The 55000-nt window shown below is 37.9% G+C and overlaps 1 protein-coding gene across 1 annotated transcript; it reads left to right on the top strand.

The window, feature by feature from the left end:
- The first annotated feature begins 4864 nt into the window (after positions 1 to 4864).
- znf644b (zinc finger protein 644b) lies at positions 4865 to 38186 on the top strand. Its single transcript, XM_027146948.2, has 6 exons — positions 4865 to 5099; positions 24339 to 27071; positions 27799 to 28323; positions 33546 to 33671; positions 33862 to 33967; positions 35367 to 38186. Exons 1-6 carry the CDS (start codon positions 5057 to 5059, stop codon positions 35536 to 35538), a joined length of 3705 nt encoding a protein of 1234 aa, XP_027002749.2. The 5' UTR covers positions 4865 to 5056; the 3' UTR covers positions 35539 to 38186.
- The last annotated feature ends 16814 nt before the right edge of the window (positions 38187 to 55000 follow it).

The following is a 55000-nucleotide window of genomic DNA, read 5'->3' as shown; positions in this document are numbered from 1 at the left end:
CCATAAAGCTATTTAGCCACAGTTATCTATTAGCCACTTTGGGAAAACAATAAATAAACATAAATACCACAGTATATGTTAATAAAAATTTGACATTAGTCATGTATCAGATACATTTTTATGTGAAAGTCATTTGTTGATCTAGAACTGGTTTATATTGGTCAGACCCAGAATTCACCCTGGATCTCAGGGCACATGTGCATCCACATCTTTGAGCATAATAAAAATTAGGCAGTCCACCCACAAACCATGTTTTTTTGACATTGTGCCGAAAACAAAAATCCTGAAGAAAACATGGTGCACATACTAAACTGAACTCTGGAGATATGAGGAACCAACACTACCCACTACTCTCCCCATGTAAAAAAGATTTTAAGATTTTATTCATAACATATCCATTAAAGCACAATCAAATTCTTTTCATAACCCAGCTTATTAGGATGATAGGATAAAGCACATTGTCAGCATCCATGGTATACTGATTACTAATCCACAGCCTTAGCCACTGAGACATTATTACTTTAACTGTTATTAGCTCTCTAGGAGTTAAGCAGAATAATCAAGTATCACTGTAGTTCAGGATTCAAACGTATGTCAGTTAAACAAAGTATGTAATTCTACATTGGAGAAGCTAACAAAAAAAAAAAAAAAGATGAAAAGGACTTAATAATTTATGGAGCACTTACAAATACCAGAGTACATGATAAGACCATAAATATGTGGACAAGAAAAAGAAACATTTGTAGTACCAGTTTTCCTTCAGTGTAACAAAGCAGCCCTAACCTGCGTGACAATATCATTGTGCACATTGGAAATTACATGAAAGAGATTAAGCTGAGATAAATTGTGCCCCAGGTCTGAATAAATTGTGCCTTCTTGTTTGACATCAGTGCGTGAATTGACTAATACTTGCGTAGTATTAACATCCTCAACATCCTCGTCCCAATGTAAATCTCAGCATTCATGCTCAAAAATCTTGTGGTATGTGTTCCTCTTTTTCTTCTTCTTCTTCTTCTTCTTCTTCTTCTTCTTTTCTTTTGGCTTTTCCCCTTAGGGGTCTCCACAGCGAATCATCTGTTTTCACCTAACTCTATCCTTAGCATCCTCTTCTCTCACACCAATTACCTTCATGTCCTCATTTAACACATACATGTATGTCTTCTTTGGCCCTCCTCTTAACCTCTTAACTGGCAGCTCCATCTTCTACATCCTTCTACCAATATAACCATCTCCCTCCTCTGTGCATGTCCAAATGATCCCAATCTAGACTAGCTGTCCCTATGATGCTCTTGTTCCTGTCCATCCTCGTCACTCCTAAAGAGAACCTCAACGTCCTCATCTCAATCTAAATCTCAGCAGTCATGCCCCAAAAGTAGCCTTTTCGGACTTTATATTATTGTGTGTTGTGTATTGTGTATTATTGACCCTAGCTAACCAAGTGAAACACCTAGTTAAAAAACTAGAAAATAATGTACATGCAATTCTAGACACAAAGTTAAAGACCTCAAACTAATCAGATATTTTGACAGTAACTGACACACCACCAATATTAGATCATGTCAGGATAGCTATAGAGTGAGTAATACTATGGAGAAAGGAATATTCTACTTGTAACTATGGAAACCATTTGAAGAGAATTTATGCATTAAAATTGAACATCAACTTGTTTGACCTCCTGAAGCCTCAAGAGCAGGTTTTATAAAGTTGACAATGAACTTTTTTCTGAAATGTTCTGTTTCTCCACACATTTTGCCTACTACAATGGAACCTTTTGACATTAGTGTTTCTACCTAGATTTATATATAGACACACATCCATCATAGTCTTCGCAGCTATGGCCAAAGCTTTGGCTTTAAAGTACAATTACCAAATCCAAGCATGAGTTGTTGGTTTAGATTCAATGCTCTTACTAAAATTACTGGCCTAACTCCATAGATGTGCAGATTTCAGCTCCATGCAAATCATCTACATGCAGGTTGCGCATTATCGAAGCTTCCTTATGAACATGTGAACTTGGCTGAGAGACCTTGAAGCACCCAAGGAAGCAAAGTGCCTTCCATTAATGTGTTAAGAGTGGTGCTGGAGACACATAAGAGATGTGTGCTCTCTATTAAAGTCAAACTTCCTCTGGTGTATTGTGACCTATGTGTCATTTCTTATGCCCTCTTATTCAAGCTGGTGCAGTGGAATAATAACGCATTTTTCTGTGATGATCTTCCAACACCATAGCTCCAGGCAGAAGCTTAGGCTGCAATGCACAGGATCAAAAAAAAAAAGCAAGCCAGTGAAAATGAGAAAAGTGGCCCTGCTGTAGCCCAAGGTAGGGAATAAATTGCAGATGGTAACTAGCAGTGCCAAGCACAAACAGCATAAGAAATGGTTTAAGATTCTCTCCTGTTATATTAGACTCAAATCTGTCAGGTCTGTCCATTAAAATAATTATTTCATGCTGCTAATGTCAATTTCATTTTAACATAGAAAAGGTATGATAGAATCCTTCTGACTGTGCTCAAAGATGGCAAGATTATGCTTTTGAAATGACAACAGAAGAGTTGCAATCCAGTCCCTAAGAACAAAATGCATGTTTATTTTTGCCACTAACCCATTAAACTTACAGGACTTACTGACTGGTTCCTCAATCACTATATAACTACAAAAATGCATACAAGTACTGTATGTCTTGACGACTTTCTTTCTGCATGTTGAAAAAGCTAGATTCTTCCATATATATTGAATAACTGTCTCCTTACAAAGACATCAATGTTCACAGACTTTTTATTAACAGGAATATAAAAACTTGTCTATTATTAGTTTTTGACTATACTGTATGAGGCCCAGTGTATTAGTTGGTACTACAGAAATAATAGCCTATTAAAATAAGTGTGTTAATATCAACTGTGCAGCAAAAACAGTATTTCTTGTTATGTTGTTATAGAAGATTTATTAACACCTATTGGCCAATCAGATTCCAGACTTTAGCAGCAGCAAAAGGTTTTAAACCTTTTTTTTAAAAAAACACCCCCACAAGAAACCAATTAGACTGACTGATAACCAAGTTTTATCTACTGGGGTCAGCATCCAAACCCCACTCCCCCATGTTGAACTGGTTGAAAAGGAAATTAAGAATTTTGCTTAGTAACACATTTCAGAGCTGCATTCCAAACAGGATAAGGCACACCAACTAGTATGCCTAAAAATTAATAACACCATTGGTGACCTAATAAACTGTTTGGTATTTGGGAAGAGGGGCAATTAAATACAGACTTATTTTGTGCCTAAATTCAATGTGGGATGATATGATATACAACATGTTTTCCTGTTACTTCCAATTTGACACCATAGACACACCACTGACAAAACTCACAACAGCTCAGAACATCAGTTTACAGAATATTTCGGTCTCCTTGACCCCATAATCAAGTTTATGTATTTACTTTTTTTAACACTTGGCGTATTTTTGGATTAAACTATGTTGCTGATTTTGCAACTGGATTCTGATCTAATAAAAAATGACAACATTAGACAGAACATCAATATATATTCAGTTGTCTCAGTTATGAAAACCACATAATTATAACTAAATTTAAAATTGCATTCCATTTTGTAGGAGGCTTGTTCTGTGGGAGAGATGATAAAAATGTCTCATTTACAAAGCAGTAAAAGCACATGTAACTTCAGAGTTAGTTTTAAAACTCTCACACTTATTTTCAATGGTAATAGATTTGATAGAATGCTAAGTATAGAAAAGTTTATTCTTAAAGGACTGAAGCACAGGCTTTGCTCTATGGACTTAGTTTCAGTGAATAGAGAATATTTTCAGGGAATATTAACACAATTTATTTACCCCTATATGCACTTCTTAAATGCTACTTGTATTTCATTTAAATTGAACATACTGTATGGACACTTTTACCTTTGTGTTATTATTGCCCGTTAATGACTACCATCTGATATGAAGTTACTTAGTAAGCCTTTCCATCTTGTTTTGACATCTGAGCTCCTTTTATTGCAAAATTCATTCACTCATGTCACTTCAGTAACGGTAACTGATTACAGATTTGCATATACTAATAAAATGCCTTATTTTTGATTTAAGATTTTATTGGAGACGTGTATATACCATAAACGATACGAAGTTTAATGATATGGACGAAATTTTGGTGCAGTCGGGAATAAAGCCACACAGCTTCAGGGCCCTTGGTTCGATTCTGAGCTTAATATAATAATATATAATAAATTAAACAAAGAAACAAATAAATAAACAAATAATATGATAATAAAAATAAGTAAAAAAATATATAAAAATAAATAAATAATAGTAATAATAAAAATAAAATAAATAAAATAATAATAAAAATAAGTAAAAAAAAAAACTAAATAAATAAATAAATAAACAAATAAAATAATAATAAAAAATAAGTAAAAAATACAAATAATACATAATAATACAATAATACATAAATAATAAACAAACAAACAAACAAACAAACAAACAAATAAATGCAAGTTAGTGCCAGTGTGGCCTACATTCAGTACACATGATAGACCTAAGGACAACTTACAAAACACAACAAAAATGTCCTCTAATAATTATTTAAAAAAAATAAAAACATAAAAAGTCAGATACTTTTAAAATATTTCATATATTAAAATTCATTCTTTAAAAGATGAGGTGTGTTCATCATATGCAGAGGTTTTTAGTCTGTACATTACTGTAAGTCAGCAGCAAGTTCGCTTAGGAATGTATTAACCTTAGCCTCTTTTTTTTTGGGAATAATCCATATTCCTAGGAGGGGATCACTTTAAAACTAAACACCGCGACTGTTAAACAAGACAACCTTCCGCAAACAAACACTAGATCTGATATAAACAATACAGCTTGCTATTTGTTGTGTTAGTTTAACGAAGCCGACAGTGTTCCAGGTCGCTGTAAGCAGACGACGTTATTTTCCGGAACACCCCTCTCGGAGTTTGTAGTTCAACCTGCGGAATTTAAAGGCAAAATGGCGACAGGGTGATGGATGGCAGGCGAATATCCAGCACTTAACCGAGTGTCATGGCGTTCTTGTCATTGCCTACAAATTTCCAGCGTCGGAAAGGTAGGTCTGATACTCGGTTACATATGTCCGACTTTATCCATTTGATATGTAGCTAGGTTGTGTCCTTTGGGGTTGGAGTCCTTGGGATAAACGCTGAAAGACACGGTGGAAATGGACAAAATGGCCAAGTCAGTGTGTGTGTCTGTCTGTATGTCTGTCTGTACATACACAATAGTGTTGAGTCTCTCATTTGAGCATACTGTTAGTAATCAGAACATGGGCTAATATTTTAGTATCAAACCATTTAATCAGACTTGCTGGAGAAATAGAAGTTTTCTTAAATCAGCACAATATGGCACCATTTAGATATGTTTACACACATGATCCAGTTTTATAATCCTTTTTACTAAATATCCAATCATTACTAAAAGTTTCTTTGCTATTGCAAAGCATGCAGACTTTTGACTGTTGTGTTTCTGGGAACATACTGTATTATACCCACACAAGCCTGGTGGTGTTAGTGTGGACCTGAAGTGCTGTCAGTTACTAAAGAAGTCAGAAGATTTGGCCCACAAATTAATTAAAAAAAACCCCAAAACTTCAAACTCTTCAGTTTGTCAAATATTTGGGATTTGATACTTCAGGCAAAGCCTCAATCAAGAAAGTATTGTACGGTAGATTCAATTCAATTCAAGTTTATTTGTATGGAGCTTTTTACAATTGACGTCTCAAAGCAGCTTTACAGAACATAAACATAGAACAAAATGTTATCATAAAGAATAATATACAGATTAATACAATACAAAATTCAAGATTAGCAGCAGTGGCAAGGAAAAACTCGACTGAATGAAAGGAAGGAAGAAACCTTGAGAGGAACCAGACTCAAAGGAGAACCCATCCTCATATGGGTGACACTGGAGGGTGTGATTATAAATATACAGACTGAAAAATGTTGTATTGATGCAAAAGACCACATGGAGTTGGTATCTCCTCTCTAGGAGGAGCTAACTGGAGCTGGTAGATCTCTAGATGCCTATTATAGATGTTATTGTTACTAGAGTAGCCCACAATAATAACCATGTTGTAGCTCCATAATATCAAGGTGAATCTTTTTTTCAGTATTTAAAACTCTAAAATTCTATCCATAAGACATATGATCTTGATAAGATCTCTATGATGTAAATAGTTGGCTATTTGACTCAGAAAACAGCCCAAATAAAGTGAAAAACAATTATTATGGAGAACAGATTTATAGATAATGGTTACGCTGCATGCTGTAAGCAGTCATTAGCTCCAAAATGGAAAGACCAAGAGTCTTCTAAAAAGTTTCAAAATGAGCCTGGAGAGATGAGTTAAATGTGTCTGCATGCAAAATAATACTTTTTGAAAATCTACTGACCTCCTCATCCCATAATTATTTTATGAACTATTTAAATGTCAGACACGTTGTATTCAAATCAGTACAATAATGTTCTGACTGTTTATTGGTACCAACACAATTTTTATTTCTAGATTTTCTACTGATAGTACACATTATGTCGAAATTGACATTATTTATAGCCTTGCAACTTTTTTCGGTTATAATTAACCCATTTAATTCAAGTGATCAGTCAGATAGACTATAAGAGCACTTATAATATCATGCATGATAATGATAATCTATCTAACAAAAAACTTCAAAAGAAATCTATACTAGCATTCAACAGTATCATGCATAGTACTAAACCATTATCAGATCTGTCAACTCCTATAAACAAACAGATGACAATGAATATGAAGAAAATAAAAATAGCCCACAACAGATTTGAATATGTAGTCACATAAACCAACATTCAGAAACTTGGTAGTGAAAACAGTCTGGTTCATAAGTATTTGTTCATAATTTGCCACCCACCGGTTAAATAATTGTCCATCCCCGACCTGATTTGAAATAAAGCAATCAAGATGTGACTGATTTGTAGACTTTCAGCTGTAATTTAAAGGGTTTAACAAAACAAACAAAGGATTTAAAGTGTATGAATTGCAGTCATTTTTTAACATAGGCTTGTTCTTCCATTTTCAGTCAGTGACCGCCTGGATTCTGGAAGCTAATACAAACATTTTGAGGGTCAATCATAAGTTGATTGCTTCATTTCAAATCTATTCTGGCAGAATTCTGACAAATGCGATTCTGTCCAAATACCTCATGGACCTTACTGGAAGTACACCCTATAATTCAGTAACCTGTAGAAACACCTTTAGCAGCAATAGCTTGAAGTATATATTTTCTGAAGGAGTCTTGTATTATTTGGTGAAATTAGCCATTGCAAAAGCTTGATATTTTTCCCATTTTAACCATTATGATGTCAATTTGTTCTGTGCTTGGTATCATTGTCCTGTTAATGATCCATTTTAGGCCATGCTTAAACTGTTGGACAGATAAGTAGATAGCCTTGCAATGGCCTCAAGAATGTTCTGGTATAAAGTTTTTATCTCTATGGCAGCAAGTTTCCAAGGGCTTATGGCTACACAGCAAACCCAAATCATCACCCCTCCCACTACCATGCTTGACTATTAGTATGAGGTGCTTGTGCATTGTGGGGATTTTTACAGAACATTGTGCTGTGCATGATGAACAGACATCCCCACCTTGAGTCCAAAGCACTGTTCTGGAACAATTTTTGTTGGTTCAGATAAAATATTCTAACTACTACATGCTGCTATACTATTTATGGAGAAAGAGGCTTTTTGTAGCCGCCGTGGCATGAAAGCCGTAATTGTGCAGTTATTTCTCATTGTTCTGTCATGGACATAAATCATTTAATGTACATACAGAGGCCTCTAGGTCACGTGATATAACTCTTGGGTTTTTCTTTATATCTGAAAATGAAATGCTCTGACCTTGTACTGAATTTTCAGGGACACCCACTCCTGGGAAGAATGTTAACCGTCTTTATGGTTCTCCATTAAACAGTCCTTCTCACTGTAGAATGGTGAATTTAAATTGTCTGGAGATGGCATTATAACCCTCTCCAGATTGATGAGCAGCCACAGTTGCTTCATGGCTGGTGTCCTTTTCTCGGCATGACGTAGACTCCTCCAGAACATCAATCTGACAAAAGTTCTGTTTTCAAAAAGGCCACAGTGTTTGATGATTAACTAATTTTGTGCATTTCAGTAGTAAGACCTTGCTGCTAATTACTCTTTCTGAAAAAATTACTATTTTGTCTTTCTGGCTTTTTTTTCTGTCTTTCTGACAAGATTTTGCTTGCTTACAGAAACTGCTAAGGACTACACATGTTATTGAAGCCCTAACAACAAATACTTTTCCCCTATGAATATATAAGTATGTGCATTTTTGAAAAAGTAATTGGATAGAAATACTGCACCATTCTGACTTCTTTCATTCTCCATATGGCAGAAAATATAGATAGAGACACTACAGGTAGAGCTCCAGATGTCATGTATTTAAAGCAGTCATGTTATTGACACCCATGTAAAATTAGATTTTTCCTTTTATCACTTTCTTTAATTGGATGTCAACTCAATCTGCGAAATATACTGATAAATGCTGAAAATCGTAGCAAATATATACTGATTGGGTATCTGATTATTTTGTAATAGTGAAAACAACGTGCAAACAGCGAGCGAGCTACATTTATAAGGAAAGTACACAATCTCTACCCATGTAGATGTGTGTATATCTTTGCACTGATCTGTATTTTCATGTTTGACTGAAGTACATAAAATAAACAAAATCAACAAATCCTCAAGGCTTGTTTAAAAAAAAAAAAAAAAACGGGTAAACTCCAAACACACACTATCACGACTCTAACTTGCCTACCAAATGAAGGCAGCAAAAATATCTGTTTTACCAAAGCACATGTCATGAGGTATAACAGTCTTGTAAAGGCAGGCCACACATTGTACCCTGAGAAAAACTCGATACTTGAAGGTTGACGGTTGTAAGCTGTCAGGTAAGCAAAGTTAAGAATTCATTTGTGCTCCAAAACTTAAAAAAATGAGAGGAGTGCTTTAGGCCTGTCATGACCTGACTGTACTCCATTCAGCCCACATGGTGTGAGGCGCAGTTTTCTTTCTAACATCAGGTGAAAGAGTAATCACTTTGCCTCTTGCCTCATATCTGTCAACGTCAGTAGTTAGAAATAGGTGATGGCCACTAATTAGCCAAGTGTTTTCTCATTTCAAGTAAAAGTTTGTTCTACTGGGGGAAAATTATTCTAGAAATATAGAATATATAGGAGAACTGTTTTTTCACACACATCTGTCGTGAACATGACGCTAAAGTGTCTGTAAAAATGAAGGGAGAGGGGGAGAGAGAGAGAGAGAGAAGGGGAAAGAGGGAGGGAGAGGGAGGGAGAGGGAGAAAGAACACAACACAGTTATTTGGTTTGGGGTGATTTTAGCATGGTTTTATTATTATTATTATTATTATTATTATTATTATTATTATTATTATTATTATTATTATTATTTATTTCTTTATTTTTTTCATGAGTAAGGGCTTCCATTTAGTCATTCTACCACAAAAAAAAAAGCTGAGACAATGTCACATGCAGGAAGTGAGCAGAACTTATATTCCTGAAGCTTATTGAACGGAGGCTGATAAATTTTCATCTTATCCTTTCGTCTTTTTTTGGACGAATGCCCTCCTTTGGCCCTCATGTCACTGTGGCACGTCACTTGCTGATGCATGCCCTTCACACGGTTAAATGTTTTGGAAACTCTTTTGTACCTATTTTCTGTTGGATGCCTTTCAGCATTGTGATCTTGTAAATGTTTCCTGAGCTCTATGGCTTCAGTAGTCCTACAAAAATGGCTGATCTTTCTTCATTTTTGCTTGCATATTCCTTGCTTGTAAAAACTGCATCACTTAAGCACTATTCGGACGGGACTAGTTCTACGGGGGGACGCGGAGTAATGCAATTTTACCTCAGGACGTCTGTAATATTAATTGGCCAATTCGCACGGGACAAAACATCTAAGTAAAACTAGCAGAAGTGGGAGGGGTAACTCACTTTACGCACCACAGTAACCTCCTTGTCGTCATGTGCGTATGATGTTGCTTCCTGTTATCATGTGCGCAAACAGACAACTTGGCGCCTCCATGCTTTAAAAAACGTGCCAAAAACTACTTTTAAACAGGAAATGACGGAATTTTACCGTACATATTTACAGCGGGTCTTTTTGGACGGGATTAGTATTACCTGAGGTAATTTTTCCGGACCTTTTTACAGAAGGTAAAAGTCGCCGTAATCATTACTGACATTGTGCGTAATGATTACCCGAGATGGCACATTCGGACGGGACTAAAATCACAGAGAAGCCTGGTAATAATTACTTTACCCCCATGTCCCCACGTAGAACTAATCCCGTACGAATAGTGCTTTTTACTACCCACTGACTTCACCAGACTGTTTCATTCTGCTCTGTTGATGCTTTTACCACAACTTCTTTTACATTATCAAACTTTAACCTGCTTGAGCAGCATTTCAGCTCCTGAAGAGGAGACTGAAGGGCGAAACCCCTTGAAATGAACAAGAACAGGAAGAAGCTATAGAAAAGCCTGAAAGTGCATTGTACATTTTTTTTCTAAAACTTTTCCACTTCTCTTTTAATTTTCTTGGGTGCTAGATCAGATTAAACGATAATTTATCATTGTTTATTTTTTTTATGACCAAAAAATCCGTTTGAGCTGTGATGTGTAGTTTTGTAGACCATACAGCAACAGGACACGAAACGTATATTGGCTGATAGTTTACATTTATTTTTGGAGGAACTTTCCTTTAACAACTTTGCTTTTTGCTGGAGAAAGTTCATGATTTCGTACATAAGGAGGCCAAAATCCAGCACACACCTGTGACACAGTGTACGGGTGACACTATCAGGTGTTGCACAGAAGACGACATGTTCCACTTTTGGGTTATTTAGTTCCTCATGTTTGTGCCCTCATGCCTTCTTGATGGATTATTATATATTTTTTTAAATGGTTGTCACCGTGCCAGTTTCTGTTGCCAGTTCTACAACGCTGCTTTGTAAAAATGGATCTCCCAGTGAATAAAAACAGGTATACATGTTTAAACAGCAACCATCTGATTCACTATTGCATGTGGCACAGCTGGGACTTGAAAATATCTTTTGAGATGATTGTTTTTGACTGATGTGAACAGTGTTAACCAGTCGTGCCTTCTAGGCTGCATTGTTGTGTTTTCCGACACAGCTAGGTTCACATCAAAGCCGTATAACTTTCCATGCCTTTTCTCACTTGCCGTTCCGTTGCTGTGCTGTTTTCCAGTCTCTGTTCTCTTTCTCTCCTGCTCTTTTTCAGCCTGTCAAGATATGCACAGACATAATGTTATTTGTTATTATGATCCAGACATTGAGCTCCTGGATGGTGGGTTCAGATTTGCCAGCTAGTTGTTCAGCCAGGTTTTTCGTCAGACACTGATGTATTCCTTAAAGTGTTCAGTCCATTATTTTTCTTAATAAAAAAAGTACTGGAGGTATAAATAGTCTATAAACTTTTCCAGGCATGTTAATGCAGCCAAATCCAAACCATGCATTGAAAGTGTGTCATTGTAAAGTGTTATTTAGGTGTACATGTGTAATAAACTACAGTCAGATATTTTGAGTTATTTATAAGAACAACCAAAGATTGTAACATCTCCAAAATGAATGGTTTTAAACCTTTTGAAATCATTCTAGTGACATATTGTCATTTTAAACTAGGAGTGCGTTTCTCTAACACTGTAACGTGGCAAGACTTTATACGTGATCAATGATCAGATTTATAGTGCAAGATTTCAAAACGACACATTTCTTGTGATTCAGTATTTTACAATCAGTTTTATTACTTCTTCAGTCTAAGTCTACTGTACAGTCTGTTGCTAGAAAATATCCTCTTTTACACTTGTATGTTTATTTATTTATTGCAGAATTGCAACATCAGATATAAGCATACAAAATGATTTTTCAGACTTTCAACCGAAATAAAATTAAAATGAATCGGGGTGAAATGTCAAGACACGTCTTTGAATCATACTTGCACATTTTCATTTCATCATTTTTCTTCCATTCCTAAATGCAGATTCTGCAACTTTAGCAAAACATAAACTGCAGTCGTTTTTTTTCCTTCCCGAGCCTTAAAGGCAGGGTCGACATTTGAAATCACCAAAACAAACACGCCCCTAACCCAAATGGGTCCCACCCCTGTATTGATATCTCTGCCCACACATACATATGTAACCCAGACAAATAATGGAAAGAAATGTGTCTTTATCATAGCTGAAGGGAAGAACAATATGATTGCAGATAAACAAACAAGCAAAAATGACACACAAGCATAATCATAGTTCTGTGAAACAAAGCAAAACCAACGTTACTCACCTATCGAGAAGGGAAAAAGCGCCTCGGGCGTCTTAAGTAAAGTTCAATTTCCTGAGTGAATAACTCCTGAACTAAACACTGTTACTGGCAAAACGAGGTTGTAGCTGCCTCTCTACATTACTACGATAGAAAAGAGGTGTTATTTGTGTAGTAACAGCATTTAGATCAGGAGTTATTGACTCGGGGAAACTCCAACCTGTGAATATGCGGCAAACTTCCTGCTCCTTCAGTTCTCTCCAGAGCTGGAAAGCTGACCCTATATTAACACGTCCTATTGCTTGTCTTATCGTAAGCCTTTTTTTTGCTTTCTTTTTGTCTTTATCCTTCATGTCAATGCTAAAACCGCTTTCTGCTAATGTCACACATGTGCACTGAACACTCTCTCCGCCGCATATTGACAAGCCCCGGCACTTTCTGCTCATTGGCTACACTTTTGTTTTGATTTTTGTTTATTATCGGCCCGACTCAGTTTTCTGAAGCATTTCTCAAAAATCGGAGACCCTGCTTTTTAACTTTTGCCCAGTGCATTGGCTCATTGTTTTGTTGGAACATACTCTATAATTTTTGCTCTAAATGCAGATGCTTGGCTGATCAATTCTCATGGATTCTCCTCAACATTTACTTCTGTTTGATTCTTTTCCCGTGATGGCAACAAGTTTTCGGATCCTCCTGCAGGAAAGCAAGCATAAAAGATTATACTACCACCAGGATGCTTATTCACAGTATTGTAATCCCTCAGCAGTATTTGGTTTGTGCCAAACATTATGCTTGGACTACAAACCAGTAGTATACCGCTGACGTATGTGGCTTGAACAACCACATTCATTTACACCTGTCCAGTTTCATCTGAAATGCGTCCCAGACCACCTCCTGAAGTGGTTTGAGCGTTCGGATTTATATCCGTCTCAAAACTGTTTCGGAGGGCAATTTACACCTGGTCTTTTTACCATCGGATAGCTATCGGATCACAGAAAACACATGAAGTGACCAGATGTAAAAAGCCCCTTAGAAGCGGCTTCCTTTTAGCCACTCTCCCGTAGAGGTTGGATCTGTAGAGTTGATGATATTGATAGACAATGAGCTTTGTAACCCATTAAGCTTGTTCTCACACAAACTATATTAATTCTGTAAACTGTCAACAGAAAACAAAAAAGTATGTAGTTATGCTATGACAACTATGTTACGACTGAATTCTAGAAAAGAGGCAAATTTCGATCAAACTGGAATATTTCTGCTAATGATATACTGTGACTACAAAAAAAAACAACCCAAAAATATATTTTTTTCCAAAATGACAAGGAAAAGAAATGCATTTAGGTTACCTCCGAAGTGCCATATTGTGATCATGTGCAAGAAGCCAGTTTAACAAATACATTGACAGATTGCTTAATCAAAGTTTTCTGAAAGTTCAAAGCCTAAAAAATATTCTTTCCCCAGAAGCACATTAGTTTTACATCTGCTTGAGATACATGTGAAAAACACATTTCATTTCTGAAAAAGCCTGCATTGTCTTTATATACATATATTACATTTATTTCAATGAGCTAATGTGAAATTGGACCAAACGAAGTTGGACCAAAATGCAACGCTTGATCCGTTTAAGGAATTTAACTCTGTAACTGAACAGATAACAAAATAGATGTCCAAGTTCACCAAAATAGAAGGTGAAGGTGAATATCCTTCACCTTTGATATTACATGAGATTATTGAGTGATAGTCAAAGCGCCCTACTCTGAAAAGCTTGAAAATCAGGTGAGGTATGTTTCCTAAGCCTACAGTATCGGTTTATACTGCAGCATTGTGTTTTTAAAGCAAACTGGCATGTAGAACTAATGCCTGGGCATGTCAGTAGAATATAAATGACCATGCAATCACACACACAAATGAGTGGGTGGTTCAACATAAATATCCTGTCACACAAGCCAATCAAGTCTTAAAGGCAGTTCTGTAAGCCTGAATAAGTGAAACACTGCAAGACAATTTTGTGCAAATTACGATACATAATCAAATGTTTGCACGGGCTTGTATTTCTAGAATATGCACAATTAAGAAATACTCGTTGCTTCACCTCTGTGGTCCATCATATTCCAGTCTTGCTGTGCTCTAAATGTAGAAACCGGAAGTTACACCAGCCTGAATTAGCAACCCAGCAGAACTGTAATCGGGCCGCAGAGGAATTCCAGCAAAATCCAGAACACAGAGTCCTCCATAAGTCTATTATAGACACTAAAAAGAGGCATGTAGTCCTTCTTCCCAGCTACACACCATTTTACCTTTGCAATCATCCACCTATTATATGATTTATCTGTATAATAATTACATAGTTATTTGCAGTTCCTTTTGTTAAACCCTAGCACGGTGTACAAAGGAAAAGGGTGGATACTAGAACTGCATTTTCTAGACAAACCTTTATCCTTTTGACCCTGTTCAGATTTGGTATTTACGTCCACCTATGGGACGCCGTGAAGGGTTAAAAGCTAGGTTTTGTTCTGAGCTTGTAAATAAGGAGGTTGCAGATGTTTTGATGGAGTAAATGTGGAATGTTTGCAACTACGGTGCATCTGGTGATTATTAGATTATGGTCAAGGTGTAAGAGATGGAAGGAGACCAGTAGATGGCAGAGAACCTCACAGTGCAAGTGGGTTAGGATTTAGTGTTTGGGGAATACATTACGAGGACTGGTACATTACATTGCTTTTATGACATTTGGCAAACCTTGTCCAGAGCAATTCACATTTAGCTTTAGTTATACAAATGAGCAGTTAAGGGTTAAAAGCCCAGCAGTGGTGGCTTGGCAGTGATGGGATTTGAACTCACAACCTCCCGATCACTGGTTAGAAAACAGGACCAAATAACCTGATTGTGAGTGATGGTTAGGGTTTTAGAGATTGTGGTTACAAGGGAAGAAGAAGGCCAGTATTACAGGCACTAGTGTAGGTTGTGTAGGGAATGGGAAGAGGTCCAGTTCAGGAATATCTAAATTGAGGACATGAGGGTGTACGACATGCTGACACGTATAGTAGTACAATAGAAAATGTATCGCCAGTGTCTCAAGACATTTTTCAGCAGTTGTTTCATGTCTCTAAGGTTGGCGCTCAGCACTACTAGCAGTGTGCTGTAGCACAAACAAAAACAAGCATGTCACAGAGAAAACTCCCTGCAACACGGACAGATGATGAGCTGCTTGTACCTAAACAGGAGGTATTGTTTTATTTGTTGTTTCAGGTTCCTGAAACCAGAAGTAGAAGCATTTTATATTTGCTTTTTAGATTTTGTTTTTATATTGTTCCAATTTTAAATAAAAAAGAGAGAAGAAAAACACGCCTTTCACTGGTGTTTACTTCAACGAATTATTCAAAAGCAGTTATGAATAAATGCAGTTTTTTGCAGATCATTATCGGAACAGAAAACCTGGCGTGTTGTTGTGTATATTTCAGTTCATGATGTAAAATGGCAGATGATGGAATATTAGAGAATGTGGGATGGTGAGGAGCCAAGTACCTAAGAACAGAAGAACTTAGTTGGATTAGGGTTTAAGGGGTTAGGATAATAAGGTATGCTTAAGTCGCCAGACAGTGTAGTTATGTTAGGGGTTCAAGTATAAGGGTTTCAAGTATATTGGCTCGCAGCGTTGGTCTGATTTCAGCTTCAGTTGATTCTCTCAAGCCCCATTGTATTTGTGTTTACAGAAACGATTGGGCTCATTGGGCAGGTTACTTTACTTACTAAACAAGTGCTGATCAGAGTACGAGTTCACATTCACACCACAGGTCCAGTGCATCCAAACTCGTACCAAATCCTACAGGTAGCCTCAGGTTTGGTAGCATGTTGCACTTCCTGGTCCACACGGTGGCTTTCGCATGACCAGTGTTTCATGCAAAGTGTGTTTTGTTTCTGCCAGTGTGTTTTTTTTTTCTTTTTTTTTTTTCTTTTTTATAGCATTCTTTTATGGAGTATAACATGTGAAGGAGAGGCAATGAAGGTTATAAAACTATTTCCTTATAAGAGCAGGCAAAGATTTTTTTTAAGGGTCTGATGTAATTTACTTGCTAATGTTAACTCATGCTAAGCGTCAAAGCAGGTTATGGTTTTGGAGAAGTATTTTTTTCTTTCTTTGCTAGAGCATCATAGTGGGAAGGTAAGGCATTTTTATGATGCAATGACCTGAAGTGATTATATTTAGGAGCTTTGTTCAGGGGCAGGTTTGGGCTGGTCTTGACCATGATTTGTGCAAATGTAGTTTTGCGGATTCTTCACACCCATCCTTCCACCCTCTTGTACGTGATAGTATTTGAAACAAAAATTTGAGACGGAACATTAAGCATATGGGTTTTTAAAAAGTCTCCTCTTGTATCACTGCCTGACCTGTGGCATGTGCTTTGTGTTCAAGAAAGCATATTTAATGTGTATTTGCTTTTCTAGGTTGGCGATCACATGTCTGGATGGTGCCACTCTTTTGGAAACTATTGGTAAGACCTGTCTTTCCAACACTTTCATATAATACATATGAACTAGAAATATTATACTGAAAAAGATGGATTATTGTTGTATATGTAAAGTTTTGTCTAGGCCTATATGTAATTTCATGTAACACTATATTGCCTCATAAGCTGTATATTGCTTATATACAGTATAATATTTCATATAAAAATAGATGAAGGATCTGTTGTAACTATGAGCAAAACTCACTCTGGGTGTACCGTGTGTGTGTGTGAGTGTGTGTGCTTGTGTGCAATGTCGCAGACGTTCTGCGACACTTGGAATCGAGCTGGGATGTGTGAACTACTGTGATACTATAACTGGGTGTGATCAGCAGTCAAATGAAATCAGAGCTGTCAGTCACACTTGCCTGGCAACCTCGTCATGGCAACATTCATCTTTTCTTCCTGGCGCACAACCCAAAAGTAAAAAAGAAAGCAGATTCTTGGTATCGTTTGCATGTGCAAACCTGACAGAATGATTTTGCGTAATTGGACAATGATCCATGACCTGCTTCGTGTTGTGAAGAGATCGAGCAGCTATCAAGAAATGCGTGTTGGAGTTGTTCTCGGTACCAAAGAGCTGTTCCTTTTAAAGCTTGTACTCTTATATCCGCTGTGACGACTTGACTGAAATGGGACTGTGCTGCTCGCTTCTATAAAACAGCAGCTCATCTTCTCATCCTGCACGTGTGCCAGGCTCCTCTGTTACCTTAACTTCCTCGAGCCCTGTCACGTTAACGGTTAATGGGGTAGCGAGTTTCCTCACCTGAGGTAGCAGGCGTGAATAAGGTTTATCGCAATGTCCCTGTAGCAGTCGCTTATCCACACCTGAGCAGGCAAACGAGAGGCTTTCCTTAATTAGCCACTTCATTAAGGGAATTACAGGAAACACAAAAGCTCACACCTCCTCTCCAAAGCTGTACTTGAATACAATAAGCACAGTTCTGACATCTCCACCATAGCCAGCCAGTGATGTTAGGTTCATCACTAGGGGGCAGAATTGGATCACTGATCTCATTTAACTTCCTCACAATAATCAGCAGCTTGGCTGGAGGGTCGTAGCAACCGACATTATAACCCACACCAGTCTATAATATAATTTCATGTAAGTCATTTATAACTTCATTATAGCGAAATATCAATAGTTTGAATTGAAATTTTACATTTAGATTAATTCAGCAGATGCTGTCTTCCAAACTGACTAAAAAAAAAATAACGGAAATACAACGAACGCTTAGCACTTAACTTCATGAACCACCCTGTTGGAGTGTTTTCTCATCTACAGTAAATTGCTGTTGTCTCTTAGGGATTGCTGGATCAATAGTGTCTAACATTTCAGCTACACTGATTGGCCAGATTTACTCATTATTGAGCAAATTAAATCAACAGACTTTCATATGAAAGGCTTTTTTTTTTGTCAGTGACATTTTTTTCTTCACATATCCCAACTTTTGGAGGTAGGGGTCAGAACGCAGGGTGCAATGATGCAGTTCCCCTGGAGCTGTGAGGGTTAAGGGCCTTTCTCAAGGGCCCAGTGGTGGCAGCTTGGCAGCGCTATGGCTTGGACCCTGCAAGAGCCGTTTGTGGTATTCAAACATTTGACTAATTTTGAAAGTTGCATGGTGATGATTATATTTCAGTAGAGGAAAGTAATGCTAATCTGACACTAGCTATGATATGTGCATATGTTAGTTCTGTTATTTACTAACACCTAATGATTATGGAAACTCTAACACATCTTCAAAAAAGAAGTCAAAGTGATGTCCAATTCTCTACGATCATCTTCTTAAGATGAATAAAAGACACAAAGACAATGTGGTTTATAGAAACGACGCTCGTATATTAGTTTGAGGGCAGTGTGGTGTTTCATTGTCTCGGTGTACGTGTCTTTATCGGTTCTGTATCTCGTGCTGAGGTTTAGTGACTTGTGCTGGGAAATGTAATTATGAGGCCATCTGTTGGTCAAGAGTGAAAATAAACGGAAAGCAAATGTCATGAGAATTGTTAGTATCTCTAATTCGTCTTAATTCGTCTAAGCATTAAGTATAATTAATTGCAGTCAATCAACATGCATGTGAGGCAGAATCAAACAAGAATTGAATCTTTTTATTTTGTATTTTTTTTATCAACTTCCTAACCTCAATAGATCATACCTATTGAACTGACATTTTTACTTAAGCTATATTATGCATAGGAACACAACACTAAACCTTCACACACACACACACACACACACACACACACACACACACACACACACACACACACACACACACACACACAGACAGAGATCGCATTGTCTATCACATGTCAAAAGAGACATTTTGATCTTTTTTGATTCGGTCAGTCACATTTTGATCTCGGCTGTGATGCATCATTAACATTTTAACATGTCCCCTTATTTCCTTGCAGGATTAATGACCTCACCGCACCAACCCCACACCCCCTGCTGCTAACCTTGTATTAATTGGGACGTCAAAAGCCTCTTCTCGCACTCTTTATTGTATACATTTACCATTAGACTCATTAGCTTCCCGTCGCTTCTTGTCCAGCCTCTCCTTCCCAGCCAGGCGTGACTCTCCTGGGAGAACATTTCCATCTTTTCACTAGGCCTGTCTCCTGCTTATCCCCGCTGTAAACTCCTTTCCACTGACTACCCTCTTTTGATTTTTTTCTTCCCTTCTCCAAACCGCTCTGATCAAGGGCTGCTTGGGTGTTAATTGGCGGCTCGTGTGTGACTCCGCCTCTTCATTCAGCTTTAATGTCACCATTGACAAACAGGAGGCAAATAATAAGAAAGTGACAGTTTTTTTTTTAAATACCCTCGGGGAAACGTTTGAATCAGGTGAGATGATCACAAAAGCCTTCTTTTTTTTGTTTTTTCTTTGCTAATTTGGTTTAACTGGAAAGGATTTAATAGTTACATGTTAACAGACTAAATACTAATGTATTTGTATTGCATGTAACATCTGTGCATCAGCACAGCTTCAAGTTCTTTACTGATCCTCTCCACCTCAAATTAACTTCCCTTCTGCTGTCTTATGTCGTTCACGTCTCGCTCAGCACTTCGCGCTACATTTTAATGAAAGCTAATAAGAGCGGCCTCGTCCCAATACCTACGGCTCTTGACATTTCTCTAAATGTGAGCGTGCTGGTGGCTGCTTGCCAGACCTGATCCTGTTTTTGGAGCTGAGCGTTGACACTGACATGGGATCGCTTTTATCTGATCAGTCACGTGTCTAAGCGAAGTGACGGTGACAAAGTTAAGGCTTTTTTCTTCATGGAAGTCGAGCAGAGACAGATGGCTGAGATTGTGCCCTCAATCACGCACACATCTCTGCACTCAGAGTTTTTCAAGCAACATAATGGAAAATGAAGTAAATGAGATTGATTGTGAGCTTCATGTTTTGAGGCTTAAAGGCGATATGTTAAGTCAGTGTCAATTTTAACAAATTGAAAGCAACATTTCAAGCAAACCAAAAACACACCATTTCTCCCTTTAGTCCAAATGGAGTTATGTAAACTGTCAGGATTTCAATATATCATACACACTTGTTATTGTTGTTTCTGACACAGTTTTCTATAAAGATGGGCAAATCACATCACATGGCCAGAACGCAGGAGCAGCAGAGTCTATCTTGAAACCAGAATCAGTTTCTTCCATTGTTTGATGTCACCTCACACAAGCATCAGATTTAGAACAGAGTCACTGTATACTTCACTTGTTGGTAGTTATGTGTGCTCTGTTCCCTTTCTGCATGGGTTGGGATTCATTTCTTTTTCAATTTTAATCTGTTCTGATTTAACTGAGGTTGATTTCTTTAATATGTACAGTAAATTTCATAAATTTGTGCGATGTTTTAGGTTTGTTACTAAAAAGCCACTGAAAAGCAGACTACCGAAATGAGACGTTTGTATTTGATGTGTTTTTAATTTAGATAAAATATTGTTTAACTTCAAAAGATCAATTTGATAGTCAATTCAAAGTCATTGACTCGGCTGTGATTTGTGTGTATAAGACTCCACATCCAGGTCAATACACCCCCCCCCCCCCCCACACACACACACACCCCAACCCCCTTTAAGAAAAAGAGATGGAAGTTGAAACCTAACAAAGCCCTGGGAAATCCCCATCAGACATCCCTCTCTTAATCCCTTTAATTTTGAAAGGTATTGTTTAAGGCTTCAAAGTTGATATGGTTTAATCCCTGCTCGAACACCACTGGATGGTAAATGAGACCGCGTCAGCCGCTAATCTACTCACCACAACAGAAAATCCTTCTTCAAGACGAGGTTGCATGGGCTTTCTGTGAACTCGACGTTTGATGTTCCCTACCTGCTATCGAACACGGCTTCTGTCTTAACCCGACTGTCACTCGCTGCCTGTCCCCTTTTATCAGACCCTTGCTGCCTTTTTTTCACAATGCTAAAGCTAGCATCAAGCATGACCCTTGCTCACTAACTAACTCTCTGTCTATTTTGGGAATAGTTGATGAGCTACGATGAGGTGACTAGATATCAGAATTTCTTTTAAATCTGAGAAACTGTATTATCAGGACAGGGTGTTCTGTTGTCTTTTGGATTTTTTTTTTTTTTTTAGTTTGGTGGTCCATTTTTAATCTAGATGAGCTCACATTGCTGCAGCTTTGCATCAGCATAGCTTTCAGCAGCTGCCCAGGGAAAATGCAACCTCTCACCATTTGTGCCGTCTAGGATGTTTGAATTGTCAGACTCTGCTTCTCGATGAGCACTAGTTTGTTTGAAGGTGATTTTATTTATTACATTTTTTGGAGGAGTTGTTCCAAGCGAGCACCTCTGCTCTGTGAGTAAGTAGTGTAATAAAGGCAAGTTATTTCTGAGCTCTTATTTGGAAAAGTGTTCAAAAAGGGAAATCTTTGGGCTGTGCACCTTCAGCCTACTCTGTGGGGGGAGGAAAAACCTGTGAGAGACAGCAAGTTGCTTAGTAACCGCCCTTGATTAAATTTACAACTTAGAGGAACTGCAGCAAAACTTCTCCTCAGTGTTTTTCAAAGTGTACACCCCAGGGATGTTACAGTAAGGATGAGCAAAAATGTCAGTCAGAGTTGCCAGGTTATTAGGTAAACCTACATCGTAGTTACACTCGCTGATCATTATTAGGTGCACAGTTTATAAAAGTGATATGGACAGTTGAGGTTACATATTCTCCACAAGGGTATGTAGGGGTAGGTTATAATAAGTTTAGGTAGAGGTGCACAGGTGGCTCCGCTGGCTCGGTTGTGATTTCTGAGGCTTTTTGCCTGGCCTGGGAACAGCAAATCAATACAAAGTCGTTCTAAGTGATCACCGTTACCTACTGATGCAGCACACATAAACAGGGCAGGAGAGCTCTCTAAAGAGTTGAGCATGAAATCCAAAGTAAATGAATAAATTGAGTCAAAATAGAAAATATTTGTAAAATTTGGGAATTACATTTTTTTCTTTATAAATATTTTAAATACCCGAGTTACTACTTTCACAGTTTTGTTTTCCCCCACAAATGATGTTGCATAGAGTAGAGCTAGAAACTGGAAATGATCTAGTTCTGTTTCACCAGTATTTATTGGATAAGTCCTTAAGCGTTTAAGTTTATAATAAAGTCCTTTTTTGTGCCATCAATGTAATGTGTATTTATAGAGCACTCACAGTGATTATTTCAGGCTTTTCTCTCATGGTTGTGAGTTTTCTCTGTGTTGTTTTTTTTTTTTTTGCAAATATGGAAAAAAAAATAGAAGAAATGAAAAGTTTAAAACACAAAGTAGATAATCTCTGGTAGTTCTTATTCCCCTCTGATTAATAAATATATCAAAGAAAAGTTTATCTTCCGGGATTACAGAATAATGTGTAATGATAATATGCAATTATCACCTCAGATTTTTCAGCAGTAACCTCGAGATGAGGTGTAACTTAAGTGTTAGAGCAAGTGCTGATGGAGAGAGCAGGGAGCGGCAGAGAGAGAAAGCACAGTGACATATGTGTGTTGTGGAAGTGTTAAGCGCTCTTTTACTTTTGCAGTTAATTTAGACAGATCACAATGGGCTCTCTTCTGATTTGTCCTTGTTTGTGCATTCATTATTGAACCCGTTCAAAGGCAAGGAAGTAGGAAAAGAAAGAAAAGCAAGTGTAAGTTCGGATGGAGGAAAAAAGCTTATCAGATTGATCCCCTGTACAGAGTGCACATTTTATTTAATCTTGTAATCCTTGTAAATAGCTCCCAGCAAGGCAAAGTCATCCTTTTAAGATTGATTAAATGGAGTAAATAGAAGTGAATGAATTTTTAAAAGATGCATTGCATTTCACCCCTGTTTGTGGTGTATGGAACAGATTGGTGTGGAAGCTGGCAGCTAATGAGGCCTGTAAATTTAATGCCGAAATAGGCTTCTGATGGCTTTGCCACCCTGCTGTTCAGGGCTTTCAGTGAAGTTTGCTTTAAATGTGGAGCGTCTGTTCCCCCTCCGAACGCCCCTCACACTCGAACAGATGGAGAGAATATGGAGCCGGGAAGGTTTACCTTGGAGGTGGTAACAGTGAAGCCACTCATTAACACTGAATTTACCACTTCGTTAGCAACGCAGCTTCCTGTTGAGAGCAGCCAGTGCTGGATGTCAAATCCTCAGAGCATACATTTATCTGAGCAAGTCTGGACCCTTTAAGGGGTCGGATTTTTTTATTGGGGAGGGAAAGTATGACGCACCTTCAATTCTGCAGGTTCGGATTTAAAGCCATTAAATCTAATTCTTCATTTCAAGGTGCAAGTCGGTCACTAGCCCCTTTTATTTTCCATCTATCAATCTGTAAAGTGTGTGTGTGTGTGTGTGTGTGTGAGGTTGTACTTGTATGCCAATTTGTCAAGAATCAAGCAACAACAGTCTCGTGCTGGGATGTGCTTTGGCACCATCACAGAGTGCTAAGATAGAATAATATGATCTCATTGGAGGTGTACTTTGTTCCCATGGAAATTGGTCAATTTTAAGAAGTGGCTGAGAACTTTAGTGGGAGAAACAGGAAGGTTGGATCCCAAAGGTCTGCTCACATAATTAAGCTTCCTCACCAGTGTTTCCAGGACTAACAGCAGGGTGTTCTGTGAATAGATACGGTGGCAGTAGGTGCAGAAACCCATAATGCAACTTAAAAATAATGGTCTTCTCGTTTTGGCTCCACTGAGAACATTTTGCTCTCTCTAAAGTAGAAAATAGTTGTTTGTACATGGGCAAGAGGAGAGATTTTCTTAGTTTTTTTTAGTCATTGTGTTTTTGCCTGGAAATGGATGACCACATTCTGTCTGTCTCTGTCTATCTGTTTTCATTGAACCTGTTATTTAACACATTTTGTTTCCTTTGTTTAGTTATCCAGTTGTAGTACCTTACATGATAATGGACCTGTTTGATACTAATTGTTTTTTTTTTTTTTGTAGATGCTGTCTCTGCCATGGCAGCAGTGAGAAATAGTGCCGAGAAAGAAAAAGAGGTGGAATCTGCTGAATGTTACACTCAGGAGCTGTCAGGCTCTCACACTTCATCTCCCACCACCTCTACCCACAACAACAACAACAGCAGTGTGGGACCACAGCAGTGCCAATCTTTGGACAGTCACCAAAGCCTTTTAAATGGAGCACAGCCGAACCCATTTGTCTGTGGCGGTGTCCTGGCTGCCCCCTGCACAGACGATTCATTGCCTTCAGGAGCAATTGTTAATGGATCTGCTTCACACTGTACCTCAGAGGAACCCCATGTCCCCAACAAGGATGCATCCCCTTTGGCTGGGACAGACACCAACCCTGAGGTGTTGGAGCCTCCCTGTGAGCTTCAATCAAACACTTGGCAAAAACCAGAAGGGCACATTATGAAAGCACCATCCACACGGACCCTATCTGAGTCAGACAACAGCTACTGTGAGACTCCCTTGGTAGAGGACAATGCAGATAACAGGGCAATCAGCCGGGTGTGGACAAACAACGGCGTCAAAACAGGATCCTTATGGGATGATGATTCTGAGTCAGAAAGTTCCTCTGACAACTATGACGGTCTAAACAGGAGCCTCCGAGAAAAGTTTATGTGCTTCCTGTTGAAAGGCAGGATACTTGATGAGGTGGTAAAAGGAAAGATAAAGGTAGGGGGTCTTCAGTCAGCCAGCTCAAGGAGGAGAAAACGAAAAACCTGCAAAGTGAAAAGGATACCAATAGAAAATAAAGTTAACGAAGGCTTCAGCTGTGAATCCCTTATTAACATGGACTTGGATTTTGATTCATCAATTAGTGAAGAACATTCCTTGATGCAGAATTCAGAAAGTTTGAAAGCACACATAGACTTCCATCTGGGGAATTCCCAAGACAAGAAAAACTTAATTTCAAGTGATAATGCAGGCGGGTACAATGAAGCAGACACCTACGTGGGTGGCCAACCAATGCCATTAAAGAGAGAGCAGGAAACAGGCTTTGAGTCAGAGCACTCGTTCTTCCAATGCACAAAGTGCAATGTTAATTTCAAGGAGAAAAGGCATTTGCATAGGCATATGATGTATCATTTAGATTGGCATAATCGGGTAGAGCAGGCGAGCATCCACCCCTTTATATGCAAAGAGTGTGGGCGTTCATTCTGTGAGCATTCTTCCCTGCAGAAGCACATGCTGATCCACCAGGTGCGAAGGGAGAAGCTGATGGAGGAGATTAAAGATCTGAACGAATTGAGAGGCAAGAAAGGAGAAGCTCAGCTTCGGTGTCCCCAGTGTGCTTTTGAAACCGACTGTCCACAAACGCTCATTAATCATGCCAAGACCCACGAAAAGGACAAACCGTTTTATTACAGTTGTGAAGAATGCAATCATATAGTGCTGAACAAGTCCGATATGGAAGCACACCAACAGATAGCTCACCTCAGTGCATGCCAAGGAAAAGTCATAAAACCCTTGGGCATGCTTTTTTGCAAAATTTGCACATTTAGAACAAAGTGTAGAGACGTTTTAAGGAAGCACCTGAAACTCGTACATGACCAGCCACTTTGGCATTATGAACTTCAATCACACAGTATGGCAGCTCACCTTACAGGATCTGTGTCCGAGCAGGACAAGATAACGGGCCAAACTGAAATGGACAACTTATCTCCACCTTCACTGAAGCCAAAGTTCCTCAGAGAAAAGCAGAACAAAAGTGGAGCACGGTTGTCTGCATGGTCCAATAACCTTGCTGACCTTTTTCTGAGAGATAACAGCACACAAAAATCCTGTAAAAGTTTGAGCTCCTCACTGATCAAATGGAGTTTTGGCAGCTTAGCAAACAACCTGTCACCGTCTTCCCTGCAATGTGACAAGCCAAGTAAATTATCTCTGCCTACAGAGAGGATAGATGTGACAAAGGGTCTCTCCTATGGTGAAGAGGACAATCAAAAATGTGAAAATGCTGTCTCTAAACAGAACACAAAATATCTTTCCATCTTGAACCTTGCAACCAAGTCTGCCGACTCTAGCAAAACTGTACATCTGGACTATGATGATGTTAACACTTCCAAAGGTCCCTCACCTGGAAGCAGATTAGCAGTACAGACACAAAAATCTCCTTCTAAAAGAAAAATGTCCATTCCATATCACAACACTCCTAAGAAAATTCCAATAATTGTACCGAAACATCAACTAGAAAGGACTGATATTTGTTCTACAGGCAACTACAGAAGTGCTCATTTTGATTGTGCCAATCAAAGCAAAGCACACTACCTGCATAACAGCGATGCCTCTGACCCCTTAACCCAGCAGGGACATTTGCTCAAAGATGACGTCCATAACTCTCCTGATCAGTCAGATCTTGATAGCAACATGGAAAGTGAGGATGAGATCAGCACACTTATAGTGAAAGAAGAAAACATGGAGAGTGCGGTGAGCGAGGACAATCCAGAGTGTACCGATCCTAATCTCAGCGATTCGTTCACCAGTTACTGCGTGTCCCCCGTGTTTGAACCAGAACGGAAGTGCTGTCCATATTGTCCTGCAGTGTTTGAGTCAGGTGTGGGCTTGTCCAATCACATCAGAGGACATCTGCACAGATGTGGTTTAAGCTATGAGGCTCGTCACATGCTGTCACCTGAACAGGTGGCGTCTCAGGACCGGCAGCCTCGCATTCGCAGAAGAGCCACCGCCATGAATAACAGGATCCGGAGAGGTGAATTGCTACTGAAAAATAATTGCCCAATTGGGTTAAAAAATCTGCTACACTACAGCATTCTGCTGCACTGTCCTTATTTCCCCACCACAAGTTATAGCACATCTGCAGAGTGGAATTTAGGGACCCTAGTGGTGGTCTCTAAAATTGTGATTTTTATTAAATAATTTTAGTTTTCATTATATATATAACTCATAACTTTCATATATATATATATATATAGATATAAGCCTGGTCACTTGAATGTATTAATTCAAGCTGATATGATTCAAAGTCTATAACTTATTTGATTAATTGAGTACGTTCAGTAATAACAAACTTCATGACTAGAATGTTTTTGTACATACTTGAAATAATAAACCCAATATTTGTCTAAATTATTAACTAAATGTTTATTGAGTGGATGCATACATTTATGTATTTTTATTTATTTATTAAATTATAATTTAAAAAGAGTTTACAATTAAAGAGGAATACTTTTGTATACCCAAGAGTTAAATTTGTAATTGATTGATACCTTAATTAATCTCATTGAAGGCTAGAAAATACATCATACATTAAATAATGTATAATATGTTACAATATTATATTGCAATTAGATCCTTTCACATTTTATAATGTGCTAAGTGTTGTAAGAAAACCTCCTCTGAAGTATGTTCGTTTTTAACGGTAAGGATCATCATTAAAATTTTCGTATGTAAAAAGTGTTTCCTTCTTTTTATCACAGCAGATAAACCCGAGTCTCAGACTGAACACACCTGCCCACTGTGTCTGGGCTGGTTTGACACTAAAACCGGCCTGTCCAATCATGTGCGGGGTCACCTGAAGCGGATTGGCAAGCCAATCTCAGGTGTCAGCAAGTCTCCCTTGTGCATCCTCACTGAGCTCCTGCAGGACGAGAATGAACATGAGAATGTTCTCCGAGCACTGGAGGCCAAACCTCGCCTATCCAGACCCTTTGTCTCTCGGAAGTTTGCAGGAAGCGAGGGTCTGTTTCTTGCACCCACTGCTGTCCCAGTGAAGATCCAGAACTCTAACAGGCTGGTGCATGAGGAAGGCGAGCAAATGAAGAGGAAGGAGATGATGATGAATGAGAACAAGAAAAGCGCTTTAGTGGAGCTTCTAAAAAGTCAGAAACTGGACCAGGAGCTGGCAGTCACATGTCACTCGAAGACAGCCAGAGCTCGTTTTATCATTTCTCCATCTAAGAAGGTTTCTCCTGAAGCTTTGCCTGACACCATATGTAGCCAAGGTGAGAAAATCACAGATTCATCTGCTTAAGTGAAATAAAAAAAAGCAAAATCTACAACGCACCAGAGGCTAAGCACTTTTCACAAAAGCAATCATAATAATTAACAGAACTAGGGATAAGCAGGTATTATGGAACGTTTAAAACAGCATAGTCAATATCTGCACTTTAGCTATAACTGACACCTTTAAATACCACTGGCTCATTGCCAATATCACTGGCTCATGGCATCTTTATATAGTAGATATTCACTTTTAATATTTAATACACTGCTCCTCTTCTCAAACAGTGTACTTTAACCCAACAGACAAATTCATACTTTTTACAGTGCCACATCGACATTGATTGCATTACCACGATTTGACATGCTTCTTCCACTGCATTCAAATCTGTGAATAATTATAAGTTTACAAGATTAACTAAAAGTTTAGTGTTAATCTTTTTAAATACAGTTTATCACTCACTATATTAATTCATATTAATAACCTCAATATTATCGTTTTTTTTATATTCCTTGGTTTTTTTTTGTTTTTTTTGTTTGTGAGAAGGTTCCGTACAGTGAAGATAAATGGAATATGTAATCAGATATAATAGAACACATTACTGTACATATTGTTTACAGAGACATGTTTAGGTTGATCAAAATCTGATTTAAATTTTTTTATACTAAACATAATTCAAACAATTTTTGGACTAGATTGAATGAGGTAGAGTGAGTGTGATCAGTTTGCGGTAGTATTAACTACTATTAACAAAATTACGTTATGAAAACTTTTAAGGACTTTGTCACTGACTTGTAACTTTAAATAGGAGCTTATTAATATTGAATTAAGTTAATGTGATTTAAACATGAGGTAAACTAGCAAAAAATGCAATACCAAATCATATATATTTATGCTATTTGGCAGACGCCCTTATCCACAGCGACTAAAATTTTATCTCATTCTATACAATTGAGGGTTGAGGGCCTTGCTCAGGGGCCCAGCAATGGTAACTTGTTGGACCAGGATTCAAACTCACATCCTTATGAGCAGTAGTCCAACACCCTAACAACAAAGCCACCACATCCCCAAATCATATGCCAAATTATGTTGGCTGTGTAAAAACAGGTTTGATCAATTCATAAACAGTATAAACTGGAAACATTTATTTATTTTATATAATTTCAATAAAACATGTATATACATTTTTTAATATAATTTAACATTTTGTTTGTATAGCACTTGTAACAGTGTGCATTGTTGCAAAGCATAGGAGTATAAATGTTATAAAGTTAACATTTATATATATTCCTAATGAGATAATCAGAGGCAAGGTATTTATGAATTTATATCCTGAATTAAAGCTGCTTTGTGACAATGTGCATTGTAAAAACTGATAAAAATTAAAGTTAAAGTAACCCGCATAGAACTGGTGTATGCACCTCAAATTAAGTAAGTTCAGTTTGTATTTTTAGTGTAAGTAGACTGCCTCTTTATGGATTTAGTGGGATTACATTAGGAGTAACATGGAATATAGGTGAGTACAAGTACAGGTGAGACTGATGGGCACTTGGCACAGAAACAAAAGGATCCTAGTTTGTACTCATGAAGACAGAAGCATGCACTCAGATATAAAGCTGGCAGGATAAGAGAGATAAACTTCCAGTAGTATTCATTACAACCCCTTTAAAAAGGTTTGATTCAGTGGTTTAGTAGTGCTAATGCCAACTATGCCATTTAAAATCTTCAAAAAGTTCGAGTTTTACCCAACTCCAGACTCTGCACTGCTACACCAAGTTTACAGCCTATAATGTTATGCTCGAAAGCTTTTGCTATGCATTTTAAATATTTCTGCTCCTCATCTCACTGGATTACTGAACCGACAGGAACATTCTCGAACAGGTATTGTTTAAGTCTCTAAATGTAATCCTAGGTTACACTCATTACACCAGCACAACACAGACTATTATACCCAGGGTTTCTAGTTAAAGGTGTCTGAAAGCTATTGGTAATTGTTAATTTTTGTAAAATTTTTGTTTTTATCTACAGTCTTCCCTTGTAATGTGAACTGAATTGAAGTGTACATAAATCACCCTTCTTCATCTCTGCCTGTTTTAATGAGCACACAGCTTCATTGTAAGACGAGGCCTTCTCTCGGTCTCAGACAGCTGTATGTATGATCTATCATGTCTCTACTGATGTAGAATCAAAGGCAGTGGGTGTGATGTTACAGACAGGTAATGGCTAAATTGTATGATGCGCTAAAAAAACTGGGTCACCTACAGTAAGAGAAGGGAACATTATTTATTCTCACAATAATGTAAATAGTGTTATTCTTTCAGCCTCTGCATGTGTATAATAATTATGTTTGGTGGAACTAATCTGAGACATTTACAAAGGGGGTGATGATAAATGTGCTACAGCAGCACAAAACCTTATTTTCTTGCTACTTTGTGTGTTTTTTCCACCCCTAACTCTTTCATGGTTTAACCACCCAATCTACTGTTAAGTATGTATGGCAGACAGCACAAACTTCATAACGCAGCAATGATCTCTTTGTGATCTCATCTTGTATCCTTCAAGTCTTAAGATGCTTCTTGAAGTCGTTGAAAGAAAAAAAGGAAAAAATAAATAAATAGAACTTGCTACCATCAAATTATTATAACACAAATTAAAATATGGACTATTATCTGACATGGCTTTGAAATTCAAATGTTCAAATCATGGTCTTTTGAAGTAATGTTGGAAAAGCCTCAGCTGTGTTTACACACCTGTGTTTTCATGTCTGTCCAAATAAGCATTTCAATAGCATTAGAAGAGAAAACGAGTTAAAAATCTGATACCGTTTGCGTTTGTGCACAACAGAGGTTTGATTGTTTGTTGAGAATTAGTATGATGGGATTCGGTATTGTGTACCTGTGTAGGAAAATGGTATCTTAAGTGAGACTGGAACTGACTAGTACAAATACCAGGCCCCCTAGAGGCCATGCTTCCTGTACAGAGACTGGAATAAGGTACACAGAGGCCACGCCTTCCTAACTTGGAATGAGGGGCACAGAAGCCACTGTTTTTACTGTTTTTATTGACAGTGCCATATCCTGTGTGGAGTGCTTGAATCACTGGCAAGAAATTCAGTTTGTTTGTTAGATTGTTTGAATTGTAAAACCTTTAAATGCCCCGCATTGGCACTTGTTACCATTTGATCTTACTTTTAGATCACGCGAGATGGAGGGAAAATGTGCCTTAAGATATTAGGAAGGTAATTAAGACATCTGTTGATTTGTTGCACGTAATTGTCAGTACAACAATTTGCAGGTAATTTAAATAACCTTTGGTGTCTTGTCATGAAAAACAAGTCCAAGTAGCATATGTTTTGCATGGTTTGGTGTGAAATAACTAGAAGCTGTTATACAGTTTTCCCACAACACTCCCTTTATGTACCTCAATTCATCTTTTGCATCTTTGTTTTACATCCATCCATATGTCCATCTGTTTACATGGTACAATACCAGAACTATAGATTCTAATAAAATGACATTGAAATGTTTTATTTAGGCTATTTTTGTCTTAGTCTTGATTTGGCTGTCTGTCACATCAGGTAATGATCCAGTTAACGCAGCAGTAAATGTAGTCAGTGAAGCTAAAGTTGCCTAAAACCTTGCTATCTACAGGTATGTGTTTTTCTCGCAACATGAAGCCTAATCAGTTCAGTGTAAAGGCTCAATCCAGACTGACAGTACACAGTATTATTTGAGCGAGGCTGTTTTTTAATTTTTCTTTTAATTAAAAATAACATGATACATAATGTGATTATCATTACATGATAATAATTTGATGGTCTATTTCAGCCTGTTGCATCTTAGGAATAACAAATCATTCCTGAATTCTTGTTGATTTTTGTTCTCTCATTGTCAAGAGAAAAAAAGAAGTGTGTCGTGTATTTTGATAAACATTGTTCTCAACAATACAGAAATGAGTGTAAAGATTTGACAACAGATGGAGTGAGAGGGTGAAGACACTAAGGGAATCACAGTTTATTACGCTCAAGCTGCTGGTGCGCTTGAAATGTTGCCCCCACACACACACAGACACACACACACACTCCAGGATCTAAATATAGTCTTCACATGTTAATAAAAATATCTGTAGTTGTTGAAGTATGTGTTCACATACAGCATGCATTAAACATCAAAATTGCACTTAGTTACTTTATTTTTAATTTAGTAGTTATTTTTATGCTATTGTTGCCTGCCTAATGCCTTCTGGATTACAAGAAAATTACCTCTATTTTGCATCTTGCTACAAGAATACAAAACAAAACTTTAGAGTGGTGAAATAATAAGCAGAAAAATATTCAGCAAACATAAGAATGAATGGAAAGCAGGGGATTTGTCATAATCCTCCTTGTCCAGAATTATTTGAGAAGAGCAGTGTATGACATCTCAGACCCTTCACACAAACCAGAACATATTTAATCTTAGAAGCTGTTTAGGGGATCAGACAGGGTGGGCAAATCATATACCCATCATCTGTCCTTAATTAGAGAATATTTAGGATCACATTTTTCTCTTTAATATATGTCAGGTATTGAACATTAAGGAACTGTTCTTTTATTGTTTAAATAATATAGTATGTCCCAAAGTTTTATTTTTCCTCCTATGACACATTAATATGTGAACACTTGTAGTTTTGTGATTAATTAATGAACAACATATAATTTTTAGGGGTTTATAGATACATTTAATGATGTATGTCAGCATGTCATGTTGCAAAGAAGCCAGAAAGTGCAAAGCCCTCTGTTCTGTCTTCTCTCTCCAGGCAGAAACCTTTCCTACAGTTACAAAGTGCTGACACTAGAACCTTCTACAATAACTGTTAAATAAGTTTCCTTATGCAAAACCACAATATCAATGACTATACATTTTGCCTCAACAAACACTCCTTAAATAATGTGTAATATCTGCCACACAGGTCCCTTGTTGTTTCTGATGTAACTAATCGATGATTTAGAACAAGCACTTGAACTAAAACCTGTACTAAACCAGAAAAAGCTTTTGTGGCAAATAAACAACTGGCCAATCAGGATTGAGAATTCAGCAGTGCTGAGACATAAGAACATTTAATAACATACTGTAGGAATGTTTGTGAAATCTAATACATTAAATATTGGTACAGTTTGACATGCAAACAACTTTCTGTTTATTTTATGAAGTATATTATTAGCATTTCTATCTTTTTTTATAGGAAGGTTTGAAGGAAATAAGAAGATTTGTATCCACTGTAATGCAACTTTCCAAAGCGGCGTCAGTCTTTCCAATCATCTTAGGGCTTATGCACGCAGGAAGAGGATCGCCATGCTGGAGGGAACGTGTACGTACTTTTTCCATCTTATTCACACATATACATATGACCATGTCAGGAGTGTGAATCTCTTCTCCTGGAATGATTCTGTGTAGCTCTATTGTGAATAATAAGACCAGTGCATAGTTTTGAATCTTTCAGTCTTTACACCGCTACTCCACGCACATTTTGCTAATTGTAAGTGTGTGTGGGTTTTCAGCATATGATTGTAATCAGAAACTGCCTCGCTTGAGGTCCGGGCCAAAGAGAAAGGCGTTCCACACTGTACACGCCACCTCCGACGTGATCTACACACTGACATGCAGGTACTCTATCTCTAGCCTGGAGAACAGTGGGCTGGGAAAATATTCAGAAAGTATTCAGTTTTTAAATACTTCATTACATTATAGATTTAATTATAAATTATTACATTTACTTCTTTGCCATAAAGCTACACACAAAAGCCCATTATGACAACTTGCACCAGTGAGTTTATTTTAAAACTTTATTTAAAAATGTGGAAATTTGCAATTTAGACATGTATCCAGACACAGGAATATTAGCAGTTATAGTTTCGAGTCTTGTGTCAACCTCAAGCATTTCTTAGCAGGATTTCTGCAGTTTTGCTCATTCTCAAGCTCGATCAAAGTGGATGGGGTTTTCAGTTGAACTGCCTTCTTAAAGGTTCTACACAGTTGCTATGTGGGATTCAGCAGATGCTCTGTGGTCTGGTCTTTGGCTAGGCCATTCAAGGACATTCAGATGCTTGTCCTGAAGCCTCTCCAGGATCGTCTAGGCTTTATGCTTTAAGTTATTGTCAGGTACAATGGTGAAATTTGACCCCAGTCAAATGTCATGTGCACTTTGGAGCAATTTTTTAAGGCCTCTTTGCAAGAGGAACCCCATTAGCACAACACTCCCATGCTTTAATAGAGGCATGGCTTTAGCCAATAAAAGAGCAGTGTTTTTTTTTTTCCAGATGTAGCATTTAGAGTACAGCCCATAATAAATGTTTTGTTTCATCAGACTAGGCTTCTCTCTGGCCACTCTCCCAATAAGACCTGGTTGATGGAGTATTTCGGAGAGGATTTTTACTCTAGCAGGATCTCTTATCTCTGCAGGTCCCCTTACTGACTAAAGGCCCTTCTAGCCTGGTAACTGAGTTTGGACATATGACCATCTCCAGCTCATGAAGTCCTGGTGGAGTCAGAAATTTAGGAATGGTTTTATACCATTGACTAGATCTGTTTTGACACACATAATGTGTATATTGTGGGACTTTGACTTTTGTGGGAGGTGTCTTTCTAATTCATGTCTTTTTATTTACATTTGCACGGGTTGACTCCAGTCACGTACTGTAAATCAAATTTCTGTTGTTTGCTTTTCAAAACATTTGAAAAATAAAAAAATAAATAATAATAACCAAGTGTTAACTTGATTATTGTGTGTAGATTAATGGGCAATTTATATGTCCCTTTAGATCTATATATCCATAATATGTATTTAACCTATTCATATAATATCTACATATAACACAATACAAACTATTTAAATATAAAACATTTGGCTCATCTATCTGTCTCTGTAACTCTGTCTGTCTAACTATCTTCGTCTGTCTGTCTGTCTGTCTGTCTGTCTGTCTCTCTCTCTCTCTCTCTCTCTCTCTCTCTCTCTCTCTCTCTCTCTCTCTCTCTCTCTCTCTCTCTCGCTCTTTATGTCTCTCAGGTTCTGTGATCTGGTCTTCCAGGGCCCACAGTGTGTGCAGGAGGACTGGGTGAAGCACCTGCAGAGACACCTCATGCACAATGCTGTCAGAGGCACAGGCGCTGGGATGGTGGAGGTTCCAGCTGTGTGTGAGGAGCCATGTGCTCCAGACTGTGTCACTCAGGGGCTCTAAATCACGTTTACACACAAGCTTTATTCACGGTACCACTCTTCTGCTTATGTACATAGGAAGATAGGAAGAGACCTACACAGATTTATTCTTTATAGCGCTATCTCTGGACAGGTGTAGAAATCTATATAAAACATATTTATGAATAAATCAAACGGAAACAAACAGAAAACGAGAGATCAAGAGAGAGAGAATATTTTCTTATATTGCACATATTTTCTCTTCTCTCCCCCCCCCCCCCCACTTTTTTTTTTTATGTTCCCCTTATAGACATGACATTTGTCATAAATAAAGTCTGGTATTGACACGTTCCTACATTAATATATTCTTGTACAGAGCTGAATATTTGCTTAGAGATAATATGCTCTGATCTATTTTTAAACCACAATCATACTTTGTGCACACAGTGTTACATTTATTGCTAAGACTACTTCTGTAAGTGTAATTCGTGTGTAACTAGGGATGTGCTGAAACTCTGGCCACTGAAAAGATTGATTTTTTTTGTAAGATTAAATATAACAAAGTATCAAACAGTATCGCTTTATAAATCATTTCATTTTTAATTAGTGGCTTAATAAAGCCTGGCCCTTATTCATCAAAATTGTATACAGCAAAATGTAAAACGAGCCTGCAAAATTCAACCATTGGTTCATTTCAACCATTCAAAATTCAACCATTTTATACATTTATATATATGTTTATGTTCTTAGAATTAATCAATGTACTTGAATGAAAAGTTTGACTTCAGGATGAGATTATGCTAAACAACCACAAAGACATTTCTCCTACACTTATTTAGTCAGATTTAACAAGGGTGCCAATAATTCTATGACTGTTTACGACATGTAAATAAGGGACTAATGGGTGGGAGCTTGTTACTACACAGCAGACGATGATCTGCTCCTGAATCACAAGTGTTTTGGTGTCATATGATGGATTCATGCTAGAAATTTAATGTTTTTTCAAGTCCTCGCATCGGCACTCGTTTCTATGCAAATTTGATGAATAAGGACGGTTGTGTTCTGCATCATGTGTGATCTTTTGTGTGTGAATGTTCAATCTCATCCCTTATGTCAATTCCTGGGCTGAATTTGTGTTTCCTCACCTGGGCCACCTACTTCACTGCTTTATCAGACTTGCTCTTCATATGTGTACCTTTTCATACATCCATGCACATTACATTCTCCTGAACTGAACTGAACTGAACAGCTGTGGCTAATTATCAGCCATAATCACCTGCAGTGCAGGATTAGCATTTTATGCTATTTGTTTGTTTATTATTGATTAGTCTTGGGTTTTACTCAAAACCCCCCAAACAAAATGCAAAAAAATGGATAGAATTTATGCAACGATACAAAAACCAAATAAAACCAAAAATAACCCTTATATTATTCACATTTCTGCTTTTACTCTTTGCTTTTGATGCAGTATGTCCTGTTTGTGTTTTGTTTTTTAATTTAATTTGTGCGCATTTCTATATGCATGATAGGGGGCCTTTAGATGATTTAAATAAATTTTACATTGATGTTTGCATTTTAGGACACACTAAATGAAAAGAATTTCAACTCATTGGATACCAATGGCACTATGTATGCTTATTATATGTTAAGACAATTCAAAACTCCTAATATAGGCTCAGTTAGATGTTAAAAGCACACTGTTCTGTGATACTACATTACACTACACTGCTGTAACAACCTCATACACTGCTTTTTTGTATGAATATTAACATCAGCTCCGATGGCAGATTTCAGCATTGTTTATCTGTTACACTTAACTCAACTGAACTGTGTGGCATCCAAATAGAAATAGTCAACTCTTGCTTTATGATTTATTGAGAAATTATCTATTACCTTTCTGTGCTTAAACTATTTATGAACAATTTTATATGTGAATAAGTGACATGCCATGTTTTCCAGGTGATAAGATTTGCTCTTTGCCCTCTGTAGCATATATAGTGAAGCAAGATATGTTAATTCATTTAAGCTTAATTATAATATTCCCATTTGTTAAGGTTTTTTTTTTATTTCTTTTCTTTTTTAAGTACAGTAGACATGCTACTCTAGAATTTATGGTAGATTCCACATCCCATGTGTTAATAAAACAGCATTATTACTGAAATGTTCGTTGCAGAACTATAGATTAAAGGTAAAAATAATAAAGATAATTTAACAAAAATGAGTCTCATACTAGTCATCTCATCTGTTGAAACCTTGTATGAATTTTGTATTGTTAACTGTTAGAAGTGGTTGCTATTATAGAGGGGCAGTAACTGGATGAACAGACATTACTTAAGAAGTGTTCGGTCTTCTTTAAAGCAGACAGAATTTAAGATCAATGCTTTAGTGAAGGCCTCAGGATAGTGTACAGTGCTGAACTAGGGCAGCTGTAATAGAAAAAACTGCTATGAAAAAAAGAATGCATTTTTTCCCCCAGAATGTTAGCATTTGTTTTATACTTCATATATTGTCCGGAAAACATTGCTTGTTTCATCTAGTTTACGCTTTATTTGCCTTTACAGCATGTGTGTTGCATTACTGAGGACTATTAAAAGAATCAGATCATGTAGTTAGAGCTTGTGAGTTTGTCTGAGCAAAAGTAGGTTTCTTGAGACGCCATAATTAATAAATTAGTTGACGACCCATGTAAAACTGTGTTCTTTTTTGTTTTAGTATAAGGTTTGTGGTGACATGTCATTTTCTTATGTTTCTGCTGAAAAAGCCACATTAGTGTTATGTAATCAGTAATCATCTCCATCTTGCTGCCCAGCTCTCTGCGTGACCCCTTGGTTTATCGCGGCCAGAGCTTAGACAGGCGATCAAAGCTGTACAAACCAATTGTCGTCACGTTCCTCCAGAGGGAATTCAGAGTACATTAATGCCCCTGCTTTGGGAAGTAATTGTATCTCTCTGTGACTTCATTAGGTGCTCATGGCCGAATCAAAAGGGGCCTCTCGAGCGAGACCGGGCATCCCCAGGGGCCGAATGAATAAAAAAACGAGGGATTATAATGAGATTGTGCTAACCGTGACCAGGATCGCATTTTTTCTCCCATTATTCTATTGGCAGCATTATGAATGAGCAAGATCGAGGGGGAGGCAAGGAACATAAAGAAATGTGTATCTAGTGTAGGATCCGCACCAACCATCTGCCACCAGCGCACGCTTATCATTAGGCAGCGAATCAAAGAGCGCCGCTCTCAGGAGATTCCTCTATTAAAAGTGTGTAGTCCCGTCATGCCTTCTCCGTGTGGAAGTACAAGCATGGCCGAGAGAGCATGCCTAATGCGAGCGGAGAGGGATAACGAGTTAGGGTTGCAAAACGACAGAAGACTACGTGTACTCTTACAATCGTCGTGTTTCATTTGTTAAATCCAGATGTGGCATGTTGCTTTCTATCATAACATAACCTTAGGTGGTAACTAAAAACGTTCCACAACCTCTACGCATAAGCACATCCTTTTTGTCATCAGACAGATAGTGACTGAGGTGGAGTGAGGAGCTGTGAGTTTGTGTCAAGTTAGCTTTATCTCCTTGTTGCAGTGTCTCGGGTACAAACACAGACCATTAAAGCTAGTGATTGTTTGATTGATTGATGGACACTGTCTTTCTTTCGCTTACTGTTTCCTTTACCTGAGGTGTGTCTTTCCTCACTTGTCATGTGGCAGGACTGACCTCAGGATCACAATCACTGAGCTCTGTCTTGGCTTTCGGACGGTCACTCAAAAGCACCAGCTACCTCCATGAGTGGGGGAAAAAAGAAAGGAAAAGAAAGTCGGAGGCTGTGAAAAAAAAATCAATAGGTTTCCATTATCCGGTTGGGCAGTGTCACTGGCATGTCAGTGATCCCGCTACACTCCCTGCGTGCTCGATCGCCACTGACAAGAGGAAAGCATGCTGACAGTGCGCAGGAACAAGTCAGAACACAGATTTGCACTTCAAGAGCGTGAAGGGCCATCATACGCCGAGGGGCCATGCTCAGGGGGCACGGAGGAGCATGGGGTGAGGAGGCAGTGGGCATTGGATCAGGGCTTTTCTAGGGTGGGGGGTGGGGGGTCGAACATGGTCTGGCTTTCACACCCTACCCCCCTACTCGGCTGTCTGACTGTCTTACTTCTCTCCACTAACGCTTTTATCCCTGCATCAATTATTTACCTTTGGATCCACCAAAGGAAACCCAGGTGCACTGATTGTGGCGGAGAGAAATTCATCACCTTCACAGTCGGCCACTAGCTCTTTTTTTCTCTCTCTCTCTCTCTTTCGCCTTCTCTTTTTTCCCCCCTGACTGCCCATCTCCTGCCCCCAACCCATACTGAAGAAACTAAGATAATCCAATATGCATGTAAGAGTTTTATGATAGCGTGTATGTGTGTATGAGACGTGTGAAATATGTATGAGCATAGTATGCTTGGTGATGCAGCCTGAAATTAGCAATATTTTTGTCTGTCTAATTCACCATGAAACGCTAAAACCTCTGATCTATTCTTTTCTTAAGTTTAGATCTTATTACAAAATTGGTATAACTGTTAAAATATTAGTCTACCTTTAAATTTCTTACTTGAATACATGTCTTTGGCCTGGTATATAAATAAAGTTATACTTCTGAATCTCTAAGCGGTGAAACGAGCTGGTATACATAATCTGTATAGCCATAAAGCTAGATGTATAGGCAGAGGCATTCTGAGCTTTGTCTTTTTAAGCTGCCTCACAACGTGCGATAACGTTCAAAGCTTTTGGACAGTTTCACCACTGTGAAAGAGAAATTCTTCAGTCAGGTGTTAGAAAGGGGCTAAACAAAATCATAAGCCAATCAGTGTCTGTCATCCATCACTACTTGTTCCAGAGATTGTCTAGCAAGAAGGAAATTTGATCTTCACGTACATACTCCCTGTCCAAACACTCACAAACTGATGTTTAAGGTATTTACAGGAAAAGGTTTACAGTGAGTCCAAAATAAATGTCATATTACATACAAATAGTATATAACGTACAAATAAGTGACGTACAACAGTAAACCTGTCTGGTTTTCAGGGACCATGAACTAATCTATGTGCCGGTATGGTGTGGTGATTGAGTGAAATACTGTTGTAGGGTCTCATTAAAACCACATCAGTAAGGGCAAGCACTTTACACTGATCTCCTCCTGCTGACCACCTTCGCCATGTAAGAGAGACATCAGCTGCTCCACAAAAGTGCAAAAAATCAATACATTTTGACAAGAATCAAACCTGTTTCACGTTTCACCATTTTGGTCCTCTAAAAATATGCTATTGCCCATGTCAGATGCAATTACATCGTTTGGTGAAGGATCAGTCTGTGTTGTGTAATGCCCAGCTTTTACACACAATAGAGCAAGAGCATGCTGAACTGTATATTAAACATAGCATAACCTGTCTGCTTTAAGCATGCTGATTTGCCATATTATTTCTAACTTAAGGCTTAAAGGTCAGTGGGAATAATATAGCTTTTAGCTTTTTTTTACTCTACATTTTGCATAAAAAAAAAAAAAAAACAAGAGCCAGGGGCATCATCTGATATGTGGCAACGGCTTTTAATTAATTCATAGAAAATGCCAATTGTTTTTCAATTAGCATGCCTCTTTCTCCTCCCCTTCCCCTTTCTCTATGGCTTTTCTAATGCTGTAATTCAGCCCTAAATGACTGCAGGGAATTGGAGTGAATATGTTGACAAGCCTTAACAATAGCAGGTCGTGTCGACCTGCACGCTTGGCTGAGTCGGGTCACTTCAGCAGCTGACAGCTCCTAATCACACACTGCCCTAAAGGCACAAAGGACTGGAATTACTGAATTACACACTGCTTTGCCAGCTTTAAATTGAGACATAATTAGGGTAGGAGATGGTGTAATTGTGTCTGCTGATTGGGCAGATACAAGTGCTACTGAGCTAGTCAGAAGAAGCATTAAGCAAGATGGTAAAAATGAATTTGACTGTGCAGATTTGTTTTATTAGCTTAGTAAATAAAGTAATTTAAGAAAAAAGGGGTAGTTCAACATTTGATTACAATTTCTAAAATAAAAGGAAAAAGGAAATAAAATGTCCCAGGTTTTCTATACCCTAGTTAAAAGATATGTAATCCTGAATCTCCATGTCGGGCCTCGGTTCAGAAATGTCACCCACAATAACTAAAATAATAAAGCATAAAATAGTAACGCACAACCATGCTTTAGGGCGATGTTGCACCATTATCTCCCATGAATCCCTGTGTGAAGGAAGACGAGCTGTAGGTAGGTGAGCTCCTTGAGCAGCTGGCCCTCATCCCTTTGGGCGCTTCCTGACCTCCTTTTCTTCCCTCTGCTAAAGCTGAGTCCTGACAGGCCACAAAGTGATTCGAATTTGAGATGAAATGCAGAATATGAGCCAAACGTGACGAGTCAGACAGCGTGCGGAAACGTGAACTAGGCCGTAACACGTCAAGCGTAAAACATCAGCCATTCACGTCTGAAAAAGAAGATGAGCAAAAGCATCAGCTCGCGTGTCGCCATATCTGAGCGCTGTGAACCCTTTTGTGTCTGTGATGGGGATAATAGCCTACAACGTGCATCTCATCAACATCATCCATCATATTCTCTGTGAAACTTAGAACATTGACTCTGGTGGTGTTTTAGGCCTGATGAATGTGCTAATAACTGTTATTATAACTTCCCCATCAGCAGCTTTTCCATGTCAGTTTAAATCCGAACAAATGAATCTCATTAAAGTTGCTTCTGCGTTTTACTAATGTCTCCCCTCATGGGTAAAACGTGTTAATGCCTCTCCTTACATATTCTACGCTATAAATAAATAACAGCAGCGTCAAAGCACCAGCAATTTAATCTCAGCTTTAATAAAATGCGGCGCCAATTTGCTCTTTCCCGCGCTTTTTTGGGGTGTTAATGAATCATTTTAAAAGCGGGAATAACCAAATGTGGCAAGAAATAGGGCCTATCTAATCGTCCCGAAATGATAAAACGCTTCGTTTGGGTTTTGCAATATTTTGGCCATCAAGTTAAAAATAAAAAAATAAAAAAGTAAAAATCGGTGCTTTATTAAATCCTTCTGAAATTTGCGGTGCGCTTCAGAAAATGACCGCTGGGGGGCGACGCACTTCACCCAGAAACCTTTAAACACAATATCCCATTTTCAGACTCTTTGTTGAGGCACCACTGTTGAAATCCTTATATAAAAACAATTTCAACTTTAAAAAGTTTTTTTTTTTAAATCCAGTGAGCATTATATTTATTATCAGTATTCATTCTAAATAACTGAAATCATATTGGTTTTATTCAGGATTTCTAATAAAATACGATATATGCTATAAAAATGATGTAGCATTATTTTACATTATTCCCTCCTGGTACTCAGAGGCCAAACAATGAGAATGTCCTGGGGTTCGGTGAGAATGATTGGAGCACTGTGTTCTGATACAACAATACAGGAGTGTGTGTGAGGGTGTATTGTAATCAGTCAGCCTGAAACGGTTATAAAATTATCATTCTGCAAGGGATTTATAGAATAAAATGTCCTTCTTTTCCTCCTCACACACTTTTGCATTAATTAATGTTTAGATATGTTGTTTTTTCACTTACAGATTACCTAAATAGGTTGTGTTCTTGTATGTCTAGATGTTTATGCAAGTCAATCTGATTATGAGAACTGATACAAACCTTGATTTCACAAAAAGACCTGTTATCACTTCAAATATGTTCTAAGAATTTTCCCATGCTTTCTAAATAAAAACTGACAATAACCTCCAGAGGTGAGGGTGATCATTTCAACAAGTCTGTGTAAAACAGCATTCTGTCACTGGATAACCAAATGCTTGATCTGCTGCTGCAATCTTATACGGATTTTATTGTTTATATTGGAATTTAGGAAGCAAATAGAGTGATATATAGAAAGTCTTATCATATCATGGCTTTTTCATGTCTCATCTGTAATATCCTGGAGTATAATTCTAAAGAGTTTACACTCTGCATAAGAGCGTGCATGGAGAAAGGGCTGTGTTGACAAAAAGATGCGACATCACATCCCTTCGTGCTGAGAACTGAGGTGTTACATCTCTTTCCCTGTTGCACTTTGTCTATACTTTACAGAGACAAAAGGCACAACACACACACACTCACACACACGCACACACACACACACACACACACACACACACACACACACACACACACACACACACACACACACACACACACAAACACACACACACACCATGTGTGTATAGAATGTAAGAGTTGAAAATAAAGAAAAAAATTATCCTTGCACATATATAAATGATAAACAATTACATCTCTCTCTTTGTGTCTCTCTCTCTCTGTGTTCTCTCTCTCTCTCTCTCTCTCTCTCTCTCTCTCTCTCTCTCTCTCTCTCTCTCTCTCTCTCTCTCTCTCTCACACACACACACACACACGCGCACACACACACATATCCCAGAGTGTGTTTATTTCCTGCACAATTTACCTTCACCGTGCTGAGTTTTTTCTTTGTTGATATATATAATTGCGACCCCAAACTGTATACCAGAGTTGAAACACACGTCAAGTGAATATATAGAGCAAATGACAAAACCACAGAGCGAGGGGGGAATAAGTGACAGATGAAACGGCAGCCGACGTGCTGCTAAGGGGCAAAGGCAGTGGTGCAAAGTGGCACGTTGCCTTTGAGTTCGCATCTCCTGTCTGCTTGAGACGAAGAAAGAACAAGCTAACATGGCCTGTTTAGGAAACAAAACATGCAGATTAGATGGGGATTTTTGACAGCATCCCTTGCTTGGAGGATTACGATCCCATCATACGCACACAAGCTACATAAAGAGCAATATAAACCTGTCTACACTGCTAGCTTGACAACATTTATCATTATCCTGCAGTGATAAATTTGCAATAATAGCCATGCAACCTTATTATTCACATTTGATCTTTAGGTAAACTTTAAGAAAAGTGAATGTTTCATGGCATGTGTGTACTGAGCTGCTATTACATTAACATATAGCAAAGGATGACAAAATGCCTGAGCCACATTTCACAACTAAGGCTGTTTTAACTGAAACAATACACGATTAAAGTAATATGTCTAACCTTGTACGTTTATGGGCTTTTTACACTCTACCGCTGAGCCATGAGTGTTAGAGTGTCATTTGCCAATCAGTGCAAACGTGTTAAACTGCTCTAATTTGACAGGAGAAAAGGATGGGTTTAAATAACAATCTCCTTTACTCTGCATCACGGTTGTGTAGAATAATGAAAATGGTAAAAACTGTTCTGATATTGCCGATGGGCCCAGCAGTGGTAGCTTGGTGTTGAGTGTTGAGACTTGAACGCTTGACCTTCAGTCAACAACCCAGGGTGTTAACTGGTTGAGCGACCGCTGCTCTGTCTGTGCAGTGTTTCAGGTAAGTGGATAGGTTAGAATCATTAATTGCTTGTAAGTGTGCATATGTGTGATGTTCCATTTAAGGTGTATTCCTGCCTCATACTTGTGCCTCTGGTGAAGATTAAACCCTTAGTGTAAGTTAATGAGACAAAAAGTTCATGAAAAACATGACAACGCTTTGTTAAGAAGTGCTGATATAAAGCACTGCATTTTAGACCTACTTTGATTTATTCTTAGTGTTTGAAGTCGAGTCTCAGAGATGACATTGGCTTTGTCTCATTTACCAGAGCGCTCACATGACTGGCTGTCATGTCCACTTTAATTTTTCACCACCTTCCCCGATGACGTACCTGGTACACAAATCGCTATGATTGCTCTTTTTCTTAGATGATCTTTTCTTCCTGTTCTTGTTAACACATATGTCTTCTTGAGATTGGTTAGTTGCACCTGTTTCTCATTTCCACTGCCTTATTTAGGCTTTATGTGTGAAACAAACAAATAGTGTTGCGATCACAAAAATCTTGACAATTTGCAGTACAGTTTGAGAACTACACTACACCATATTACTTTCTTCATCTTCCAAACTTTCTTTGAGTTTCTCAGTTTTTTCGATTGTGTCACTGCTTATAATGATATCAAGAGTCAATTGTATCAGCTTTTTTCCTGAATTGACTTGATGGGAAATTTGTGTTGCTTCTGCTAACCCACACCAATAAATTCATTAATCTTTAATAATTGCATAAATTGGTACATTTAGTGGAGTCATTCCACCTAATGGGATGTCTTTCACGGGGTTGGAGGATACCAGAGAACGTACAAACCTGGCTTTGATGACAATGACCTCTGAACTGCTTAGGAGTCTTTTTTTTTCTCCATTTTTTTCAAATGCAGCGTGATGCCTTGCCTAATCAATAAGCACTGCATATAACACGACCCACAAGTCCTTTATGAAATACACAATGAATGTGTATGAACTTGTGCATCAGCACTGTATCAGGACCCTGTTTCTGACAGTGCCTTAGGTTGCCCGTGTATCTTTTTATACTCTAGCCGATCTGCATTAGCATAAAGAAATGACTTCTAAATATACACTTTTGTAAGTCACTTTACAGAGGAGCATCTGTCAAATGCAGCAAATTTAACATGCAAATTCATATTCTAATTGGAACAAAAAAGAGCAAAAATAAACCACATTATTTATCATTATCTGAAGCAGATATGCAGTTATATACAATACGTTAGTGAATAAGTGAATCAATGACATCAATAATGGAATTGAATGCATGCATATTAAAATGTATATATATATATATATATATATATATATATATATATATATATATATATAGTCACTTAGATTTGCATTCAACTTAAATATTATTATATTTTTCATATCTTATCATTAAATTTAACAAAACATTTAATCCATTATTTCCAGTTTACACACCATTTTTATGGAAAATTCTATAGTCTTAATAACACAGGATGGAAATGTCTTTCATTTGAGGCCTGGCAGGATGATACTGAGAGTGATTGACTTTTAATTTAAAGGTTGCCGCTCGCTTGTTTTAATCACCAGATCAACAGCTCCAATCTACAGGCGCACAAATTGAACAAATGATTAGCATGCTGTGAAAAGTGCAATCCGTTTTCTTATTTAGCATTTAGATAACTGTCTGCATTGAGGAGCTGCCTTTAAAGTCGAGCTCAGTTTAGGCCAGAGGGGGATTAATTCTCTTCTCCTGCATGCTTGGTCGATTCTCTCATTACCAAACTTTGTCTGTAGCTATTGATGTTAGATTTCATTGAAGATTAGAGCATTTAGCAAATCTTGCTTTTTCTGTGTGCATCGGAGGTTTTTCAAAGCAGCTGGCGCAAACGCCTGCTGGTCAGTGCCCTCACTTTTTATCCCATGTCTGCTTCATTTAAACTTAATCAACTCCGCCAATGAAGTGGAAGAGAGAAATGATGGCGTGCTATAATTCTATTGTTTTGTTGGCTTGTTCTTTCCTGCGCTCTCTCTCTCTCTCTCTCTCTCTCTCTCTCTCTCTCTCTCTCTCTCTCTCTCTCTCTCTCTCTCTCTCTAACACGTTGGCACCAAACCTGAAGTTACACCGAGCTGAAATATTTCAATCAATATGATAATGAATATTGGTTTCTTCTTGTTGTTCTGGCAAGTGATGCACTCCTATCTTGTGTATGTGAAACGTATACCACACCATCTGACACCAACACACACAAACAACCGTGTGTTGAAAATGCCCTAGGGAATTATGGATCGCCGTTTGGGAAAGGAGATTAGGAGGAAATTTATTTATTATTTAATCTATTTATCATGCTGAGTAAGGAAGTGATTCCTGCTCACTGACTGAATGAATGAATGATGTCCAATTGTTTTATTGATGTATTTGCATGGAAATTGCTCAGGGCATTCAAACAAATGTGGTGAATATGGTAAGAAGAGCATAGAGAAGTAGAAGTAGAAGTTCCACATACATGTGATGTGTCTGAAATCTCTTCTTTGTTTTTCTCTGGATGATAAACTGTGAATAACTTGAATATCCCATTAGTAAACTGAGGTAAATTTGATAAATAGCATGCATTCACTCTGATCTTCCCTCAGATGCTATTCATTCATTCATTCATTCATTCATTCATTCATTCATTCATTCATTCATTCATTTATTCTTTCTTTCTTTCTTTCTTTCTTTCTTTCTTTCTTTCTTTCTTTCTTTCTATCTATCTATCTATCTATCTATCTATCTATCTATCTATCTATCTATCTATCTATCTATCTATCTATCTATCTATCTTTCTTTCTTTCTTTCTTTCTTTCTTTCTTTCTTTCTTTCTTCCTTCCTTTAAGAGGCACCTATGTCCCTTCCTTTTTTCCATCCATGCATCCCTGCTATCACTGAAAAGCACACACACAGTATCAGTGCAGTGTATTAGCTATGTAAAGTGTGCTGTAGAGCTCAGTAAAGGCAGTAAATCTTGCTTCTTATGCCTTCTGTACTACTTCATTCTATTTGGCTGCGTCTTTGTGCACCTATAACGGTGCAGTGCATCATTTTTATATGGCTACCCAAGGAGCCGTTTCACAAGAATTTGCTAGGAAAAAATGTCCGTCTCCATCTGTTGGCACTCTAATAAATGTGCCACGCTCTGGCTGATCCAGCAGTGATCATATCTTTAATCATCAACTGGCAAGTGATCTACATCTCCCTATAAAACTCTTCCCTCCTTGTGTCATGTGTCTCCTAGAAGTTTGTGTGAGTTGTAAATGCAGGAAATTATGCTCAAGCTGATGGAACACAAAGGAGCACAAGCCCAGATAGATAGATAGATAGATAGATAGATAGATAGATAGATAGATAGATAGATAGATAGATAGATAGATAGATAGATAGATAGATAGATAGATAGATAGATACATACATACATAGATAGAAAGAGAGAAAGAGAGAGAGAGAATGACAGAGAGATTTTCAATATGAAATAGCCTCATGCCTATACTAAAATGTTTGATTATGAGAATAGATGATATACAATATTAGAAAATATGCTACAGGATAGATTAACCTAGATATTGTTCCAAAGCCCTTGATAGCATACTACAGCCACCTCTGTTACAGTCTAATTAATGACACAACAATAAAACTCATGATCTTTAATTAAAATATATATTATTTGAGCTTGTATATAACATGTACATCACAGAAAGTATCTCACAGAATCTTTGATTTGTCTATTGTTCATTTCCTCATTTCTTGAATAAAATACACAAGAACAGACAACCGGTTAATGAACGCTAGCAAGGAGTTAGCTAACTTCGTTAACCATGGCCTCAAACACATAAAGGTCAAAACATATCAATTTCCATATTTAACTAGCAGCTTTTAACATGTAAAAGCATACTCTCTGCTTCTGCTTTTAATGTGTTAAAATCGATTAATGTCAAGTTCATGCTCTTAAACAGAAATCATATTAGAGAAACCCAGACAGATGAGAAACACAGGAGTTTTTTCTGCATTTGTTCGGGGTGTTTCTTAGGTAATGTTTAATTGAATTATGTGTAATATATATAGTATATAGAGTAATGTTATTTCTGCTAACTGGTGTCATAAGTATATTATGTCAGTAGCTAGCTAAAGCCAGTGATTTTTTTAAAGCGAAATAAAAGTTTGTACATATTTTTGGTATTGGCATTCTGCAATATTGTATTAACCCTGAGCTGAGACATGAACATAAACTTATTAACATTTATTAACATTAACTTATGGTTTTGACTACTGCATTTTTAAACCTCTTCCTTACATACATATATTTATACACACATTTATATTTCGGTAATTCCCCTAGCTATTGTGCTCCAGTATTCCCATTTTGGCACCTCTTGAATAAGACTTTGTGTGGCGCAATGCATTTTAATTCAGATTAAGAGCTCAAAGGAGAGATCGCAGCTGAAAGATGGCATTTTCTAACTGTGAGAATGCAGCCAACTCTCTTTTTTGCACACTACGTAAAGCCTGTGCTAGGAAACAGGCCTGAGCCTCTACAGTGCTTACCCACTTTCCACTTTTGATGCAGCGAGCATGTTAGACAATATAATTTGCAGTCGCAACGCAAGAAAACAGTGGGTACAGATAAAGCGAGATTTATAACTGTTTACAAATCAATTGAAAAAGCCATTTTAATCTGGTAAATCGTTAATGCCGCTTTAGACGTGTCTAATGGTGTTTTCCTCACCTTCAGTGTGCGAGTCCCAGGATGCTGGCATTCATGTGGAGGCTTTCTATTCAAAACCTGCCTCGACAAAGCATCTCATTATTTCTGCCTGAATGTATTGGCACACAAAGAGAAGTGTGATTATTGGTGATAAATATATAAGCATTACACTTATCTTATTCGCTGAGCGCCCTATGAGCTCTCACTCGAGGCGCCACAGGTAACGGACAATATGTGAACATTCAATAGGTGAAGATTCTTCATTTTCTCTGTGAGGTTATAGAACAATGAACAAAAAAGTGTGACATAAACATATCAATGCAATCAAATCCATGACAGCTGCAAAGACATGTCATCAAGAAGGTTTCAGAAACCTAAGAAATTTTGATTTGTAAGCGACTAGACCTCAACATTTTAGTTAAAATATAGCATGATTGTATGTTAGTTCTGAATAAAACTAGAAGTTTCTGTGGAGCTGGGTCAGTATTTGTGGGTTAGGTTTCACATTTATTCCCATACACAGATGGCAAACTCAAAGACTAAAGAGAGTGTAACACAGTGTCAGTACTAGCCAGTGCCCTACAAAAACTCTATCAACCCTGTTCTGATATGTTCGAAGCCACAACCACTGGCTCAACATCCAACAGTTATCCTGCTAATGCTAAGCTCATATATTGTAAAATTTATTAGCTAGCTTAGACCGTATGCTATCTATTTCAATCCAATTCAATTCAATTTATTTGTATAGCACATTTAACAATTGACATTGTCTCAAATCAGCTTTACAGAAGGATAGAAACAAAGTTCAAAGTTAAGTTACTATTTATCACTAACTATCCCTAATGAACAAGCTGAACTGAGGTGATGATGGCAAGGATCAACTCCCTGATGAGTCCACTCATCATAGTAATACTAACCCCAGTAACTAGTAACAAATATACAATAAGGAAGATTCTTTTCAAACAACTTTTTGCATGCTCAGATAATTTATCTAATATTTTCCTTAAAAAAATTCTGGTTTGCTTGTTTGGTGATGGTTAGAACTGGTGAGGGTTTGGTTTAGCTGGTAAACCATCAGAGCTCTAGTGGTTGGCTGGTAAATATGCTTGCTGATGTAACTGTGGGTTGTGTCCTTCAAGTAACAATCTAGGTTTTTCAGTGTATTGTGTTTGTCTTTACAGCTGATGTGTAGAATAAAATTTGCCATGGCAATTTTGGATCACTAGAATTCTCAGGCCTACTGTATTACAGGCTTACCTGAATATCGAATAATTAGACAATTCATTACTTAATTACTATGATTGTCATACAAGTTGGATTATTTGAGAATAGAAAGGACAATGATGGCATTTTCATCTGTGTATGTGTGTGTGTGTGCTTGTGTGTGTTTTTGTGAGATATATATATATAAAGCCTATGCAAGCATCAGAAAGGAGAAATTGAATAGTACTAGAATTATTCTCTCTCTTTTTTGGGGGGTTCTGAGGCCTGCTCTTTTCATCTCTCTGAGTCAGACTGCAAACAGCTGTCATGTTTGACTGACAGACCTACATACACCAGACATGGCCAGACTCTCTGGTGAAAGCCATGTTCTCTCTTTCAGCTCAGATAGAGCTCACCAGTGTGTCAAATGCATGGTTTCAATCTCTCCATTCAAAACGATACCAAACTTGACATGGTAAAAAAAGAGAAAGAATAAAAACTCCTCATGTCTTTTGCTTTAGCTTTAATCATGTAGAATGTCTACTACTTCCTGCAGCTTCCTCCAAGCTGTGACCAGTCAAAGCTACACGACTGATAAAAATAAAAGTGATACACTAATTTAAGGTTCAGCAGGTAAAAATAACACAGTGGAAGATGTTCACAATCAAATTACACTACAACGAGAGAAAAAACACTTAACTCCAATCACACACAATTATCCATGCTATGTTGCTCAGCTTCAAATTTTATTTGAGATGATAGTTGGTGATGTAAGGCCCTGAAAACACATTGAAGGACAGAAAAAGTCAAGCCAAGCCAAGTAAAGATTTATTGCAGTGCCTTTTATATACATGTATACAATGTGATGAAATCATTGTATCTATGTACCACAGAATGGGTTTAGTGCAGTAGTTCAATAATGACAAATGCAGAACTGAAAGCTTTTTTATTTATTTATCTGTCTCATTAGGCAATGTTTTAACTGAAATGAAAACTTTTGCAGGCAGGTTTGGTGTCATTGTATATCATCACTTTTAGAACTGTGTACACGACAGTTGATTATTCTCCAACACTTGTTAGTCAGGATTTCCTGTGCATTCATTCTGAGCACTTTTTCCTGGTTCTGGGCCACTCAGGTCTGAATTAAAAAAAAGAAAAAAGAAAGAAAAATAACTAGTTTTAGCAATAGAGTGAACATCTACTATTATGGCTAATGTATTATCCAAACATAACAGCATATGGTACAGCATATGCTGTATCAGTGCATCTGCATTAAGCATTTGGGGATCTGGACATAGTACATCATGTGGTTAAACCACCAGTAAAACACATGCATCAATTGCAGGTATGACCACACCAACCTACCCATGATCTGCAACACAATATAAGCTAGAATGCAAAGCATAGAGTTCATAATACATTGAAATTACATATACGGCATTTGGCAGACTTCCTTATCCTGAGCAATGGGCAAAAGAATTTTGAAGTCTTTATCAATGCATACATTAACATTGGTTTACTAGGTTACACATGGATACCATCAACCTAACCCCATCTCCCTATTTTCTTTAAATATATATAGAAACAGGGAAAAGAATAGCTGCCCCCAAGTCCTAATGCTATTAATATATATATATATTTTTTGTCATGAGATAATCATTTCTTTTGCAAATGACAAAGGGGAAAGCAGTTATGCTGTGGATTGCATGCCATCGTCCAGTCCTACTCAGGCATCTTTAGAGTCCATGCCACAACTATTTAAGAAAAGCCTGTCAGAGACACCTGGTAGTTCTTTGGACACTGCAGAGACCAGAGCTATACAGCTGTACCTGGCAGTCCAACTGCTAGGTCATGTTCAGTCTGGATAAAGAAATTCAAGAAAAAAGAAATGAAAACCACTAAAAGCAACTGCTGTTACACCAATGAGGGAAAGCCATTCTCTGAAAACTGCTTGTAATACATGAAAATACACTCAACCAGGTCAAATTAGATCGGAAGATAATCAGATTTAGGGAACGGGGTATCCTTAGCTTAGTTTATAGTCTCAAGGTGCAAACCACACAGCTCCATATTGTGTACACGTTGTGTAAGGTGTATGAGGTGAGAAGAAGAAAAGGAAAGATGATTGTATAACTGTTGTATTTATGGCAAATACCGCTTCATACATCAATACCTGATTTTTTCTTAGGCCTTGACATCACTGCACCTGCACAAGTTATCGAGGTGATTCTCACCACCACTGGAGGTCAAGAGGTGTGAAAAATAACCCTCCATGTGTGTCAAGACTTTAATGGAACTCAAATTTGTCCTAAAAAGGAAGCAACTGCCTTGTGCCTGGGACAATCATTCAGCAGTGCAAAAATGCACCCCAACAGGGTATTGAAACCCAGTGTCAACACTCAGGACCTGCATTTAGACACCTTACACCACTGCTGTTTTTGAGTCCCACATCAAATCAAGGTTACCCTGAAAGTGGGTTTTGGTGTGGGAGCTTGGCACACTGTAGAGTCATAGAGAAGAAGGAGGATATGGGAGATATCAAAGCTAAAATAGACAGCTTTGAGCTTTTAGCCACTCTATGAAACAAAAAGCCTGCCTTTTTCCCTGCACCTTGCTGTGTTTGCTCATCTGGTAGGACTGTAGCTCTGCCCAGATTCAGTAGAACCGGGAGCTTTCATTTAAGTAAAGAGAATATATGCATCAAATGGAGAAAAAAAACATGCAATTATGTCCTTGATCGGGTTAAGCTCCCTTTTGCCAGCACTGTCCGAAAAGCCGCCTACGAATGGGCTGCTCCCCAAATTTTACCTCCTCCCAGCCCCCTTCTACTTTTCTGGCTACCATTGGCCCCATCTCTCATTCCTCAGATCGCCGTCCAGGCCTCTCCTCTTTTCCCTCGCTCCCTCGCTCCCCGTCCCACATAATGGAGCTCTCTGCCTCTGTGAGGCTGCCAAGGATGTGCCGCTCAACCCAGTAATGACCTGAGGGGACGCCGCTTGACAGGCCGCCTGTAATAACGCCTCCAGCCACGGACAAAGCAGCCCCCAGGGTTCGATTTTTAAATACTTTATGCTTTGGAGTGAGACTAAGAACCATTTATTGTTATTTAGGTCAATGCGTATAGATGGGTGCTAGAGGACAGTATGCAAGAGAGAGAGAGAGAGAGAGAGAGAGAGAGAGAGAGAGAGAGAGAGAGAGAGAGAGAGAGAGAGAGAGAGAGAGAGAGAGATCAGCAGACAAGAAACAACCCACTTATGCAAGATGAATATTATTGTGAAAGCGATGAAGAAAATCATGCAGCAGTAAGAGTACAGGACAGGTTTACTGTCACTTTATGCTTTAAATGCATTTTGTCATAGAGACTGGATTTAGAGTAGAGAACGTTGTCGCAGAGCCACAAGGTTACGTCCTTGAGCACAGCTTTTCCCAAGCCTTTTATTTTAAGATGAAGCAAAAGTGTGTGAAAGTGTGTCAGCTCACAGAGCCGTGCTTAGTCAGTGCGCACTTTCAGTCTGAATCCCCTTCAACGTAGTCAAAATAAGCTCTGTTTGCCCTCTTGTCATTTTGGTTCATTTATAGCAAACGTCCCTTTACTGTCGTATTACATGTCCCCCTGACCCCGGCCTTCACTTTAGATTTTAAACCAATACAGTTTTAATTTAAAAATCATTTTGTATGCTATGACATACTGTATACTCACAAATATTATCCTTTAACATATAAAAACTTATGAGTATTATTAAAGAATTAGATCCCTGTGTGTGTGTGTGTGTGTGTGTGTGTGTGTGTGTGTGTGTGTGTGTGTGTGTGTGTGAGCATGTGTGTGTGTGAGCATGTGTGTGTGAGCATGTGTGTGTGTTTGTGTGTGTTTGTGGTTGTGTGTGTGTGTGTGCAAGTGCAAAAGAAAGTACATTTTTCCATTAGATACACAAATGCCATTTTTTTCACAAACATATTTTTTCTGCTCGAATTGAACTGAAAATATTCTGTTTAATAGATAAATGAAATCAAGCACACACATTTTGGGTTTTAAAACCTTTTTAAGTTTTACTTTAAAATTGCAAAAAAAATCAAGCATGTCATCATGAAGTTAACCTATGAATTAAATCTACATATTAGGCCTGCTTCATTAAGTCTATTAGATTATACTTTCAAATT

This window comes from Tachysurus fulvidraco, chromosome 5 (assembly GCF_022655615.1).
Source record: "Tachysurus fulvidraco isolate hzauxx_2018 chromosome 5, HZAU_PFXX_2.0, whole genome shotgun sequence".
Lineage (NCBI taxonomy): Eukaryota > Metazoa > Chordata > Actinopteri > Siluriformes > Bagridae > Tachysurus > Tachysurus fulvidraco.
Note: the sequence above shows the minus strand (reverse complement) of the source record. Positions and strands in the feature narration are given on the sequence as shown.

What these genes read in the sequence shown, in the direction of transcription:
- znf644b (XM_027146948.2), top strand. Translation starts at nt 5,057, where the DNA reads ATGGCGTTCTTGTCATTGCCTACAAATTTCCAGCGTCGGAAAG. An exon ending in TGACACCATATGTAGCCAAG is followed by an intron (nt 28,324 to 33,545) that starts GTGAGAAAATCA and finishes CTTTTTTTATAG; the next exon opens with GAAGGTTTGAAGGAAATAAG. An exon ending in CGCCATGCTGGAGGGAACGT is followed by an intron (nt 33,672 to 33,861) that starts GTACGTACTTTT and finishes GTGGGTTTTCAG; the next exon opens with CATATGATTGTAATCAGAAA.